Genomic DNA, 72,089 nt, shown 5'->3' on the forward strand with positions numbered 1-72,089 from the left:
ATAGTCCTTAAGTAGCTCTAACCATCTGCGCTGTCTCAGATTAAGCTCCTTTTGAGTAAGCAGATACTTGAGACTCTTATGATCCGTATACAGATGACATTTCTCACCATACAAGTAATGCCTCCAAATCTTCAAAGCGAAGACTATAGCTGCTAACTCCAAATCATGCGTAGGGTAGTTCTTCTCGTGTGGTTTAAGCTGTCTAGAAGCATAAGCAACTACCTTACCCTCCTGCATAAGCACACAACCCAATCCATTATGTGAAGCATCACTATACACATCATACGGTTTACTCGAAACTGGCTGTGTCAACACTGGAGCCTCAGTAAGCATCATCTTAAGCTTCTCAAAACTATTCTGACATTTATCATTCCACTCGAATCTGACATCTTTTTGAAGAAGCCTAGTCAAAGGAGCCGCAATGAGAGAAAATCCCTTGACAAATCTTCTATAATAACCAGCCAATCCTAAGAAACTCCGAATCTCTGTCACATTCTTAGGTGGCTTCCATTCAAGCACTGCCTCTATCTTCTTCGGATCAACTCTAATACCCTCAACAGAAATAATGTGACCCAAGAAAGCAATCTCAGACAACCAGAATTCACACTTACTTAGCTTAGCATACAACTGTCTCTCTCTCAATATCTGAAGTACAATTCTCAAATGGTGATCATGATCCTCTCTAGTCCGAGAATATACCAAGATGTCATCAATGAACACAACCACAAACTGATCTAAATAAGGATGAAAGATCCGGTTCATCAAATCCATGAACACTGCAAGAGCGTTAGTCAAACCAAACGGCATTACCAAGAACTCATAGTGACCGTAGCGTGTCCTGAAAGCAGTCTTAGGTACATTTGATGCCTTCACCCTTAGTTGATGATAACCTGATCTCAGATCTATCTTCGAGAATACACTAGCTCCTCTCAACTGATCAAACAAATCATCTATCCGAGGCAATGGATACCGATTCTTCACAGTAACTTTGTTAAGTTGTCTGTAATCAATACACAATCTAAGTGATCCATCCTTCTTCTTTACAAACAATACTGGAGCACCCCACGGAGATACACTAGGATGAATAAACCCCTTATCAAGCAATTCCTGAATCTGTATCTTCAACTCTTTCAACTCAGCAGGCGCCATCCGATATGGAGCAATGGATATCGGTGCAGTACCAGGCATAACCTCAATACCAAACTCAACCTCTCTCTCAGGAGGTAAACCAGGCAACTCCTCTAGAAACACATCCGGAAAATCACATACTGTGGGTATATCATGGACACTAGGAGATTCTAACTCTGGAGCAAGTACACAGGCTAAGTAGGCCTCACAACCATGCTGGATCAATCTTCTAGCAGTAGAAGCAGAAATAACATTAGAGATGTAATCCGACCTCTCACCCACAACTACAATCTCCTCACCAGATGAAGTCTGGAGTGTAATCCTCTTAAGTCTACAATCAATCATAACTCCATGTCTAGATAACCAATCCATACCCAAGATCACATCAAACTCCCGGAAAGGCAACTCTATTAGATCTCCTAGAAACACATGGCCATAGATTACCAATGGACAATCTGTATACACCCGATTAACTATGACACTATGACCTAAGGGATTAGTAACCTCAATACTATGCTCTAACATATCAGCATGCATATTACCCAATCTACCCACATGTATGCCTAAATATGAATGAGTAGAGCCAGGATCAATCAAAGCATATACAGAAATATCAAAGAGAGAGAATGTACCAATGATAACGTCTGGGGCATCCTGCTCCTCCCTAGTCCGGATAGCATATGCTCTAGCAGGTGCTCTAGACTCAAATTTTTCCACTGTCTCTGAAACTGGCCTCTGACTCCCAGTGCCTCCTGTATCACCACGGCCTCTGCCCCTGCCTCTCAAAACATAAGGAGTCGACCTCCCTACCTGAGGAGCTGCACTAGCCAAAGTCATAGGGCAGTGTCGAAGCAAATGCTCTGTAGACCCACATCGAAAGCATGCCCCAGAAAATCTCCTACAAACCCCGAGATGCTTCTTTCCACACTGAGCACATGTCGGAATATCAATCCATGTAGCACCTCCACCACTAGCAACAGATGTGGTCTGTGGAGCTACTCTGCCATGAGTACCCTGTCCATGTCTGTGAATCGGTCTAGACCAGGTCTGTGATGGACCTCTGTGCCTCTTACTACTAGACTGAGCCCCAGAAGTCTGTCCAGATACCATACCCTGAACCCTCTTTTGTTGACCCTGCTGACTCCGTTGCCTCCTAGCCTGCTGCTCATTCCTCACTTCCTCAAGTTCTAATGCTGCCTTCACTAGGGAAGACAATAATGTATGAGGATGAGCAACTAGATGCATGCGATATTCATCATGCAAGCCTTTCCTGAAGCGCTTGCATCTATCCGATTCAGTAAGAATCATCTCAGTAGCATACCTGCTCAACCGAATGAACTCTCTCTCATATTCAGCCACAGACATTCTGCCCTGTTTTAATGCTAAAATCTCTGCTTTACGTTGGTCAATGTAAAGCTCCCCAATATATTTCTGTCTAAACTCAGAAAGAAAGAAGTCCCAAGTCCTCTGCTTAGCACTAACTGTCCGTGATACAGTATCCCACCACTGGTAAGCTTCCTCTCTCAATAAGGAAGTGGCACAAACCAAACTGTCTACAGGTGAGTACTACATCTGCTCTAATATCCTCTCCACAGATTGGAGCCAATACTCTACTGCAGAAGCCACATCATCCTTTCTACCCATAAACTCAACAGCTCCATATTTCCTCAGTTTCTCAATAGGGGGACGAATTGGAACAGGGGCTGGAGCAACTGGAGCCTGGGGAACAGCTCCTGCTGCCTGCCTCAAAGCAGCAACTAACTGCTGAACAAATGTATCCTGATTAGGCCCAGCAGGACCTGCAGCAGCCTGCCCCACCCTCGAGGTGTGCTCTGCATCAGAACCCACAGCACCACTAGCGGCATCTCCAACAGGAATACCACCACTAGGAGGGACATAACTATCCACCTCCTCATCTGACAGATGTTGAGACATCACTCAACTCCTACAAAGACCAAAAGGTTCGCATCAGAGAGAAGTTCCAAACCAAATCAATATGGCATGTATTTAACTTAAATTACTCATACTCTCACTTCAAAATAGATAAATGCCTATATATGCATATAGTCCTAGAACCACCTAAACCTATGCTCTGATACCACTAAATGTAACACCCGCCGCCCGATCCCGAAAGACCCGACGGTGGATGCCACATTCGGTGCCGGAGGCACCGTCCTAACCTACATATAAATCATAAAATCATATTATGAATTAGAAGTGACTTAGTATTCATAAGTTTAGCAAGTAATAATATTTTATTTTGAAAATGATTTGGGAGAATCCTACAGAAAAACTGCAAGAGTTTCCCCTAAAAATAGAAGTTGCCAAACATATGAATACAAAGCACTCCCAAATTCAAACTCCAAACCCCATCAAACTCCAATAACAACACAATAGCACTTCTAAAATTTCATAACTCCATAGTTCCTCAATAACATTATAATATTCATCACTTCAATACATTCATTTAAATATATCAACTTCTAATGTTCTAACCATTAAATAAGTCCAAGTTTATCTCCCAATATATATACACCAAAATAATTTACAATAACATGCTTAAGTGATAAATGAAATAATACAGTCTCCAAAAATGTAATACTTATACATGCCATAATTCTTAGTTACAAAAAAATACTAAGTAACTACCAAAATATCTCTTCAGCTCTGATGCTACTCTTCAGGTCTTTAAGCAGCAAGCACAATCTCCAACCTGCGCGTGATAAAATCAACGCGCTGAGTATAAAACTCAGTGGTGCTCATAAAACACAACAAACCAATGTTGTGATGACAACATACTTAAAAACAATCATTTATATACATAAAATCATTAAATTTGAACTTGCAGTACATATGCACACCAACACATCATGCTTTAGAAATTCATTTGATATCATAAATAAGTTGTGGTAAATTAAGAGTTATTAACATAATTTGATCTCATTTATTTCACTTCCTTAAAAATATTGTATAAGGGCTCACATACACTTGGGAAAAACGTGATTTTTGAGTGAGATTGAGGACCATTTTTCAATCCTTTCTAATTTCCATCTGTGTCTGAGTCCTTCATAAAAGTTGTAGGTCTATCTCTTAGCTTTCCAACCCATCCTCTTGTGTCCAATTTGGAGATATATAACTCAACTTATGGCTGAAACACCCAAACTGACTCTGTTTGTGTCGGGCCACATGCATCACTGAATTGAGTGCCCATTTTGACCACTATAATGACAAGATTAGGTTTTGAGTTCTTCATAAAAGTTGTTGCCCTGTGTCTTGAGAATTCTCTCGTTCTGGATTGGTTTAATTTGAGTGTGGGGTTTAGTAGGAATTCAAGAAACAATGGACTTGGTTTTGCTAAATCAGGTCTGGTCTGTCAGTCTGTGTTCCTAGCTTTGTTTTATTATCTCCCAGATTGATCTGGGATGTGATCCCTTCATAACATTTGTATAATTTTTTCTTATCTTTCTAATGACTCTAATTTCATTTAATTTGGAGACCCATAGCTCCGGTTATGTTTTAAAAACACAGAAAAGGTCCATGTTATTTTTATGCTGGAAATTTTCTATGTTAAGTCATTTTGTTTAAGTATGAGAATTTTTATAAATTACTTAAGTTTAAATTAAGTTTTTATTATGAGAAGACTAAAGAAAATGAATTTTATGAGAAATGTTTTTGGGTTCTAATATACTTGGTGTGGATTTGATGCATGATTTGATTTTATTATGTATGATGAGCATGCTCGGCATTTGATGCCATTATGATAAGAAGCTATGATCATATGCTAGGCACGTGGGTGTCTTATGTTAGGGCGGACGCGCTCTATATGTTATGAAAAGGTTTGCGACCTAAGGCCTTTAGCCATGAAAGGAACATGAACCACAAAGATACAAGGTAGCAATGTCTACCACAACATAAATACTCATCAAACATCATCCAAGAGCATGTAATGGCAACCAAAATTCAACAAACCAATCATTTCATACAAAATCTCAAAATATACACATAATAGCATAAAGGCACAAAATCAAAATTTGAGTAAGGTAAGTGTGTTTATGAACACTAACCTTCAAAACAAGCTTTAACAAGCTTTAATCAAAGCTTCTCAAGCTTTGGTCTTGCCCTTATCTTTGTTAGAAGGCTCTCCACCCTTTACATGTAAGAAACTCAAAATCAAACAAAGAAAACAAATGAAAGAAGTAATTGGAGCATGATTAAGCATGTATATGATAAAAGACAACTCTTAACCCAAAAATAATGAGATTATCATAAAATCAGTTACTTGACCCAAGTAGGAAAATCACCAAATTCCTTGAAATTAGTCACCAAAAATGACTTCTCTAGCTTCACTCTCTAATATTTAGTACTTAAATCAAGTTGGATGGGTGTTTACTAAGTAGGAATTGAAGAAAATGAAGAAGAAGAAGAAGAAGAAGAAGAAGGAGGAGGAGGAAGAGAAACGTGGATGTAGAAGAAGATGGCAAAATTTGGTGGTCAATAATTGATGGTTGCCTTTAATAAAGCAACTAAGGGTATTTTGGTCTTTTCTCCAAATTGGAGGGTGTTTTGGTCTTTTCTCCAAATATTCTCCAATTAAATTCCTTCAAAATATTATTTATCTCCACAAAACTCTCTAATTTATTCCATAAAAATAATTCCTCAAATTTCCTCCATAAAAATAATTTGCTCAAATTTCCTTACTTAATATAACACCATAATTCACTATTCACTAATTATCTAAATTCTCCAAAAATATTCCTTACTTACTTTCTACCCATAAAAACCATGCATACATGCTCAAAAAATGTTAAATAAAATATTAAACATAAATAGTAATTTTCCGGACCAAAAATAATACCAACTTCCGGACCGGTGGTACTATTCACAGATCGGTAAACTACTATTAAAACACAGGAAAAAATGTGGCGTTACACGGTCCATCCAGCACACTACAAAACCAGTTTTCAATGAAAGCCCAGCCCATCCTTCACCAAAAGCCTGGTCCGTCCGCCAACTCATAAGCCCATTCCAAGAAAATGCACCCAAAATCCTACCATTCTAATCGATGGTAAAATTTCGTGTGCGCTGATCCTCATGAAAATGAGGTACAAAAGCATATCTAGGATCTCAGCCTAGTTAGTGGGTCTTGATCGAACTGACCAGTCGAGATCTAGGGGAATGTGTTGCATGACCTAGAATCCTCGATAAACAAGGCTAGAGTTGGACTCCCCTCTGAATTACACTATTTATGCTCTATATTTCTGATATTTCATGCATTACAAGCACCAATACATATGTCATTCATGCAAAACAATTTTGATTGCGCGATTAATTCCTAACCATTGATTCTACAAAAAAGCCAAAAACCTAGTCCCGAACCTAATGATTTGAGGCTAGTGCATTTATTCTTAAAAGGCAAACTAAAATGGAGCCAAACATGGGATTTTTACCTTATATTTTCCCCAAAATTAAGGTGGTGATTCTAAACACATCACACGCCTGCCAAAGTGCTCCAAAGAGCCAATCCGACCACTTAAGCGCTAATTAGCCATAATCAAACAAAAAGGAACCGTAAGGAGTTTCCCATGGTGCTCGGGAGGGGCCTCACAACTTGTAACTCTATTAAGGACTTAAACATTTTTAAACTAAAAAATATAGTAAGAGGCCTACTGAGTAGGCTTCCAGTCTCTGGTTCAATCAAGTAATCGCCTTGCATACATTCAGATGCATCACTTGGGATCCTTTCCCATCATTAGAAACTAAGCAAACTGAGATGCTATTATGTGGTAATAATTAAATGATGAAATGTTTTATCCCAAAATGGTCAAATGACACTTCTGATAATTTATATCTATATTTGGTTGTTCTAAGTCTTCTAAAGCATGATCACTTATGCCAAATGAAGTTGAAAGAATGATATGACGGTTTAACTACCAAATGCCATTTATGGGATTTATATGGTATATAGCTTAATGTGATTTATTATAGTTGTGGTATATGTATAGTTGGCAATTTCATGATTTTCGAAACCAGAACCATGAGGAATCAGAATCGGAACCAGAATCGGGGGTCTACGGTCAGCTTCTGGTTCCAACTTTTGAGGAATCTTGAACTGACAATTCTAAGGACTGGCTAGAACCGGCAATTTTTCTAGCAAGTTGAACCAACGGTTTAAACCGGCGGTTCCAAAAAAATTTGAATATTTCGATGTAACGGCTAGAATCAGCATTTCCACCTAGTTGCACCAGGTTTTTTTTTTTATTCTTTTAAATATTTTTATGAAATCCATAAATTAAGCCTCCCAACAACTGTAAACGGCTATATAAAGGCTAGTTTTAAGGGTATTTGTTGAAAGTTGATTTTTTAGATTTACTATAAATACCCTTTTCATTTATAATCCCCTCACATAAAATTATCTCTACTCTCTCCTCTATATTACTCTCTGCTCTACAATCTCTCTAAGTTTCATTTATAATTATCATCCAAATTATTGTCAAATAATTTCTCCAAAGTCCAATCTCCAATTATTTTTTCATTTATTCTCAATAATATCTTCAAAGTCCAATCTCTAATTATTCTCTCTAATTTTTTTTATTCAATCTTTCCGAGTTATATATTATTATACAATAATGGCAAGTAGAGGAAATTCAAGTTCTGCAAAGGGCAAGAGAAATTCAAGCCCAACCAAATGGAAATTCTCCGATGAATTCAACAAATTCAATCAAACTCTTCAACGAGTCAATTAGTTTAATTTCAAAGTATTGTCTTTATTTTTCCTAAGCGCTGTCTATTTACATTTCCTGCAACTACAAGCTCTCTTTTTAATACAAGTAAGCAATATAATTTTCTTTTCATTTCAAGGAATCAAATCTTTATTTATAGATTCATCTGCTCAAATTTACTTTAATTGTAAAACCGGTGAAGCATATACCGTGGATCCAATCTCACAGTCTAGAAGTTAGGTCAAGCGCACTTTATTTTTCAGTTAGTGTACTTCACACACCTGGCACACTCACAATTCACAAATCAAGCTGTCAGTTAGCGAATTTGTTGCTTTTTCTTTAGAAAGAACCAACAATCTTTAGTGGCACGTTCAGTCGACCACTTTTGTACATTCCATCTTTCACCTAAGTTCTAGAGAAACCATCATGAATCGAAAAACTCATTATGTTGTTGAGAAAGAATCTACTACCGGGTCTTTGGATTTGGATGAAGGACTTACTAGATTAGGCCTTGGAAGTCCTAAAAGAGGAGTGTCTCCTCATGAAGAAGGATAAATTAACTCTCCTATTCAAAATTCCCAGAAGTTCCACTTATCTCTGACAACCTTAATAAATGTCCAGGTAAAATAACTTATGTTTCTAATGATGTCTCTAATTCTTCGATATAAAGGCAATGCTTGAAGAATAGAGGCAGATGATGGCCCAATTGCTGCAAACCATGAATATCTTTATGGAGAAGGTCACTAGAAAGAAGATTGATGCTGTGGACTCACCCGTCAATCAATCTCCTACTAGTAAGTCTTTTGCTAAAGAGGAGAATGAATCTTCATCCAAGTGTGCCAAAGAACTCGGGGGCAGGGGGGGAATTGCCTCGAAGTCCCTCAGGGGGCACTAACAATGGTCGTGCTCTTGTTGAAGAGAGGTATCAACCACCACATCAAAGAGAGGAGATGGTGCACTACCCATCAAAGGCACCACTCTAGATAGGCTGCCCCACTGGCAAGCCTATAGTGACTCTTAACATTGTTTTCGGGACCACTAGTCCTATGCTTACCCAAGTGTTTATGAGGTTGAGGCTTCTTGGGAGAATAAGTTATTGATTAGAACCTCCTCACAATGCCCTTATGCAGAAAATAGAAAGACTTTGCAAAGTACAGTTATTGATTAGAACTGCTTTACAATTTCTTATGCAATATCAAAACTATTTTATGAAGGAAAGCAATTATGTTTCGAACTTCCTCATAAAGTTTAGATAAATATAAAAGACTATGTGAGAAACAGTTATTGAAATCTGAACTGCTTCACAAAGCTTCAATCAAGATTAGAAAACTGACTAGAAACCCAAGTAGTGAAATATACTGAAAATAGAAGAACAATTTAGAACTTGGTATATTCACTGAGTAGAAATCCAGAGTTCTGATGTTCAAAAAGATAAAGCTTAGTCCAGTTTAGAACATCAAAACCATCAGCAACTTTTATCATTTCTAAAATATAAACAGAAGTGCAAGTAAAATAGTATCAAGCAGAAACTTTAGAAAGTAAAAAGATCAACATAGTGATTTATAGTGGTTCGGCACTAACTCGCCTACATCCACTCCCCAAGACTCATCTTGAGATCCTCAACTATGTTATCTCTTTTCAAAGGTAAGAGATAAACCAACAGTACAAGGCAATAGATAAACTCCTTGATCTACCCTTTGTCCCACTAGATTTTTCAAAGTTTCTAGTTAACCTCAACCCTTTCTATTTTTGGTAGAGAACAGAAACTCAAATCAAGACATTAGAATCTCTCTCATAGAGAAGGTCGCTTGATAACCTATTTCACAATAGCTTTTCACTTAAGCTATTATACAAAAGTTCATCAAATAACAACCTGTCTACTAAAGATCACAAAATCTAAATAGACAGACAGAAATGCAAATATAAGCACAGGAAAAACAGTTTTTAAGATTAGAAAATCGTTTTAGAAATCAGAACTATTTTTCAAAAGAGGCTGTTATGAAATTTCTTTTCTCTTTTAAAGATAAAATGAAAAGTATTAAGATGAAAAGAAATAAAGGGGGTTGAGAATAAGTTTTGAGAAATAAAAAATATGATCAATGGACGAACACTCTTAAAAACTCTTTTTTCCCACGTCTTTTAAAGAGAAGATGCCTTTTATAGAGAGAGATAAGAATCCCGTATTTAGAAAGTAAAATCTCTTTTTCAAATTAGAATATTGACTTTCCATATTTAGAAGATACGGAGCTCTTTGTTACCAAAAATTCTTTTGAGTCAGTATTCTTTCTTTTTGGTAAGCGAATAAGAGAAAATCTAACTTTCCTTTAAGAACAAAATTTTCGAAAATAAGGATTTGAAAATCTTCTTCGAAATATTTATTTACCAAAAACGATTGAGATAAAATCTCATTCATTTAGGTAAGAAGATAAAACCAAGATTTTGGATTTCTTTAAAAGATTTGTTTCCGAAATGAACACATAAAGATTTTATTCGATTTATTCTGTTACCAAAATTGTTTGAGACAAAGTCTCTTTAATTTAAGTAAGTGAATAAATTTCGAAAAACTAAAATAAGCTTTTTCTAAGATATTTATTACCAAAAATGATTGAGACAAGATCTCCTCCATTTTAGGTAAAAGAATTAAGGAACAAAAAAGCTTTTAGTTTTTTTAAGGAAATATTTTCGAAAATCCTTTTGATAAAGAGAGAAGAAATTAATTTTGTGCTTATAAATGGATGTTCTCTCTATCCTATAATAAATCCTAAAAATCTAACCACTAAGGTCTTCAATAGTCTTCATGATCCTTGAAATTGTAGGACTTGCCTTGTTTATTTATTACATTCCATATATAATCTACATAAAATATTATTAGCACAAATAACATAATTTAAATTTATTTGTTTTCTTTTAATCATCAAAATCCCGAGACAAATAACATTCAATCACGTCTGCAAAGATCTCTAAACCAGGGTACGTCTTTCCTTTGTGCTCAAAATGCTCTATTGACTGACATGGAGAGGATTGATCACTCGAATGGACGAAACATCCATCCATGTCAAGCTAGCCCTTGTGCCTATACTTGTGCCCTAGACCCATGCGGTGCCTTTGTGTATGGATTTTTAGCAGCTCAGTCATGCCTTGTTGGTTTTTGCCTAGTCCTTTACCCTCTTCAAAGTTCATAATAATGTTAGAGACAGTGAGCCCCATGTCAGTACTTAAGACTACAATCTGAAAGCCAGTCCATGGAAGAATAATCTGTTTGTTAATGTTCAAGGCGGCTACGCTTTTCTCACTAGCAACCAGGATGGTGATCACTTCTCCATTGAAGGGGAATTTGATTTTTTTTTTTGTGCAAAGTAGCAGGAACACCTTCCAAAGAGTGGTACCATGGGTGCCCCAACAACAGTGCAAAAGTCAGCTGAATGTCAATCACCATAAATTTTAGTCTCTTTCTCGATCGGCCCCACTTTCACTACAGCCTTGAAAATACCCTCAACCTGTCTCTTCGAGTCATCATATGCACGGATGACTACATCAGAAGGCTCCAAATCAGACACATTTAACTTGAACTTGGACAACAATTTCAAGGGACATACATTTAAAGTAGAAAAGTCGTCGATCATGACGTTGCTAATAACTCTCTCTCTCACCTCAGCCTTAATGAATAGAGCTTTGGTATGATTCCTACCCTCAGGTGGAAGTTCATCATCAGAAAATGTAATTGTAAGGGGATTATGTTGAATCAATCCTACAAAATCTACTGTTGAGATCATTGATGAAACTAGAATCTCAACCATTGCTTTGAGCAAAGCCTCTGGGTCCTTCTTCGATGAGATGAGCAAATCCCACATGCTAACATTGGTATGGGTTCTTTTAAGCTGCTTAATTAATGCATCGTCTTCTGTATATATCTTTAGCCTAACCGAAGGGCTTGCCTTTTCATTTTCCTCTCTTTCTCTAATCATATCAGGCTGGTAGACTCGACCACTACAGGTCATATTATTCACTTCTTTGGCTTCCTCTTCGTCCTCACTACTCCATATCTAGAGTAATGGAATTTACTAACAAATCATCTTCACTAAACCCGCAGATTTGACTTTTTCAAACACCTTAGATATGGGAGCATCGAAGTTAGAAAACCTCATAGATTGCATATTTGCAGCTGACAGATCCTTAAAAACTCGATCTATTAAAATTTCCAAATCAATGTCCATACTTCTTATCTTCCAACAACTTGGCTTCAATAATAGTTCTCACCTTATAGACCAGGGAGAACTCAGTCAATGGCATATAGTACATCTTCTGTATAAAAGATGGCAGGGTGCCTTTGGCTCCCCATCTAGCCATATAATCAGAAAATGTCTCGTCATTCTTCTTCATTATTGTCTCAAGATCCCTCAAGTTAACACTCATCTGGAGATTGTAAGTAAATTCTTTTAAAATCACAGTAGCAAGCTCATCCAAATCTCTTCTCACATTCTTTTACATATTGTAGTACCATGTTTGGGCTGACTCGGTTAGAGACATGGGGAACATCCTCAAGATTTCCTTTGACGGTAGACCTGCCAACTACATAACTGCCTTATATTGCATGACATGAACCTTAGGATCACCCGTGCCATCATATTTGGAGACTTTAGGAATCTTATACGTTAGTGGAATAGTGTTCTTCAGCTCAAGCTCTTCATCTTCTTCATCATCGATGTCTACATACTGATCCATCCCCTTGGATTTCATGAAGACATGGAGCTTCTCAAATTTCTTGTCCATCTTCTCAAGTTTCTCAAAAGGGACTGCCTCAGACTTGGCTTTCTTACTTGTCACCTTGGCAAAGAACTCCTCATCTTATCATGTTTCTTCAGCTTATTCTTTCTTCTTTGACTCTCCCTTATTCTCTTTGTCTTCCACAACAACATGGTCTTTCCCCTTATCGAATCAGAGGAATTTCTATAAGCTAGCGGTGACTATCCTCTCAACCATTTTCTCAATCTCAGAAGCCGAAATATTACTATCACCCATTCTCTTAGTGGATGAAGAAGCAGAAATAGTGGTAGTGGTTAGAAAAACAACTTGCAATGGAGAGTCCTCTAACATAGAGTGGGAGCCTGAAAGACTAACAGAATTCAATCCAAGATGATTGGAAGGGATTTAAGGTTCATCAATTCTAACCAATAGACTATCCATCCTCAACCAATTGACATCTTGAGGTGCTTTATCTTTCCTTGGTTCTATTTTGAATGTAAAAAACAAAGGTTAGAAAACAATGACATAATGCATGTATGCATGAATATGCAAATGTCACACAAAATGCGATCACGTAACACAACATTGCGAAATGTAACTATTATTCTACTCTGCCATAACTCGATTGAGAGTAGACAAAATGAAGACTAAAGAAAGGCTGTTGAGACCTAAAAGAATCAGAATGCGCCTCATTTTTATAGCCAAATATTTGGAATGTCTTTTTCTTCATTTTCTTTTATTATCCCTTTCTTTTTGCCTCAAATAGTGATGACATTAGAGCATGGTCTTTTATTTATATATAGTTGTGTGAATACTCAAATTTTGAGGCTCAAAGAACCTGTTTTCTTGGATTACAAACAGACCGGCCGGACCAGAGCCATTCGGAAAGTTCACCGAAAGTATGCCAATATGGTACTTGAAACATCCGGAAAATTACGAGGATCGCGGAACTGGTCCCGAAATATTTTTTGGAGGTGCGGAACTCCCGAAAAAGCCTTTGGAACGAAAAGCTAGCGAGTGGACAGGCCACGGCGGGAGCGCCCGCCGTCCGCGGCGGTAGCCCCCGCCGTCCAGCCTGTTTTTCCCTATAAATACAGCCCCGATTCGTCATTTTTAGGCACTCAGTTTGTGTTGATAGATGCTCTCTTCTCCCCTACGCTCCTTGCGGTTCTATTTACTGCTTTTCTGCATTTTCATTTAGCTTTTATTGCTTTCTTGCTTTGTTAATTGGTCACTTAAGTTAAATTAACTGTAATTAAATACCCTAACGAGGAGCTTAACCTGGAGTTAAGAAGTGGCCGACGACTGAATCGGGTAAATAAACGAAACTCTGCCCATTTTAATAATTTGCATAATTTCTCTTCTACTCCAATTCTGAATTAAACTACTGCATAAATGCATTCACGTCATCAATTTGGCGAATAAACTGCCTCAATTAAATATGATTAAGCTTAAACGCCCGATTAATTAATAATCGTGGTGTTAAAGCCTAAATCCGACAATATTGGCTAAAGTATCTAGTTAATTAATGACTATGGTATAATCACCTTTATTTCGAACAGTCCGGCTTAAGTCCAATTAATCAATAATTGTGGCTAAATAGCCTTAATTAACCACGTTTTTTTTGGCAATAAATTGCCTATATTGCAATTCAATTGATCACTTTTTGGCAAACAAATTGCCTATAAATAAGATTATCCATTCTTAGCGACAAATCGCTTAAATCGAAGCTTTGGCAAAATGCCTTGAATTAATCAATCTTTTGGCTAAAAGCCTTAAATCAATCATTTTGGCGACAATCGCCCAATCAACACTCTTGGCAAACAAATTGCCTAAATCAACCATTTTGGCAACAAAAAGCCCAAACATCAATTTTTGGCAATAAATTGCCCAATCAACCATTTTGGCGACAAAAAGCCCAAATATCAATTTTTGGCAATAAATTACCCAATCATTTAATTTTGGCGACAATCGCCCAATCAACACTTTTGGCAAACAAATTGCCTAAATCAACCCATTTTGGCTAAAAGCCTTCAAATAATCACTTTTGGCAAACAAATCGCCTAAATCACATCAACTTTTGGCAACAAATTGCCTAAATCAATCTTTTTGGCTAAAAGCCTTAAATCAACACTTTTGGCAACAAACGCCTAATCAAATCAATCAATTCTTTGGCAAAATGCCTAAACAAAATGCACGAAGCATACACACACTCATGCATTAAGCATACCCATTCAAAGCCCTTTAAAAAAGGCCTATCGAACTACGTCGACTTTGATCTTCCATTCAAACGGAAGTACGTAGGCACATTTGGGATTTAACCCCTAGCGGCAAGTCGAAATCACTTAAACATTTCATTGGTCTAATTACATCATTTACCTTGCAAAGCATTCATTCATTGGCTAGTTCATCAACATGACATGGTCTCGGGATCCACCTCGGGTTTGGGATAATTAATCTAGTAAGTAGGTTAATTAAAATTGGAGTCAACTTAGGGTTTTTTCCTAATTTACCCTAAAATAATTAAACAAGGTGGCAACTCATACATTCACGTGCATTTCTGCCCTTAGTCATATTCATTATATGCCAATATTTGAAGAAGGGGTTCACAGTTTGGCGACTTCACTGGGGACATGTAATCATTTTGCATAAAGTGGACTACAATTGATGCATCAACTAACCTGCCCTTCTTCAGGGTATTATCTTTGTTGTGCTTTGTTTTGCAGCGTACCCTAACACGAATCAAGTGTTCTTTCTTTAAGAATACTTGATAAAGAAATTTGGACTTAATTGTAAAATTTAATTAAAACATTTAAATTTGTTGATTTATTTGCACGATTGAGAATCTTTTTCTCCATTGCATAAAAAACGAATTTCAAATGAATTTCTTCTCTTCTGTTCAAACTTCTGAGTCTGGATAGCAAGTAGCGCTGATCGGCAAGTCTCCTTGATTATGTCGACGGACAGCCAAAGTATCCTCCCTGTTACCACAAACCATCCCTAATCCTTTTGGGGGTGGCCCATGAGTATGCGTACTGTCGGACCCACGCGAAACTCCTTGTTTCACATTTGGTTAGGTATATCCATGCTCAAGGTTCAAGGGTCCCTCTATAAGCCTATTTTCTATTTGTGTCATAGCCTATAGTACCTATCCTTTAGGGCTGTATGTACCCAATGCTTGAAGCATCTCATTAAAACGGATTATGACGTGTTCTGTGCATTCACGACATATCATAAACATTGAATAAACACAAAAAGAACACAAAACATTCTTTTGTTTTTTTTTTTTAGTCATGCACAGTTGGACAAAGAGTCGATCTACCTCACATCAGCTACCCTGATACACGAACCACTATACCCTAATCCAATTACCCTTATACTTACCCACTGTTCAAGTGCCAACATCAGTGCCAGTCAGACCTACGGTACCATCCCCAACATCACTAGCTTCACCAGCTTCACCAGCTACACCAGCTTCACCTACAACTCCAACAACCCCACCTGCATCAATGGCATCAATCCCTGACATCCAAAACCTTATGAGCCAATTGGAGAAGACAAAGGGTCAGCCTCTCTTTCAGGTCAACCCTGAGAATGCCAACCTGCCCCTCTCAGGATTTCAATATGACACAGTACAGTGCATAGAGGGAAAAATTGCAAACTCTCAAATTCTCTTTGATTTCGGGATGATGCAAATAAACTGCATAGTGCCTTTGATGCTGAAAATGTCCTACCTGCCGGGAATGGTTATGGCAAGGTCCGGAAAGACATACCCCGCACTGCAAGCTTGGGAATGTCCAGTGAATAAAGGGACTTTTGGGCTAGGATAGGAGCCCACTGATGAAGACCTGGCTGGAAGGACCAGGAGAAGAAGGAGAAAGATACAAATGCGGCCATACTTTTTTACTTTCAATGGTCACTTCTGCAAACCAGGAGAAACGATTCCTTATCGTGGCTTCCAAGAACCATTTTACTGCCCGACTGCTAAGAAGATGCTGCCTGGGATAGAAATATTTTCTGATGTCTAGGGCAACAAGCCCGAAACAATAACTGAACTGGAAGTGGAAGACTTCATGCAGCCCAGTCTCTTTGACGAGGTTGCGGTCATTACAGGAAATGATGGGAACCAAGACCTACTGAGCCTGATCAAGCCGTACAAAGGACCTCTCACCAACTGGTATGCCGAGGAGGAACGTGCTGCTGATAAACCCCCTCCCGAGTCAAATCTAGAGTCAAAGTCTGTAATCAAGTCCTGTACTGAGTCTGAGTCTGACCCCGAGTCTGAAATCGAGTCAGAGTCCAGTTCCAGTTCTGAGTTGTCTATGTCGGATTTAGAAAATCCAGACTTCAAATTTGATGTAATTTTTGAGGACGATTCCGTCCTAATCAATAAGAGCTTGCAAATTATTGGCTACCCCGCGTGTCTATCTTTCCAAGCATTTCCAAGCAAAAATAATGAAAATCAAATAAATGAAATAAAAAATGAAAAAGAAAAAAATAATAATTGGCAAAGAAGAAAATGAACATACATACATTGCATTTGACTGTGTGAACAGGGAACAGGTCATTGAATGCTTGAAAAGTTTGCTGATTGCTTCATGTGGAAGGCAAGTGACATCACGGGAATTGACCCGGCAATAGCGGTGCATAAGATTCCAGTATACCCTGAGGCTAAACCGGTAAAACAGAAGCTAAGAAGGCTGAAAACAGAATTGTCCTTGAAAATCAAGGAGGAAGTAGCCAAGCAACTGGAGAATAACTTCTTAGAACCCATTGCCTACTCGACGTGGTTAGCAAATATTGTGTCGGTGCCGAAGAAAGATGGCAAAGTCAGAATGTGTGTGGATTATCGGGATTTGAATAAAGCATGTCCGAAGGACGACTTTCCCCTACCGCATATTGAATTGTTGGTGGACCGAATGGCTGGACACGAGATGGTCTCCTTGACCGATCTTGCTGTCGGATACAATCAAATAATGATGCATTTGCCAGACAAAGAGAAAACGGCATTCATCACGGAGTGGGGAACCTACTGCTACAGGGTTATGCCTTTTGGGCTCAAAAATGCCGGGGCAACCTATCAAAGAATGGCAACGACCATCTTCCATGACATGATTCACAAAGAAGTAGAAGTGTATGTGGACGATATGGTTGTTAAATCAAAAACAGCTAAAGAACATACAACAGCACTTGAGAAGTTCTTCCTTAGACATCGAAAGTACAATTTAAAGCTCAACCCGGCGAAATGTCTGTTTGGAGCTACATCCGGAGTATTTCTAGGGCATATGATCAGTCGGAAGGGCATAGAGATTGACCCTTCAAAAGCCAAAGCCATTCTGGAAATGCCAGCACCGAAGACGGAAAAAGAAGTTCGGGGTTTCTTGGGAAGGCTACAGTACATCAGCCGGTTCATCAATCAATTGGCCAATACTTGTGGTCCGATTTTTAAATTGCTCAGGAAAGGAGTAGCCATCAAATGGAATGAGGATTGTCAGAAAGCTTTTGACCAAGTCAAGCAATATCTGTTATCCCCGCCAGTTTTACAGCCACCAAGGCTAGGAAAGCCTTTGCTATTGTACCTATCAGTGACAGAAGAAGCGATGGGTGCAATGCTAGCTCAACAAGCAGAAGATACAAAGGTAGAAAATGCCGTGTATTACCTCAGCAAAAGGATGCTAGACTACGAGCTAAAATACAATAAGATAGAGAAGTTGTGTCTGGCTCTAGTTTGGGCTTGTACAAAGCTGCAGCACTACCTCTCGTCCTACACCACATATGTTATTTCTGAATCGAACCCCTTGAAATTCCTTATGGAGAGGCCGGTTCTTGACAGTAAGATGGCTAAGTGGGTGTCGGTGCTCGCAGCCTATGATTTAAAATTTATACAACGGAAGGCAGTGAAAGGCGAAGCCTTGGCTGATCAATTAGCAGAATTACCGGTCGAAGACCAAATGGCGGAGGTAGAATTTCCTGATGAAGACTTGTTGAGCTTGGAAAGTGAAGTCTGGGAAATGTACTTCGATAGAGCTTCAAACTACCATGGAAATGGGGTTGGAGTCGTAGTCAAAACTCCTTGTGGAGAATACGTCCCAATCGCAGTAAAATTAGATTTCGACTGCACCAACAATGAAGCTGAGTATGAAGCTTGCATAAAGGGGTTAGAAGCAGCCCTGGAAAAGGAAATAAAGGTCCTCAAGGTTTTTGGGGATTCTAATTTAATAGTCTCCCAAGCTTTGAGAAAATGGAAAATTAAAGAAGAGCGTTTGGTTCCTTACCTACAACGCTTGGACGAATTGGCTCAGCAATTTGAGGATTTATCCTTCCACTACTTGCCGTGAGCCAAAAATTAGTTTGCTGATGCTCTGGCTACTTTAGCTTCCATGGTCAATGTAGAGGGGAATCAAATTCGACCTTTGACAGTTCGGCTGCAGAAACAGCCAGCACATATCATGAATTTGGGGGATGACAAGCCCTGGTATTGGGATATACAGAATTATCTTCAGAATGAAGCCTACCCGGAGGGATCCACCAAACTCAAAGTTTACCAGAGAAGAATGGCACGACATTTTAATAAGAAGGTCAAAGACCGAAAACTAGAAGAAGGTTGTTTGGTCCTGAAGGAAATTAGACAGCCAATCATAAACCTACGTGGGAAGTTTCGTCCTCATTGGGCTAGACCCTATGTGTTGAAGAAAATATTGTCTGGCGGAGCCGTCATTTTGACTGATTTGGATGGTTTGGAATTCACGAATCCATGTAATTTAGATCAGTTAAAAAGATATTTTGTATAATAAGCATTGCATAATGTAAAAAAGAGCTACATTAGACCTGATTCTCCTCGGAAAAAAAAAAAAGAAATTATGTATCGGAGATATGTAGGCAACCCTCTTTGGGCGCGGTCTAAACATTAATAAAAAAATCATTTCATCATTCATTCTTCTTTGCCAAAAAAAAAAAAGAGGAAAGAAAAGAAAAAAAAGTGAAAAAAAAAACCCGCTAAGTTGAAAACCTGAAAAGGGCAGCTTAGGCAAAAGTCAGGGCCCGCTAAGCTGAAAACCCGAAAGGGCGGCTTAGGCAAAAATGGGTAGCTCACTAAGCTGAAAACCCGAAAGGGCGGCTTAGGCAAAAATTAGAGCTTGAATAAATAAAGTTGGAAAATGCTTGGAAAGCTTAAAAGTCAAATGACATTCCCAATTAAAGCAATAAAGTCAAACAGTCCGAAGTCAAGCAGAAAGCAAAAGAATCCAAGAAAAATAAATAAATAATGAAGTCTAAGTCCAAGTCCAAAAAAAAACAAAGCATACATCCAAAGCCAAAGAACAAAATCCAAAATCCAAAGTCAAAGTCCCAAATAAAAAGTCAAAAAAGTCAAAATAAGGGAAAAACAACAAAAGTCCAAAAGCCTTATAGAGTCTAGGTGTCCCGTCGCCTCCGTGGGGCAACATCCTCCGAGTCATCCCTAGCCGCTGAACTCTCTCCAACCTCGCCTGTCCTAGGAGCCAACACAATCTCCTCATTAGTCCCAATCTCATTATCAGCGTCAGCCTGAGCCCAACCTTCAAGTACACTCAGCAGTGCGTTCCTCCTTGGCCTTTCAACCAGCCAGACAACGGCAATGAACCAGGTCCAATACTTAGGAGAAGTCTGAACACCGGCAGGATTAGGTGAAGGCCTAACCATATGATGGTCTCTAACCCAAGCCCTAAGGACGGCTCGGGTAACACCCGGAGTGATGACTGAATCAGCTGAAGTGCCATCTACAATTGGGACAGTCTGCTCTATCCCCATCTGCCTCAAAATGTGCCAAGCGCAGTACCAAGTACAGTGTGTAAGGCCTAGAAGGTAAACTCGGGTATGGCGGAAGCTAACCTGGATAAAGCGGGTGATGTCATACCAGGAAACGTACCACAGTACCTCATTTGGACCCAACTCAATCAGCCATGAGGTCCATGCATCAGTAGATGGATGAGTGATCAGGATCCTCCGCATACGATACTGAGAGGGGTTATAAGGCAAGAAAGTAGGAGCAGCAACCACTTGGAGGTGGTCCTTTAACCAAACCTGAGTATGAATCCTTTCTATTACAAAGGAATGAACCAAAAGAAAGAAGAGACAATAAGCAATAGGAGATAGAACATACCTCCCCAAATTGATCTTTTCTACCTTGGAGAGACCTTAGTCCAATTGTGCATGCTGTGGTTATAAAAGGGATTCATTTTTGAAAAAAAGATCAAAAAATGAAAGGAATTGAAAATTGAAATTGAAAAAAAAAATCCCGTTTTCTTACAAATCAAAGTGGATAATCATACAAAAAACACAAGTCAATATCAAATCTCTTATGAATCCTTTTTGTGAGAGATTTATCAAACAAGTACCGCGAGGGAAAGATGAAAAGGACTTTGAAAGGAGAGTCAAAGAGTGCTTGAAATTATCGGGAGGGAAGCGGATGGGGGCCGGCGATGCGCCCCGGTCGGATGTGGAACGGCGACAAGCCGGTCCGCCGATCGGCTCGGGGCGCGGACCGACGCGGATCGCTGCGGCGGCCCAAGCCCGGGCTTTCGATACGCCCGTGGAGACGCCGTCGCGGCGATCGTGGACCACAGCGCGCGCCTCAGTCATTACCTCATTAATGTCCTCGGGAGGAAGATCCAAGCGATCCACATTCTCTAGGGAGACCTCCCGAAAAGCTAGAGTGCCGTCAAGAGTATGGTAGGAAATGTTGTATGGAAGACGTAGGTTGGCCAGGCCTAGATGAAGCGGCCCGGTAGCCTCTAAGATGGCCCGGGGAGCCCTGGAAGGACCTGACGGGCGACTAGGCCCAGCCTAAGACGGGCCCTCAACCGGAGTGGAAGAAGAAGGATTAGTCTGGGGCCTCCTCCTTGGAGTCCTGGTCGAGGGGACTGAAGCCCGAGAAGAATGTGTGTTAGGAGGCTGGGAAGCTGCCTGAAAATCATCAAACCGAGATCCGATAGGCTGCATCAGAAACATCTTGCAGAACTCATCATAATCTCCTCCCAGAATGAACCCCACATGTGGGAAGCCCTCAATATGAGCGTCGGTAAGCATCATCTGCTTTCCCGTTCACATGTCCTCGGGAGGGGGATGAGGGACGGAGCGGCAGCCTCTGATCTGAAAGTCTACTCTCTCGCCCAGATAATAGCGTCTCAAGACGGGATGTGACAAGACAACCCTCCGTCAGGACAAGGCCTCTGATCGCTGGAAATGGGGGTCAACCTCAATCCAACTTTGAAGATGGGCATTCATCGTCCCCGCCTCAACCTATGAAAGAAACAAATGTGTTAATAAATCCTTTTTATTTTCACATACTTAAAAAAATTACAAGACACTTACCTGCTCCACGGTGCAAGTATCGAAGAAGGTCCGCAGGTCCCTTAACGACTTTCTGCGTTGAACAGTTTGGAGATTTGTTCGGTACCACCTCCAAGCCAAAGGTACCAGCCCTAATCCAAGATCAGCATGAATCAGCTCCGGGCGAGTGTAAGGAAAGTACTCAAATGCCCAAGTCTGCAAAACAGAAGCAAGAATCAGTGAGGGAAAATCAATAAATAAACAGAAAAACATAGAAAGGGAGAATGTTCTTTACATTACCTCCCAAAAGTAGTAGGTCCCGCTGAGTTTATAGTGGCCCCGACTCAGATCACACATGTCATCATACATGCGGCTCAGAATAGTGCCGGCCCAGTCGTACTCCTCAAGATGGGCCAGATTTTCCAAACTCTTCAAGATGGAAGGATTAAACTTATCCTTCCTGTTGGACCACAAGGTCGAAGTGAACAGCAGCAACAAATTGAATCTGGCCACCTGAGTAGCCGTCAGCTCTCCCTGCCTGTATCTAGCATAAATGTCGGGGGCCTGGAGGGATAACCAACGTCTGGAAACGCTCAAAACGGGAGTAGAAGAGCTTGGCCCGACAATCCGGGGCAGATCTATCCCTATCAGCTCAACCATCCGATCAGGAGAGACCTCAGTCCTCGAGTCATTATACAGCTTGATCGGCTGAATGCCAAAAGGAATCCCGAAGATCACCGAAAAATCAGTGGGGGTCATTGTCATCTCACCCCAAGGGAAATGGAAAGTATTGGTGGTGTCCCACCATCTCTCGGCCAACGCGCCCAGTAAGTCCTTGTAATTGTGCCGAGCCATCTCAAGATGTCTTAAAAAGTCCAGATGAGAGGGACTGATAATGGCTCCGACCGGGTTGTTCTAGTCGAGTATCTCGACCGGGATTTCAGCAACAGAGGTCTCGCCTACGTCCAATCTGATGTGTGGATCCTTAAAGGTAAAGCAGTATAAGAGTTATTCCTTGGTTCCTTACTAAGGGTAATATCTTAATTCTATCCTAGCATGCATGCTAATAAAACAGTAAGTGCAGAAACATAAAAAAAAAAAAAAAAAAAAAAAAAAAAGTTCACATTTTGGCCCCTAAGGAGGCCCAAAAAATGCCCAATTTGGCCACAAAGGCCCAAAAGTTCACATTTTGGCCCCTAAGGCCCCAAAAAAAAAAGAAAAAAAAAGAAAAAATAATAAATAAACAAATAAAAGTGAAAGGGAGATTACCTGGGCGTAGACTCCAGTTACGGAGGCGTGAGTGTCAACGTCCGCCGTGACATTGACTTCGTCGAGGGAAATCCCTAGAGACTCCAGAAAATCCTCGTCGCTAAGATCTGAGGAAACCATGGAGGAAGGAAGCTTTGAAGCTTTGGAAATTGAGAGAATTTTGAGAGAGATCTTTGAGTTGGAAAGTTTAAAATGAATGTAGAAGTGAAACTTCAGCTATTTATAAGGAAACAGCCAAAAGGCGAGTCTTCTGGACGCGTCCGATTTTCGCGTTCAAAATTTATTTTTCAGACAACCAACAACGCCCATAAATCATTTTTATGGTTGCCGGTGGGGGACAACTGTGAATACTCAAATTTTGAGACTCAAAGAACCTATTTTTCCGGACTGCAAACAGTCTAGCCGGACCGGAGCCATTCGGAAAATTCACCGAAAGTATGCCAATATGGTACTTGAAACGTCCGGAAAATTACGAGGATCGCGGAACTGGTCCCGGAATATTTTTTGGAGGTGCGGAACTCCCGAAAAAGCCTTTGGAACGAAAAGCTAGCGAGTGGACAGGCCACGGCGGGAGCGCCCGCCGTCCACAGCGGTAGCACCCGCCCTCCAGCCTGTTTTTCCCTATAAATACAGCCCCGATTCGTCATTTTTAGGCACTCAGTCTGTGTTGACGGACGCTCTCTTCTCCCCTACGCTCCTTGCGGTTCTATTTACTGCTTTTCTGCATTTTTATTTAGCTTTTATTGCTTTCTTGCTTTGTTAATTGGTCACTTAAGTTAAATTAACTGTAATTAAATACCCTAACGAGGAGCTTAACCTGGAGTTAAGAAGTGGCCGACGACTGACTCAGGTAAATAAACGAAACTCTGCCCATTTTAATAATTTGCATAATTTCTCTTCTACTCCAATTCTGAATTAAACTGCTGCATAAATGCATTCACGTCATCAATTTGGCGAATAAACTGCCTCAATTAAATATGATTAAGCTTAAATGCCCGGTTAATTAATAATCGTGGTGTTAAAGCCTAAATCCGACAATATTGGCTAAAGTATCTAGTCAATTAATGACTATGGTATAATCACATTTATTTCGAACAGTCTGGCTTAAGTCCAATTAATCAATAATTGTGGCTAAATAGCCTTAATTAACCACGTTTTTTTGTTGGCAATAAATTGCCTATATTGCAATTCAATTGATCACTTTTTGGCAAACAAATTGCCTATAAATAAGATTATCCATTCTTAGAGACAAATTGCTTAAATCGAAGCTTTGGCAAAATGCCTTGAATTAATTAATCTTTTGGCTAAAAGCCTTAAATCAATCATTTTGGCGACAATCGCCCAATCAACACTCTTGGCAAACAAATTGCCTAAATCAACCATTTTGGCAACAAAAAGCCCAAACATCAATTTTTAGCAATAAATTGCCCAATCAACCATTTTGGCGACAAAAAGCCCAAATATCAATTTTTGGCAATGAATTGCCCAATTATTTAATTTTGGCGACAATCGCCCAATCAACACTTTTGGCAAACAAATTGCCTAAATCAATCCATTTTGGCTAAAAGCCTTCAAATAATCACTTTTGGCAAACAAATCGCCTAAATCACATCAACTTTTGGCAACAAATTGCCTAAATCAATCTTTTTGGCTAAAAGCCTTAAATCAACACTTTTGGCAACAAACGCCTAATCAAATCAATCAATTCTTTGGCAAAATGCCTAAACAAAATGCACGAAGTATACACACACTCATGCATTAAGCATACCCATTCAAAGCCTTTTAAAAAAGGCCTATCGAACTACGTCGACTTTGATCTTCCATTCAAACGGAAGTACGTAGGCACGTTTGGGATTTAACCCCGAGCGGCAAGTCGAAATCTCTTAAACATTTCATTGGTCCAATTACATCATTTACCTTGCAAAGCATTCATTCATTGGCTAGTTCATCAATATGACATGGTCTTGGGATCCACCTCGGGTTCGCAAACTATGCCTTAAACATTGTGATAATTAATCTAGTAAGTAGGTTAATTAAAATTGGAGTCAACTTAGGGTTTTTTCCTAGTTTACCCTAAAATAATTAAATAAGGTAGCGACTCACACATTCACGTGCATTTCTGCCCTTAGTCATATTCATTATATGCCAATATTTGGGGAAGGGGTTCACAAGTTGAGATTTTTTCTTTTTTTCCTTTTTTCTAAGGACATTAGAAATATTTGGCTCAAAATAGATAGATTTCATATATTGCTTCCAAAAGTCGACTTTTTACAATAGTTCTTAGGCCCTAACTAGATGTTTAAAATATTTAGAAACTCAAAACCTAAAACCTTTGATAAGGTTTAGCATCCTCTAAGATGAAGTGCCCAATTTTCACAAGGCAGTTGGCGATGTTGCACATGAGAGTGAAACACGTCTCCACACCATGAAGAAAGTCATATCTCCGAGTTGTGCTTGCTTGATTTTGAGCAAGAGTTGATGAGCCTCTTCTAAAGGATCTTCATTTATTGGCATTTGGACTGGAGGAGCTCTATTCTTAGGCACTTTAGCTTCAGCCTCAATAGGGCTGTCAATATTTGAGAGAGCCCTTTTGGCTCGCTTTGATTCAAGCACTTCTCTCCCTCTTCGACTCTTCGAACGATGGGACCGGGACATCACAGAATACTCCCATATGGCTTAAAGAAAACATGTTACGTGATGCATGAGGAAAACACAAAATCAATATAGATATATACAAATAAAGGGAACGGGAGTTGGGAAATGCATGATCTCTGAGGACATCGTGCTTTTCCATTTTCCCCTTTAAAAAGACGAAATAAATTCGAACAGGCTTGGTTTATTTTATTTAATAAAATTGGTTTTCGTTACTAGACTCATTCGTTAATCCTCAAAAATGTTCTTTTACTTTGGTAAGAGCTTTATTAAAAATTTAGAGTCGCCACCCTTATTAGGGGAAAATTTCGAATCAGTCGATTTTTTGGAATCAACTGATTCGGTTTTGTGAACTAGAGACTGGGTTGGGAGTTAGGTATGAAATGGGAAGGTGTTAGGCACCCATTTCTCCTGGTTAAACAAGCCTCCTTGTTGTCTATTTATTCACACTAATTAATAATGTAATTAACTAGAAATTGAGAAGCAAAAATGGTTTTAATGCAATTTTATAAAACTATGTCATTTAAGCAATTATTGCAAACCCCAAACATACAAAGAAAGGAGGGAAGGAGAAAAGAATACAATGCATCTCCTAAGATACATTCTACCCTTAAACCCTCCAAATTTCCCCAACTCAAATAACTATTACAAACAAGCAATTTATTAGGCATCCTTTTAAGGATCCTTTACATTTTGCGATAGAAATAAAACATAAACCCATTCTATAAACAATCAAACACAAAGAAAGACAAATATTTACAAAAACATAAACCAACAAAAAAAATCTAGATTCAAACAATCATCCAACAAGTATGAACATGATGAATGTTAATATTACAAGGATAATGAATCATGGGTTAGAGCATTAATAATAAATACCAAACTAAAATAATGAGGAATTAAAAGATAGAACTGATAAAATGCTTGTAAATTAAAGGGCAAAAATTTAAAAAGCAGAAATTCAAAGATTTAATAGGATTGAAGCTCATGGCCTTGATGTTCATCCCTAAAGGATGAACAAATACACCAATCACTACTTTCAATCTTGTTTTTATTGTATATTTGATCCATATATGACCTAATATGCATCACGAACCATCTAAGGCCGAAGCTTGGTAACTAAATCTCTGAATTGGGATATTTATTAGAGTTTTATACTTTCAGAGCCCCTGAATCAAAAGATCATGTGCCATAAGGAACTATGGCGTGCACCCCATGCTTATGGCGCACGCCACACATAGTGGCACAGGGCCTTTCCTATATCAGAAGGGCTTCTGTGTTTATTGGGTAAAAACAGGGGGGTTCTGGGCACTTGTGGCATGAGCCACAAGGAAGTTGCGCACGTCACTATTGTTGTCCTCACACCATAGATGTGCTGAAGCCCATGTTTGGTTGATCCTAGGTTTCTCTCACAACTAGACCTAGACAATGGTGTTAAAAACTGAAAAAGGAAAAGAAAAAGAAGAAAAAAGCATTTGTAGGTTCTCAGAAACTACCTTTTTGTGATTTCTTTGAAGATTTGCTAAAAAATGGATGAAGGGAAAACATAACACTTGGTCCTTGATCCAAAAATTTGAGAGTCAAGATTAGAGTTTGTGTTTTTAGGATTCTAGATTGTCTAGGATTTTTATTGACTAACAATAAGTTCTCAACTCAAATCCAAGGTTTAACACAAGTTGGTTTTAGATTTCTTCGATTGAGTTTTCAAAATGCAAGAATTTTCCCTTGTGTCCAAAAGAATCTCCCTTTGGCACACCTCCCAATGCCTATTTGTAGGCAAATGAGGCTGGGTGGCCCCATTTTAGGGCTGACATGGAAAAAATGCCACTGTCGGGCCCGCAACGGGATGGATTCCACTTTTATGATATCAGACCGGGTGACATAAAAAATGAGACAGTGCACCAGGAAGTGTGTCGGGCATGCCGGTGCTGTTCCTAAGCCTGGTTTCATCGCGAAACTCCTAGTAAGCCGAAAAAGTAAAAGTGGTTAAACATATTAGTCATCTTAGCCATAGACCGTTGGTCTAAAAACCAGGATCGGGAATCCCGATCCAGTTTTATGCAAAAAAGAATGGTGTATATCACTGAACCTTTTTTGGGGCAAAATTTAAGCGTCTACAATCTCCACCCTTATATCTCCCACACACGATTAACGGTCAAAAGTCCATCTAAACCATAATGGGGTTTTGGATCGACGTCTCTCATATTTATTAAATGAATGACTCGATATTATTTTATTACGGTAACCTTAAAGAAAGGTACTAGGGTCCTATATATGAGCTTTGGTTGGGTTAAAGAGGTCTTGGTTCCATAAGCGAGAATTGGCTCTTTCATCCCATTTAGCTTTGGATCTAAGCCAATAGTGATAGCGGATTGTGCCAATTCTTTTGATATATCAAAAGATACAAGGCTTATGGGTGGTGTATATTAGTGGCAGATCCCAACAGTCAAGTAGAGTGAAATGACCACATCTCCCAATATCACCTTTAAGGTTTACGGTAGAAAGGAGATTAAGAAGAGAATAATACATGAATGCCATTTATATATATAAAAAAGTAAACTCAAAATTGAGTTAATAATATTATCAACAATTGTGAATAATTAGACAATGTTGGAGTCAACTCCTTACTCGACCGTAAAAACCGAAAAACCACAGATTTTGGATTCAAAACCCAGCAGAGTCATCAAATTGAGGATGATGCAATTTTTTGAATGGGCTGAAAAGCCAAAAAGGGGCTCGGTTCATTTTATTTTATTAAATTGATTTTCTCTTATTAGATCCATTCATTAATCCTCGAAAAAAGCGATCCTTTTAAAAGCGATTAAAAAACAGCTTTTACTTTGGTAAGAGTTTTGATTTGGAGTCACCATCCTCTTTAGGGAAAATATAATGAATTGATCGATTCTTTGGAATCGACTAATTTGATTTTATACCAGAGACTGGGTAAGAGAGTTGGTACGATTTTGGGAAGGTGTTAGGCAATGAACCGCCCAATTAGAAACCAGCTTCCTTCATTGTTAATTCATTCACAACATTTGATAATAAAATTAACTCTGATTGAGATGTAAAACTTTTTTATGAAATTTTAAAAGATCACGACAAACAAGCATATCATTCAATACATAAAGCATAAAATTAAGTCATCCAAAGAAAGGGGGGAAGGAGAAAAAAATTATAATCCATCTCCTAAATGTAAATTCTACCCTTATGAATACCCAAATAATTACCCGACCTATTAATAATTACAAATATGCAATAATATGACCCATTAAAGTCCTTTGCATCAAGCTTAATAATTAAAAGCAATGAACAAACTTCAAGAAGCAAACAAAAAACACAAAATATACACATCCATAAAAATTAAATAACAACCACATTCATTCACAATGATAAAAATGATGAATATTAATCTTAGGATGTTCTAAGCTACAGTTAAGTGGTTTAGATTTACAAAAACTAAAGAACATTAAAGAAAGCGCATAAAAATTAAAGTACTCGAATTTAAAGTGCATAAAGATAAAAGGACAATAAATTAAAAGCAATAATTTAAAGGTTTAAACAAGATTAGAGTTTAAAGTCTTGATGTTCACTATGGTTGATGAATAAATACACCCATCACTACCCATTCTTGTCTTTTATGTGTTTATTCAGCCATAATGAGTCGCTTTCGCAATTCAGAGCAAGATAGCTCTATGCTTGACTCAAAGAAACTCTGAATCGGGACCATTTTATTAATTTTTATACTTTCTTAACCTCTAAAATGAAGGTTCTTGCACCATTGGTAGTGGCCTGCGCAACACGTAGTAGCGTGCAGACATTGCCCTGATTCAAAAGATTTAGAATAGGATTTTAAGGCTTTCTGACTGGGAAAGAAGTGTCATGCACCACACATAGTGGTGTGGAGTCACTACTTAGTGGCGTGCCCCACTTTTGATTTTATCAGAAGCTTTCTAGTTGATCACAGATTACTCTCCCAAACCAGTAAAAAGGTGGTGTTTTTAAGACACCAAAAGCAAGAAAAAGATGAAGATAATTTAAAGGTTCTCAGAGGTTACCTTATTTTGAAGGAATCCAAATATTTTAAGGAAAAATGAATAAAAAAACCTAAAAGCTTTGATCTTAAATCAATAATCTGAGTTAAGTTTAATTTGAGTGTTTGTGGATCTTTTAATCACTAGGTCAAGGGCGTTTTTCGCCAAATGATTGGATAAAAACCTCGAATCCAAGTGTAAACACAAGTTTTTCTTAGATTAAAAGGTTGAGTTTTCAAAATAGTATAGTTTCCCCTTAAGCAACTAGAAAGACCTTCTTTCACATTTCTCAATGCCCTATTTTAGGGCTTAAGTGGCAAATGCCATTGGTGGACCTGAAAATCGAGCTGGGCCTATTTTACCAAATTGGTCCAGGTGGCACACAAAACAAGGCGACGCACCAAGATGTGTACAGAGCGGACTCAAGACGCTTCCTGGGCCCGGTTTTGTTGCGACACCTAAAAATCCAAAAAAGTAAAAATGGTCAAACAACTCAATTATCTTAACTGCGGACCATCACTTCAAGAATCAAAGTGATCAAATGTCCCGATTCAATTTTTAAGTAAAAAAAGTTATCATCACTGAGTCGTTCAGGGACAAAAATTGAGCGTCTACACTTACTTTAATTCATTTTATACTATATTCCAGGTTGGTTTTTTACTTAGTAATTTCATTATTGAGAAGTTAGACATGATTGTTTTTCATCGCTTTGAAACTCCATTCATTTTCTTATTTATTAAGCGCGCAATTTTATTGAAGTTATATGGTTTTTCTTTTGATGTTTAACATTGTTCTATTGATTTGTGTTTCTACAGGACATTCATGGCTTAGGTATAGTAAAAATCTCTAGCAAAAAACTTGGTGGTAATTTTAAATTAAATGATTTTTCAATGCCATTGAAATGGAGCAATATTGGCAATTTTCCATTCAATTTCATTCAGATAAACTGTCATAATATGATAATACAAGTTTTCTTTTCCTTTCTTTGCAGAAATATAGGTTAATGAGTATATATAATAATATTTTGTTAAATAGTTAAATATTTTTCTTTTTTTTTTTTAATTTCAATTCCTAATTAATTTTGATAATAATATTTTGTTAAATGGTACTTTTAGCCAATCAATTTCTCAGTTCGTTTGCAGCATAATTATTTTAAAAATAAATAATAAAGCAATGTATTAGAAAATGAGTCTTAAAATATATACTAAATACAATATATATATATATATATATATATATATATATATATATATATATAAATTAAAATTATAAACTGGCAAAATAATACCGCAAAAATCACGGGCCTTCTTCTAGTTGATAAATTAAACTAAAAAATTAAACTAAAAAATTAACCGGTTAAAGAAATCTATACTGTAATACACTTCCTTAACACGTGTAAAATGATTATAACTTCTCTGCTGATATAGAAATACTGTGGCTTTGATATCACTTTTTAAGATCAAAAGATCAAAATTCTTGAGGTTTATTTCACATACTTTTGAGTCAGGGAGCATATTTGTATCATCGACACCATTTTAGTCCAAAATTTTGAATTAACAAGTTTGTAGGTTTTAATTTATATAACATACCAAGTTCATATATTTCAATTGAGATTTAAACTAAACACTCCAATGAAAATGTATAGAGAAAGGGAACAAAGAGAAATAACCCAATTTTAATGGCAAGAAAATAACAACAGAAAAAAGGAGAAGATTTGAAATAAAGGCTCTCAAAGACAACTTTCTGAGGAGAGAGAGAGAGAAAGAATGTTTTAAGAGAATGTTTTCTCTTTCACATAGATTTCATGAAATCTGTTATCATTTGTTTAAGTTTGTGACATCCATAACTCAATCATCAAAGGCATTATTCCTCTTCTTCGAGAATCGAGCAAAGCAAAAAACAAAGGAAAAAGGAAAAAGGAAAAAAAAAAAAAAAAAGCAATAATAAATCCACAGTTCCCAATTCCCTTCAAACAGACAGGCAGTCCAATCCTCCATTCTTTTTTGAGTCCTCGTTATTGGCGGATTAGCATTTCCCTTTTTCTTTGCCCTTTCTCTTTATCCATCTTTTCTTTTGTTCATCATCTAATTTTGAGCTTATTCCTTCTTGGACATGTCTTTGAGTAAGGTACAAATATTTATATAAAGAAGAAGACAAAGTGTTTATTCCATTCATATATACTTCTCAAAGGTTAATGCTTTACAAAATGTATATATATTTTATATCTCCCATCATATAGAGAGAGAGAGAGCAAGACCAACCTTTTTCTTTTCTTTTTTATTCTTTTTTATTTATCCACTATAACCTTTATATGATAAGAGAGAGAATGCAAGAGATATAGCATCACATGTAAGCCACTTTCACATACAAAGACTAAAAATTTTGCCTCACTAACAAGAAAAGCACAAACCCCATATTTCATAATATAAACCAGATATTTGTTGCTTGGTTCTACATATTGGTAGCTTCACTTCATAGCTATAGCTTACTATATTACAATTTCTCAACTCATTTCTTTTCCTATATGTTCATAAGAGAACCGTCCATGAAACAAAAATTCCTTGGTGTAGTATAGTTATAGTCTTGAAAATTGCTGTACTAATATAAGAAGAAAAGAGAAGATCGAGATCGAGAGAGAGAGCTGATATCAAAATAAAAGAAAATGAGAGCAGGAATTTGCAGTGTACAGCAGACTCTTACTGCTGAGGCCGCAAGTATAATAAAACAAGCATTTAGTCTCGCTAGACGGCGAGGACATGCCCAAGTCACTCCTCTTCATGTAGCAAGTGCTATGCTTGCATCCTCTAATGGCCTTTTAAGAAGGGCTTGCCTTCAATCCCACTCTCATCCTCTCCAATGTAAGGCTTTAGAGCTCTGCTTCAATGTTGCCTTAAATAGGCTCCCTGCCTCTACTTCCAGTGCTCTATTAGGCCCTCACTCTTCTTTTCCTTCCCTATCTAATGCCTTGGTTGCAGCCTTCAAGCGTGCTCAGGCTCACCAACGGCGAGGCTCTGTTGAAAACCAACAACAACCCATTTTAGCTTTAAAAATTGAGATTGAGCAGCTCATAATTTCTATTTTAGATGATCCTAGTGTTAGTAGAGTCATGAGAGAAGCCGGTTTCTCAAGTACCCAAGTGAAGAACAAAGTAGAACAGCACGTTTCTTTAGAGATTTGTTCTCAAAGTACTAATAATACTCCTGCAAGTTGTCAGTCTAAAGAAATCACCAAACCTCAAGTTTTTAATACTAAAGTGTCTCAAACTTTACCTTTCAGTACTCATCAGTTTGGAGTCACACTAAGCAAGCAATTAGATGAGCATCCAGTTAGTGATGACGATGTAATGAGTGTTTTAAACACATTAGCACATAAAAAGAGAAATACAGTTATTACCGGAGAGTCTATAGCTAGTGTTGAAAGTGTTGTTAGAGGAGTTCTGGATAAGATTGAGAGAGGTCTTGCTCCTGGGGAGTTAAGGTCAGTTCGGTTCATAAGCTTTCCTCTCTTCTCTTTGAGAGATCTTTCAAAAGAAGAAGTGGAGCAGAGGCTTGTGGAGCTTAGGTGCATTGCAAATAGCTACATATGTAGAGGTGTTATTTTATATTTGGGTGATCTGAAATGGGTTTCTGATTTTTGGTCAAACTACGGTGAGCAAAGCAGAAACTGCTGTTTCTCTATTGAGAACATTATCATGGAGATCAAAAGACTAGTTCGTGGAATTGGCGAAAATGGAAGAATTTGGCTACTGGGGACTGGAACTTTCCAGACTTACATGAAGTGTAAGGCAGGTCATCCTTCTCTAGAGACTATTTGGGAATTGTATCCTCTAGCAATTCCAGTTGGGAGCTTAAGCCTAAGTCTGAATCTTGATAGGTAACTTTTTTTCAAGTAATTCTTGTATTTTCCACTCTTTTAAATGCTTATTCTATTAATTTCCTCCATTTTAATCCTTCCTTCGCTTTACTCTTTTAGTGATTGGCAATCTCAGACGAGAAGCAAAGTATCCAAAGGTTATGGATATAGTTGGCCACTGCTTGAATCAGCAGTTGATACTCACTTAACTAGCTGCACAGATTGTTCTGTCAATTTCAATAGAGATGCTCATAGCATTGGATGTCGTGCTCAAAACAAGGAGTTCATCACTACCAACCTTACAGTTTCTACTAGCTCAAGTTTGCCTTCATGGCTTCAGCAGCACAAGGAAGATACAAAAAGAATCATCAGTGATGATAAGGTACTTAATTTAGCTAGCTATATATAACTTTATTCTGTGTTTCTCTCGTTTAATGTAGACACCAAGTTCTAGATTAGCTTACACATGCTTGTGCATTGCTACAATTTTGCAGGAATGTACTGATACAAGTCATCTTCCCAAGAAATGGGAATCATTTTGCAATGCAATTCCTCAAAAAACAATAAAATTTGCTTCATCTCCTCCTTCTCCCATTTCAATATCTTCTCATGAGTGCAACACCAGCCTAAATAGAGCAGATTTAAGCTGGCCAATCATTTTTGAGCCACAACAGTTCTCAAAAGAGCAGAAATTTTGGATGTCTGAATGCAAAAATATTGAAGGCGTTTCAAAACCTGACCTTTTGTCAAATCCAAATTCTAGTCCAAATTCAGCTTCTTCAAGTGAGGCAATGGATGATGATACAGAAGGTCTCCAAAGCTTCAAGGAGTTCAATGATCAAAACTTGAAGATTCTATGTAATAGCTTGGAGAAAAAAGTTCCATGGCAAAAAGAAATTATTCCTGAAATTGCAACTACCGTTCTTGAGTGTAGGTCTAATAAAAAATGCAAGTGGAATTGCGGAGAAGAAAGAGAAGAAACTTGGCTGTTTTTCCTAGGACTTGATTCTCAAGGAAAGGAGAAAATTGCAAGAGAATTAGCAAGACTTGTTTTTGGTTCTCAAGCTAACTATGTTTCAATTGGTGCAAGCAATTTTTCATCAACAAGAGCTGATTCAACTGAAGAAACCAAGAAAAAGAGAGCAAGAGATGAATTGGGTTGCAGTTATTATGAGAGATTTGGCCTGGCCTTGAATGAGAATCCACACCGGGTGTTCTTTATAGAGGATGCAGAGCAGATTGATTATTCATCTCAAAAGGGTATCAAGAAAGCAATTGAAATTGGAAGAGTAACACTTGCTGGTGGTGAAAATGTTCCTCTAAAGGACGCCATTGTTATTTTCAGCTGTGAGAGTTTCAGTTCAGTCTCAAGAGCATGTTCGCCTTCAAGAAGGGTAAAGACATGTGAGAGTGAAGGTAGTAAAGATAAAGAAGATAAATCTGAGGAGAGAAAAGAAGTTATCTCGCTTGACTTGAATATTGCCATTAAAATAGAAGATGAAGATCAAGACGAATATTCAAATATGTCAGAAAATAGAATTCTTCAATCTGTTGATAGGCAAATTATTTTCAAGATCCAGGAATTGTGATAGGAGTGGTATATTTGATATATATTTAGTGATATGCAATTTTTCATCTTATTCTCTTTCTATTTTTTGGTAGATTTCTTTTAGCGGGGGGAGGGAAAGAAAGACAATTATACTAACATGGGAGACAGGAATATGTTGATGATTTCTTTTTTTTTTTTTTTCCTTTTTAATTGGAAGGGCCTTGACAGGATTTAATTAGCAAGGTAGGTTGTTTGTATATTTTGTGGTGATGTATCTTTAGTTTAATGGGTGTTGCTTCTAAAATATTAATGAACTCTTGTTTTTACTTATATAACACTATATTTGTTCATATAGAGTCACCATATGCACTCGATTTATCTGTTTGTGATAGTTGATAAGTGCTATATCTCTTAATGAGATACAATTTTATAATGCATTTTACAATCATTTTATTATATAATTTTTAGGGTGTCAAAATGGGTGATGAACACGAACACGATTCGCTTAGAAATGCAAAATAAACGGGTTACGGTTGAGGTTAAATTGGTATCAAAAATCATAAATGGGTCACTCATTTATGATACGAATATAAACGTGTCATATTATGGGTTGACATGCGAGTTAGACCAAAAACTCATTTATTTAAGGATAGACATATATACTCCAACTAAAATCCTATTTAAACTTTATTTTTGTATTACTTTTTTATTTTAGTTGTGAATCTTGAAGAATCTATGCATTTTATCCATAAAATTTTATTTTTAAATATAATTTGAATTAAATAGGTTAAAAATTAAAAAATATCATAAGCAAGTTAAGTGAGTCGTATATAGGTCAATATAACCCACTTAAACAGTTTATGATATTAGATGGGTTACACGAGTCGTATATGGGTCAACATAGCCCACTTAACCTATTTATGATATTAGGTAGGTTACACATATCGTGTTCGTATTAACAAATTTGACAAAATTACTAAATGGGTCGTGTTCGGTTGATCCTAATTTTGTCATATGTTAAGCGAATCCGTGTCGAATCTGATACGCCAACTCATTTTGACACTCCTAACAGTTCTGTTATTTTTGAATATGTTATAAAAGATTATTTCATCCATTAATATTGTTTCATGCATTGCAGGTTCTAACACTAGTAATAACTTATACTACACCGGGACAACCGCTCTCTTTCTTTTTCTCAAAACCTAAAATCTAAAAACTCTTTTTTCTTCTCCCACGGGTAGCCACCTGTGAGCTTTCACCAGTGGTCACCCCTTTCCCTTTTTTTAGTTTTTTTTTTTTTCAAATGATCCTCAAATCTATCTACAAATTGATTTATTATCACCTAAATATTGAGATTCTCGTAACATATTTAGTTCTGAGTCACTGTGAAAGTTACGATTATGGTGGTTTTGTGTAACGTCTTTTGTTATTTAGATAGTTATATGCAGAAAGAAGTATAGATCTCCTTTCTAATAGAAAGAAGAAATTTTGCAGATCAGACTTGTAGAAAGACTATAGAGTCGAACAGCGGCTATGAATAACCACCAAGTAGAGCAAGCGATCGCCAATAATACAAATATTATGCTATATTAATTCGATCAGATACTTCAAATCAAGATTGTGTTTTTTTATTGTTTGTATAAGTGATTTATTGTTTGTATTAGACTTCCTATACAAAAGTATAAAAACATATTGATTTGCATCCCATATCTGTATACAATTTCCTCTTAATGAAATTTCTAATTTGATTTCTTCTAAAAAAAGTATAATAATTTTCATGTATTCTATTTATTTTTTATTTTTTTTAAGGTGATCACATTATTTTCAAATAAAAAATTAGAATTAGAATTATTATAATAATATTTACTTATATATTTTCTTTATTCATTAGAAAGTCCAATGAAGCCAAAATAATAAATGGCTACAAATAAGTATAATCCTCCCGTTGACTCATCAAATTAGTGAAAAATCTTATTGTCTTGAAACCTCACATTAGTAACAAAACCAACCAAACCACACTTGATTGGCACTTATATATTATTTTTAAATAATTGCAAATAAAATGATTACATAAAAATATTAATATAAAATAAAATTTTATTATTAATTATTTTTTTACTGATACTTTTTTTTTTAGAAAACTTAATAATTCATTAATGATAATATAAATTGAGAACATTACAATATTCCTATAGGAATAAGAAATACATACATAGAAAATTGAAATCTTATATTTGGAGATGTTTTTTATCTTGGCAGAAGAGGTTAATCTTCTAGGTAAAAACTAATTCATTTTCAAAATAGGACGACAAAAAAACTTCCACAAATATTATCCCAAACATTATTTTTCGAAAACTTGTTACAATTGACATCCGCAGAAAAGTTTAATATAACAAACTTTACTGGAGGAACGGACTGCACTATCAGTCTCCATTGATAAAAGAAACTTATCCGAACTTGAAGATTTTAAGTCTCCAACCACAATCAACCAACAATTCATCTTGTATTTCGAATTGCTAGAGAAATAAAAGATCCAAGTACAAATCTCTCAATAACGAGGAACAACTCCATGAAAGGAAAGAAATTAATAACCACAATAAGAGGGTACAAAAACACTCAATCTAAGAGACTAAAATCAAATTTTGTTCCAAACGATCAGAGATTTAAAAGTTATTAGAAAGAAAACCAAATAAAATAAAGAAAAATAATAGTGAGGGATGAAAAGAAACCATCGTCGACCAAAAAAGACGGTCGACGGTGGTTTAGAAACAAAGTCTAAAAGAAAACAAAATAAAACATAAAGAGCCAGAGACAGAGAGGGAAAGAATACAAAACAAAACATAAAGAGCCAGAGAGAGAGACGACGGCTAGGATTTCTTTTTCCTCTTTGATTGAGACTTTTATCAGCTATATGCCTATATGAGCCATTTGTTGAGCTGAACTTTAAATGTTGAGTAGAATTTAATAGCTTATTACGCCGAGTGATTAAAAATTGGTATCATTATATAATTGGAAGGGGAAATTTTTATCCTTTCATTTAACAATTTATGTAGCTTATTCGATCTGGTCTAAAAAGAAACTTTATCAATCAGACAAAATTTGGCCTGTCAATTGAAATAAGCACTTTATTAGTTCAGCTTAGATAAATAATTTTTTTCATTAGTTTCCAATAATCAGAAGGTCTAATAAGTTGTTAATAATAAGACAAAATGAATAAACCCTTACCCTAATTATTTAATAAACATCAACTATTAGTTACATTAAATAGCTGAACTAAACGCTCTTTTTATGTTTCTGAGTCAATTGATCTTTCGATCAAATTCTAACTAGAAATATCTTAAGAGAAGAAAAACAAGAAATTGTTTCGATTTGAGGCGAAACCTTTCCCTGCCGTTACGAAGTTCTTCTGCTCCCAGAAAGACTATAGCGAGAATCAAATGTTAAGTCTCCCTCTCCTTCTCCTTCTCCTTCTCCTTCTCCTTCTCGGAATGCTATCAGTCAGTCCAAGCCGAGGGTCAAAGGTCTGCAAACGGTGCAAAGGGCAATCTCGCAAGCTTCAGCTTTTCTGTCTATTGTGAAATTTAAATAAAATAAAATAAAATAAAAATAAATAAATAAATAAAAAAAGAGAGAGATAGAATGATATTGCTAAGTTGATGCCTTGCAAAAGTTAAGAAGATCACGTTTAGCAAAATTTAAAGTTTCAGCAGTGTTCAAAACATCTTGTGTCGCCTTCAACTATACATTGTTTTTGGTTATCACGTGATTGAAATTAAAATACGAGATATTAATTTAATTATAATTTATTGTATTCCTATTTTATTTATTTTCCTTGATTAGTTAGGTTTAGGTTAGTAGTTCTATCTCTAATTAGTTTATATTTATAACTTTATACATATCCCTTAAACCCAATATTGGAAAGAAGTCTCTTATTATTTATATTATGAAATTTCTTCAATAAATTTGTCTTTATTTTATTTTATTGTAAGATTCTAAGTTGAATTTTATTCTGAAGTTTTGGATCGAGTCTTGTGTTGATTCAAGAGTTTGATCATGTGTCCATCAATTTTCGCTGCTTGCTGTATCACCGGCGAATGAGATTCCTTGCTTTTTAAAGATCATTCATGATAGGGCGCAATACATAAATTTACCCTCATACTTTTCACAAAAGAATATTGTAACATCCTCGACTTTTATTTTGATTCATTAAACACTTTAATTTATAAAATTATATTTATTAAATATTTTGTTTAACCCATTGAACACCTAAACTTAATTAGATCGATTGAATATTTATTAAAAATTAAAAATATAAAATTATTGTTCCAAAAGTTGTATTAACCACACATCTAACCAATATTTTGCATATAAAGGTAAAAAACTTTAAAATTTACTGTTTTTAGTGTAATGAGGTGTGAAATTCAAGTTGACATAAAGTCGATTTTATAATTTAGGATGTCACAAATTTTTTTTGTCAAAGTTCAGAGATTAAATGATGTATATGACCTTTATTATACATAGCGTTTGCGTTGCATGTTAACTCTCCCCATAAGCAAAATTGGGTCTTATTTATTAATAAAAGAAAATTATTAAACAAAATGCTTGAGATATTACTATGATCCACAATTTTTGTACATCTTAATAGAAATCCTCTTGTTATAATGGGTACATTTGCACTTGTGTTGTCTAGGTGATTTCCGTATGAATATATACACTCGATAATTTCCAGTTTTAATGTCTTTAGCTGTATATTATCATGAATATATGTACTTAATTAAATATTAGATTAGCCTTCCAATAGTTAAATACTTTAGACATTTGTTAATTTTAAGAAAAATGAAGCAATAATTCATAAACTAAAGGGTTATCTAGAGCAAGGGAAAGACAAAACATTTTAAAACAAAGTAAGAAAGTGAGCAAAAGTTTTGATTAGTAGAGAGGTGATCTTGTTATTTGGTTGGTTTTAAAGTCTACGAGCATCGGTAATGATAACGTGGATTGTGGCTGATATGTCATATGTATCGATGGAAGTAGGGTGAGTATCCGCAAATTTTGAACTATCTGTACCTATATTTGTTTAAAATTTTATTATTCGTATCCGTCTGTACCTATATTTGTTTAAAATTTTATTATTTGTATCCGTCTCAAACTCGTTTAAATATTCATGTAAGTAAATGTATCCCAACCCATTTAAAATTTTATTACCCGTATCCATTCCAAAGTCATTTAAAGTACCCCTTAAACGAATAAGATATCCGCAAATTTTAAACTATCTAAACCCTAATTTATTTAAGATGCATTTTTTACTAATAAATGGGTAGGTTTTTTATAACCGTTTATTGTAGCGGGTAATGAGTAGTAGGTACCCAAAGTATAATACCCACACGTTAACCTGTATCCGCTACGGATAGTAATTTCACTATCTGTATCCGTCTCAAACTCATTTACAACTATTCATATCCTCATTAAACAGATCAAAACAGAGCAGGTACCCTAAAAATACCTGTTTAGCTTCTATCCCTAGTCATTTGGAATGAAATGTGTAAATAGTGATGTGACTGAATTTTTATTTATAAACGTTAAATTTTAAAAGTATATCTCCAATATACTAGTTTTGAATCCTCTAAAATACTCTTTTTTTTCTTTTCTTTTCCCGGCTCACAATTCAATATGCAATCCATCCATATAGAGCAAAATGTCCACATTGTCTAAGAGACTCTCTAAAAATATAAGGTGCGGTAGACAATGTCCATTTATTTTTTTGACACATCTGCTTGACATACTAAATAAACATTAATATTGTAGAGCATTTTTAAAAAAATCTTTTTATTTTTCTGATGTGAGAATTAAATAAGAGTAATCCACGTTAAAATTGGAAATGCTCTAATAGTTTGGTCTTTAAAGAGCTCTAGCTAGAAAGAACGAACAGCAATCAAAAAGAGGATCAAATGAAAATGAGAAGCATCTAATCCTTGGACCATAAAGAAGATTTTACTTTAGAATCACATCTTTATGACTTCAAATCAAAATGAATTTAGGATAAAATATGGAATATAATATGCAATATAAAGTTACTCAAACCAACCGGTTGGGTTCTATTTGATTTTCGATTTATATAGAATTTTTCTCACTATAAATAATTGTCTTAAAATATATAATATTTTGGCTGAACATATAAATTCACTCCTGAATTTTGTAACTTTAACCTTATAACAGTTTGAACTTTGCAGATGACTCATCATGTACTTCAACTTGTAAATTTTGATAATATTACACACCTTTCGACACTAATATCAATAACTTTTAGGATTTTTGGCTTTTATCTGTAAAACATTGATTTGATATGTAATTTTTATGACTTTGAGAACAATAATTCTCATAAATTTCAACTTCTTAATAATTATTTAATTAATCTGGTTTTACAAATTGAAGTGTTCAATAAAATAATTTTGAAAATTAAAATATTTAATAGGTGTAGTTTTATAAATTGAAGTGTTTGATATGTCAAAGTAAAAATTAAGGGTACCATAAGATTAAAGTAATAAAGTTCAGGGATAAATTTATGTATTCAGCCTAATATTTTTAAGCGTTGATCATGTTAGTAAACATTAGTGAGGAATTTGAGAAAGTTAAATACCTTCCTCTACTCTCAAGACACCAACTAATAGAGACAACTACAAAAGATTGAATGCTATGTACCTTCCCTAAAGTTTTTGTCTCAGATTCTGAGCTTGACCAACATACCATGTAAAGATATAAAACACCACTTTTCTTTCGGTATTCTTTTTGTAATTAATTTATAATTATTAACTCAAAATATAATTTTATATATATTCAGCCTCCTTCAAGCATTCCCAACTGTCCATGTCCTCACTTAAGCGTCACAAAGGAGAAAAGGAGACTCAAAAAAGAACATAAAGGGGAAAAAAAAACAGAAAAGGAGAAAAAAAATGTTTCTTAATTGCTTACCCGAAATAGATTAATCTGGAAAAGTTAAATGATACAAACATATTTTGAAATTAAGAGCACGTTTGGAATAAATGAATTCCATAAAATTTTATAAAATTTATTTGGAAATCTAAAATTTTATGTTTGGAATGAAAAGAAATACAGATTTGAATTTTACGAATTGAATTCTATAGAATTAGATATATATAACTAAAATTCTACTAAAATTGATGGAATTTGTAAATGAATTCCACAAAATTAAACCATTAAAATATTTATTGACAAAATTAACCTCTACTATGAACTCAATTTTTTTTTTCCTTTTTGTTTTTTTTAGAAAATTCCAAACTAGTAACAACCGATAGTTTTTTTTTTTTTTTTCTTTCAAATCTAGCATAGTGCTATGAAACGTTAGTTATAGTTTCTTCTGAAATCTAGTAATAATTTCATAGTAATAACGTTACATATTACTATAAAAACTGAATAGCAAATAATTATTTTCAAATGCAATTAAAAACAGTAGGAATGTTCTTAATATTATTTTATTTTTCAAATTAATTATTTAAATCAATAAAACTTTTTACATCAATTAAAAAGAATTATCATGATGAATATTACTGCTTATATAATTAATCAATTACTGTGGGAGGGTACGTATTATATGAAATTTGTTATTTATATTTTAATAAAAAATGACAAGTTATTATATTGTATATAATAAATATAATTGGTGTTTTTTATTTATTTTTGTTAAATTATTATATCAAGGGTATTATAAAAAATAAAAACAAATGAATTTTTATTTAAGAATTTATTCAAAATATAATTTTGTAGAATTCAATTGAATTCCTTATTTTAAATTTAAAATTTTCATAATTTTAGATTTTCATTATTGAATTCCTTGTTTTTGTTAATATATATATATATATATGTTTTAATTTAAACAGTAATTGTTTAAAGATGAACAGTATATGTTTTAATCTGAACAGTAAATGAACAGTTTATGTTTATGAACAATCAAGAACAATATTTCTGATGTGGAAGATCACACGAAGGTGCAACCACAGAGCATACTTATCAATTTACAAACTAATATTTATCAATTAACTCAACCAAGTATATTTCAATTTTAATTAAGGTTGAGGGTTCCTGCAACCTTAGCCTGGGATCCCCAGAACTAAGTCAGAGTGTGGAGGGAGAAGAGAAGAAAGCCTTTAACAGGGCTTTAGTAGTAACAGTTTATAAATTTAAATAAATAACTTTATTTAAATATGAAATTCAAATTTAAACTTACAAGTAAAAGTTTACAATCCAGACTTCGAACGTTGAATGCTTACAAAGAACTTTGAGAGGAGAGGATTAGAGAGTTTAGAGTAGTTGGTTATACAAGCTTATGCCTTCACAAGAGGATAGGCTCCCTTTAAATAACATAGAAAAGAATCTTTACTATTCTACTTTTACTATTTATGAACAGTGCTTGGTCTGCCACCGAATCTTGAGCAGTGTTGACCTTTACTGTGGATGAATAGTTGTTGGTCTGCCATCGAATCTTTACTGTGGATGATGCGTTGGCTTTTCCTGTAGAAATAGTGATTTAACTTTTACTATTGAATGATGGTGAAATAAGGTTTCACCTGCCTTTTACTCAGATGAGGACGATGTGTCCTTCTTTTTCTTTTCTTTTTTCTTTACTTTGCTTTTTTGCTTTAATTTTTCTTTTGCCTTTTCAGCTTTACTTTTGACTATAATGGATTCAAAATTTTCATCATTACTATCTTCGTTGGAGGATAGTGGGAATGATGTTGATGAGGAAAAGGAAGCCATGTCAGCCCACTTCTGTTTGCTTGATTTAGATATTTTACTGGAACAGTCTGCCTGCTTTTTACTGGATGAGGGTTTTACTGGAGAATCAGAATCTGTTGAAAGATGCTGAAGCATTTCTTGACAGATTCTCCTATACTCATCTGGAGTTTTAGCAGCAGCTAACCTTGCTTGGCACTGTGCTTTTTGGATTCCGAAAGTCGGTTGATCCTTTAATGCAAGAGTGGTTGCATAGGTTAATGGAGAAACCTGTTTTAATTTATCACGTATCCAGAGATCAATTTTAAGTTCCGTGGTAGAGTTTTTGAATGATCCCCACCATTTAATCTTGTGTCTTTTTACCAACATAGGAATCTGGTATGTTCCTACGGCATACTGAGTGTCCAAATACCATTGATATACCCAGGGCGTGAAGAAGGCCATACAATAGTACATCAGGGAAGGAATATGGGCTTCTGCAGGATTGGGTTTATAATGGGCTTTAAAATACTGATATAAGGCCTGGATTGGAGGAGGGATAATTTCATTGGAAATTCCCCTAGTTTCCCACCATTTTTTAAACCAGTTAGGCACTTTACAATCAGTACGGAAGGACGTGTCAAAATAGATTAGCCATGAATGCGTAGCAGTGGGATTTTGAATAGCAAAAACTTTTTCCCATGCATCACGGTAATCAAAATAATTATAAACAGTACTGTGTACATGTTTATATAAGACTTTAAATTGTACAGGTGTAGAAAGAGAGGGTTTAGGCCAGTCCTTAGGATGAAGAATCCGTTGGATTTTAAGTGAAGAATATAAAATAACAGATTTATTTTTTGAATCATAATTATGTTTAATTTTTACAGATCCAGTATCCAAGAGAATATTATGATAATATTCTTGGGGTTTTGAAAGATCAGTTGGAACAAAGTACCAATCCTCAGGGTAATACTGTTTTAAAACAGACCAAGGATTAGTGTTATTGTATCCATCTTCTATTTCAATTTCATAATGAAAAATAGATTTAAGAAACCATTTATGTATACTTGGAGTATACTGGATTTTTGGCAAATCCACAGCCATCAACGGATTTGATAAGTCTTTACTGCCTACCGTTTGAGACAGACTAGCCGTACCATGAACGGGTACGATCGCTTTAGGTGTAGAAGACATACCTGGCGCCTCTGTGGAAGAGGACGCTATACTCTGTAACGCCTTAAACACTTCTGGAGATTGACTTAGTTGTTCAATCCATTTTTTAAGGTCTGGAGAAAGTTTAGTGTTTAGGGTTTTAGGTAAATCTTCTGAATGCTCAGAGAGAGCTTTAGTGGGTGATTCAGGTTCTTCTTTAGGGGCTTTGCCCTTATCCTTTTTCCTGCCCATCGTTCTGTAAGAATTCGCGAGTCAGAAAGTCTGGAATGTTATTTTGATCTCCTTTAATAAATTCAATATCAAATTCAAATATACTAAGTAAAGCTTGCCATCTTGCAAAAATTTGTTTAGAAGCCAGATTTTTTACATCTTTTTGTAAAACATCTTTTGCAGATTTACAATCAATACGAAGTAAAAATTTTTGATTTAATAAATCAGATTGGAATTTATTGATGCAAATTACTATACTTAAAATCTCCTTTTTAATAGTAGAATAATTTATTTGAGTTTGGTTCCAATGACCAGACGTATACTGAATAATTCGTTCTTTACCATTAATTACTTGTTTTAAAATACCGCCATATCCAACATCTGAAGCATCAGTTTCAACGATTTTGAATGCTGTTGGATGAGGGATATAAAGATATGGAATTTCTTTGACTAAAGCCTTTATCTTTTTTACTAACTGTGTATGCTGGGCTGTCCATGGGCCAGCATCTTTCTTAAGCCTATCATGTAATGGTTTTATCATGCAATTGAGGTTTGGATAAAAATCTATAACATAGTTTAAACATCCAAGAAAACGTTGAAGTTGGGTTTTATTGGTTAATTCATCAGGGAACTTGGACCCAAATACCATAGCTCGTTCTATGGGCTGGATAATACCCTGTTCTATGTAATGACCCAAAAACCTAACTTTAGTTTTAAATAAGTCCATTTTAGTTTTACTTAAGGCTAATCCATTCATTTCAATTACCATGCAAAATGTTTTTAAGTGTTTAAAATGTTCTTCTAATGTTCTACTAAAAACTAGAACATCATCAATATATACTATACAAAATTCACTATGGGGATTAAATATATCATTCATGATCCTCTGAAACTCAGAAGGAGCATTTTTTAATCCAAAAGGCATTACATTCCATTCGTATTGACCGAAGGGAACGGTGAATGCGGTTTTATATCTATCATCAGGATGAATCTGGATCTGCCAGTAACCAGATTTCATATCAAATTTACTAAAAATATTTGCCTGATATAAATGTTTTAATAAATCCTTTTTATTGGGTAATGGATACCTTATCCATTTTAAGGCTGTATTTAGTGGTTTATAATTAATTACTAATCGAGGGACGCCTCTTTCTATCTCAGCATTTTTATTGACATAAAAAGCTGCACAAGACCAAGGACTTCTAGATTTGCTAATTAATTTTTTATTTTCTAAATCCTGAATTTCTTTTCTACAATGTTCGATGAGTTCAGGGCTCATTTGAATTGGTCGGGCTTTAGTTGTAATGGACTTTTCATCAAAGTCCGTTTCATAGGGTAAATCTACTATGTGTTGTTTACGATCCCAAAATGCATGTGGGTGATCTGCACATAATGTATTTTCCATAAATGTCTTTAATTTACTAATTCTAATTTGAATATCTTTATCTTCTAGTTGCTTTTTAATCCGTTGAAGATATGTATAATTTCTCAAATGATTTAAGTCTTCTTCTTTAGATTTTATTAAAGAATTAATTTCCAAAGTTTTAATAGAATGAGCTCTTAATAAATTTAAATTTTTTCTTTTAGGTTTTTCAGTAAATTCTAACCTAGCTCTATTTCCTTTAACCTTGAATTTAATGCAATCTTCTTTTACCGAATATGGTGTAATTAGGTTAATGAATGGTGTTCCTAAGATTACCATATAATTTATCTGTGGTGAAAGTAAGAATATTGTTTTAATTTCTAATCCATTATTTATAATATCTGCTTCAATTTTACCAAGAATTTCTAATTTAGATTTATTAGCTGTAGTCAGTTTTTCATGTGTTTCTGACCAAAATCTATGTGGAATTAAATCAGATTTTATACAATTTAAATCTGCTCCTGTATCAAATAAAGCTATACCATTTATTATAAAATCATGTGAAATTTGTAAATTTAATTTTACTAAATATTTTCTAGATGTTATTTCTTGTAAAATAAAGAGAAAATGTGGATTTATTTCTTCGTCTTCATTTAGCTCATTTATTCCATCTGTTATTTTATCATCTGGTTCATCCGAAGAGGAACTAGATATTAATTGAGTTTCTAAATGTTTTATCTTGGCATCATGTATTTGTGCTTGATGTTTTAATTCTTTTACTTCATGTTTTAAAATTCTAACTTCTTTATAAAGATCTTCTAATGATATTTTTGTTTCTAGTTTTTTATTCTTATTTAATATAGTAGTTAAATCATAAGTATTAGTCTGAATTTTAGGTGTGATAATTTTTACTTCTTTATCTTCTTCAAAACTTTTAATTAATTTTTTTAGAAGTTGACTTTTAAGATCATTATCTGTGAGAGTATTTACTACTTCTAAGAGTGTACTTTGGTCTTTAGTTAGCATATTTACAGATTTTTCTGAAGAACTGGTCGTTGAACCTAGTTCATCAACTTGATTTTCACTTTCTTGTACCTCAGAATCTGATGTATCAGAAGTAAGATACAATTCATGAATTTTATTTATTACATCATCTTCTAAGTTTAATTCATGCAATTTTTTATTGAATTTGCAAAATTTAGATGTATGTCCTTTCTTACCACATTTAAAACAAGTTAAGTCTTTATATGAAATTTTATTAGTCTTTTTGTATGGTTTTTTATTCCTAGATTTTTTATGGTGTTTACGTTTATCTTGATGATAAAATTCTTCTTTACTAGGTTTAGACCTATAGTGTTTTTTATAGTGTTTTTTATAGCTTGTGGGTTTAGAGCATTGACCACTACATTGCTGAGTTGGGGTTATACTATAATCAAACTGTTTACAAAAACTTCCTAATTCTTGTTTAGTCTTTTTTAATTCATATTTTAAAGTCTTTTGAAGTTTTAAATCTTGACAAATTTGTAATCCTTCTTTTTGAATTATACTTATTAATTGGCCATAAGTTAATTTATTGTATGGAATTGGGTTACCATGTTGTTGTTTAATATAATTCCTAACCCTTTCACCTAAAAAATAGGGTAAACCAGCTAAGAATTTTTCTTTCCAAAAAGCTTGATTAGAATCTTCTCTTAGCATTAATCGTGTAAGAAAAGTGGTTTTATATAATTGAAACTGACCTAAGTGTTTACATTTTAAATTACTTAAAAGTTCAGCATTTTTATCTTTTATATGTGATGGATCGCCTATAAAATGTAATGAAATGGTTAATATTAAAGTTGCAACTGCATCTTGAATAGGTTCACCATTTTCATCAAATAAAGGTTGATCCTGGTCATTTACTTGAACTGCATTTAAGATATCTAATTGATCTTTTTCAGTGAGATGGTAATCCCACCATCCCTTTAATTGTCCTGTAAATCCTGCAATGAGGATTTCAGCAACGGCTTTATCAGATATAGGTGACTGGGTCTTATAAGCATTTGCAGCCATGGTCATCTGTTGCAAAATACTTAAGATTTTATATTCAGATAATCCATCAATATTCCATTCATATAATGTATTAGCATTATAATGAACTTGGGATATGTATGGAGGTTTATCAATTAATCCTAAGTCTGGAGCCCTAGAGACTATTTCTCTATGGGTTATATTATTTACAAATTGTTGAACATTATCTGAGTCAGGTTTACTATCTTCAGAGCTAGAAGTTTCTTCTAAAAGATTTATATTTCTGGAAGCATTAGAAGAATCCTGAACTATTTGGGGAGTAGATCCTGAACTTGCCTCAAGTTGACTAAGTTGTTGTTTTAAAGTTCCTATAAATTGTGAATTTAATTCCTTTTGACTAGTTCTAGATACCTGAAATGGTTTAAACATATGTGACTTTACTAATTCTTTACCTTTAGATTGTTCAAATACTATGGGTTTATCTTGAAGTAATTGTTCTATCTTTTTTAATTGTGTATTCAAACAAATTAAACTAGCATTACTAAAATTATTTTGCTCAATTAATTTTTTATCTGAATCATTTTCTCTAGCTACTTTATATGGTGCACAAGTAATATCATTATCTTGATATGTAAATTTACTAATGGCTTTAGGAGGAAAATCACTCTGGATTATCCTATCATTTACTATCCATTCTGGTCTTTTATCACGAATTGTTATTGGGTTAAGACTTTTAGTTGAATTATTTTTAATTAATGAAAACCAGTCTAAAAATCTAATTCTAGTCTGAGTTTGAAATTGATATTCAACATATTCCTGTTTTAAATCTTCAAAATTATGAGTTTTTAATATTTTATTAAACTTCATTAAATTCTTTGTTTTTGTTATTTCTTTTACTAAATCTTTATTAATTTCATCTTTAGTTAAAACATTTAGTTCTCTATTTAATTCACTAACATTTTCAGTGATGGCTGAAGCTGTTGGTGACTCTGGTGAAGTGTTTACTAAATTAGATTGTTGATTTAAATAATTGTCAACAGGGTTATAAACTGCCTGAGGGACTGAATTACTATAATTAACTCCTTTCATTTTAAATGATTGACTAGATGTAGGTATATCTGATGTAGAATACCTAGGTTTTACTAAGGTTTGAATAATTGGTTTAGATTCATTTTCTTTATATCTTGCATAAATTACTGAAGGTATTTTTGGCTTATCATCATCTATAATCTCAGAAGATGTTGATCCTGTATACCTAGAACTTTGACTCCTATTAAATTTTAGAGTTACTTTACCATCTTCAAATTGTTCAATTTTTTGTAAATTGACATTTGGTTTAACAGGTTCTGGTTCTGGGGGAGGGACAATCCCTTCCAAAATCCATTCCTCCGGTAAAGTGATATCCTTCCATTGGATGGTTTTAGGTATAACGGTGTTGGTTTTAGCCAAATCAGTCTGAAGAAACTTAGTTTCTCCAATTTTTGGTTGTAATTTGTATTTAGTACTAAAAGCTGAATTCATAGCTTTATAATGGATTTTATAGATTAAAGCAATTGGAATAGATCCTTGCTTCATTTTATAATTATGAGTTTTAACTTCTAAAATTATACTTTCTAGAATATTAAGATCATTTAAAGAAACAGTCATATCTGGATAAACCTCAAATGAGATTGGTCCTTCACTTAAGCTTGTTTCAACAGATCCTAATAAAGAATCTTGAAAATTTAAAAATCTAGCATCTCTTACTACTGCCAATATACTAGTGTTTAATCCTTCTCTAGTTAAAGGTTTTATACCTACTTGTATTAATCCTATATGAATATATTTATACTTTTTATTTTTATGTTGCTGTAAGGTTTTAGATGAAAGAAGAGTGATCCGTTCAAAAGGTTTGCTTAATTGAAAATCACGTTCTTCAGTTTTAATAACATAATCTGTGTTCCATAAAGGAAATTTACTAATTTTATAAATTTGTTCTTTATCTACTTTAGGTATTTCCCAATCATCTATAGCTTTACTAAAATCTTGCAATATTAATTCATTTCTATTTATTATTCTTTTTATTTCTGAAGAATCAGAATCATCCGATTTAACATTACTTACAGATCGATACAATAAAGGATCCATTGTATAATATATTAAAGAATCTTAGAAGCTACCCGAGTATGCCTTCCGGTTATACCCTTCACTGCCCAACAAATCTCAACAAATGGGTCTTACAACGGGTTCATATGGAATCGGCTCAGTGGGCAAAGCTAAAAGCTTCATTAATATACCATAAAATCAATACTTTATTGGATGATAGTAACTAATACTCAAATCGTTAGGCTCTGATACCAATATATGCCAAGATCGACCGATTTAAGTATTTATTATATTTCAAACAAGAAATGATTTATATTATCCAAATTAATATTGAACATATCAACTAAAATAGATCTATTATCTAAACATATGTGACTTTACTAATTCTTTACCTTTAGATTGTTCAAATACTATGGGTTTATCTTGAAGTAATTGTTCTATCTTTTTTAATTGTGTATTCAAACAAATTAAACTAGCATTACTAAAATTATTTTGCTCAATTAATTTTTTATCTGAATCATTTTCTCTAGCTACTTTATATGGTGCACAAGTAATATCATTATCTTGATATGTAAATTTACTAATGGCTTTAGGAGGAAAATCACTCTGGATTATCCTATCATTTACTATCCATTCTGGTCTTTTATCACGAATTGTTATTGGGTTAAGACTTTTAGTTGAATTATTTTTAATTAATGAAAACCAGTCTAAAAATCTAATTCTAGTCTGAGTTTGAAATTGATATTCAACATATTCCTGTTTTAAATCTTCAAAATTATGAGTTTTTAATATTTTATTAAACTTCATTAAATTCTTTGTTTTTGTTATTTCTTTTACTAAATCTTTATTAATTTCATCCTAAGCCCAAAAGCTTAGTTAGTAAACCCCTCTCCTCTCTTTCCAACGTTCACTGTAAGGATTCAAGGTTAGAGATTCTTTAAACTTTGTAAGTTTAATCTTTTAAATTTTGTATATGTCTTTCAATTTTGTAAATCAAATTTAATTTTTGTAATTAAATAAAGTTTTATATTTTCAATATAAATTGCTACTTCTTAAAGCCCTGTTAAAGGCTTCCTTCTCTTCCCCCTCCACAATCTGACTTAATTCTGGGGATCCCAGGTTAAGGTTGCAGGAACCCTAAACCTTTAAAATTGTTCTTGCGTAAAATTGTATGTTGTATAAGTATGCTCTGTGGTTGCACTTTAGTGTGATCTTCCACATCAGAAAATTGTAAATTTGTATGTTGATTCTGAAGTAAAATTCATTATTGTGATAAATATAAAATTAAATCATTTCATCATAGCATTTACTTCACTAAAAATTATTCCTTTTACAAGATTCAAATCTGTTAAACGGTCCTAAAAGCTTTTGTTGGTATCAGAGCCAGAACATTTAACACTGATAGTAAATCTATTATGATAGAGGAAGCCGACTGAAATACCGTGGAAAGGTTTGGGTATGCCTACTGAACCCGTTGTAAGTCCCGTTTTGAGTTGATTGTTGGGCAGTGAAGGGTATAACCAGGCGATGATCCCTAACTTGTTGGTATTAGAACATGGATCCTTTATTGTGTAGATCTGCTAATAGTATTAAATGGGATGTTTTTGAATCTTCAAAATTTCAAAGGATTATTAATGGAAATGAATTAATTTCTAAGGATATTTCTAAAGCTATTGATGAAAAAATGATTTCTACAGTAATTGTTTCTGATAAAAATGATTTTAAGATTTCTACAGTAAATGTTTCTACAGTCGAAGAACAATTCTATAAAAATTCTAAGTTTTATTATGAAATAGAAACTAGACATAAAATACCCCGAACATTAAATTTACTTAGTAAAGAAGAAATTGAAAACGAATTACTTGAAGAAGTATCTAAAATTAAAAACTTAATTAAAATGAAGCAGATTCTAAAAACTTATACTTTTGAAGAATTAAAATCTGAATATTTAGACTATAAACTAAATAGGCAAAATGAAATAAAATTCTTTGATTGGTATAACTTAATTAAAGAAAATCAATCTGATAAAGGTGTAAATCCAGTAACATGTCTAGAATCACAATTAATTTGTAAAAATGATCACACACAAACCTCTACATCGCATAGAAAATATAAGGAAAAATCAATTAAAAAATCGTATAAAGATTTAAATTGTTATACTTGTGGAAAACACGGTCATACAGCTAAAGTTTGTAAATGCACTAAAAAATCGAAGAAAATTTCGTATAACAAATCAAAAATCATAACTTGTTATCATTGTGGTAAAATAGGACACACATCTAAATTTTGTAAAATTTTAATTAAACAAAATAAATTAAGTACTACAGATTTAATTAATGCAAAACCAATTGTAAATAAAAGTGTTAAAGGTAAAGAAACAATAAAAAGTCATCAACTTTCTCAGTCTAGTAAACTTGAATTTGTAAACCAATTAAAAGATCAATTAAGTAAACTTGAAGTGCATTTAGCGACTACTCAACCAGTAGCTCTTGACACACCTCAAGCATCACGAAATATAAATAATTTAGAAGAAACTTCTAATTCTGAACTTAGTGAACCAGAATCAGACGATGTAAAACAATTTGAATTAAATCCAATAAATCATCATAGGGAAATAGTAAATAGAGCTCCAGATTTAGGTATAATTGATAAACCTAATACCATCAATCAATTTAGATCACATAAACCTAATAAAAATTCTAAACGACATTATAAAGATAAATCTTATCAAAATGACAAATTTGATTCTAATAAAAGAAAATATCATAAAACTTCTTATAACGATTTGACATGTTATACATGTGGTAAGAAGGGACATACGTCTAACTTTTGTAAATTCAATCAAAAATTAAATGCATTAAATTTGGAAAAAGAAGTTTTGAATAAAATCTATAAACTGTATATTGATTCAGATAATTCAGAATCTGAATTTAGAAAAAGTAAAAATCAAATTGATGAATTAGATTCAACAACCAGTTCATCCGAATAAAATATTTTTGTATTATACAGTATCTTTGTATTTCTAGTAAAATTCCGTAGTATATACTTGTTTGATAAACAGTACTTATTTTTAAAGTACGATCTAAACAGTAACTGTTTTTGAAAACAGTATTGATATAGAGGCTGGAAACCCAGAAGTGCGGGCTACTGGTCCAAAGGACTATTTAATTAGTCGTCTTCTTGGTATAACAACGCCACGTATCATACTTAAAATCATTTTCATAATTTAAATTCATATTTTTGACTTTACTATATATATCTCTATCTATAACTACTTTCCTATATTTTGCTCTGCCTATTTTAAATCTTCCTTGCAGCCTTACAAGGACAATGGAAAGAAAGAACGCTATTGGGAGAAACCACTCACCCATTCAAGCTCTTTCAGAGCAAATTGAGGTTATCATTACATCCCTTACCACTAAAATATCCCTCTCTAGCGATATGAAACACTGGATTGATACTTATCCTCAATCCACTAAAATCCTTCTAAAGATTTTATATGATATAGTATCTTCTTCAGCGGAAGATACGCAGGTATGACTTCTAAACTTAAACGCGATCGTATCCGCTTATGATACGGCTACTCTGTCTCAAACGGTAGACAGTAAAGAGCTATCAAATCCGTTAATGGCTGTGGATTTGCCAAAAATCCAATTCAATTTAACTAGTAAAATACTGTAATGGTTTTCAACCCATTTGTATCCTTATGGTTAAAGGATGATCCACCAGTATCATTCCTTGGCCCATTGTAAAGGTCATTATAAAACCCATCTTCGAAGAATAGGGCTGGCCATTCTTTTCGCCCTGGGTATATTATAGGTATATTAGCCAAGCCCAATAAAATAGGCCCAAATGGTCTCAATAATATTTTGCATAAAAAGATAAAATTATATTATCATCATCACCTTCACCTTCACATGGCGATAGTGCAATTCATGATGATATTCCATTATTACAAAAGAAAAGAAAAGTGAAAATAAAAAGAAAAGTAAAAAGAAGGACAGTTCATTGTCCTCATCTTCTTGTAAAAGGCAGAAGGAACCTAATTCCTTCAACTCATTATTTTTGTAAAAACGATAACGCATCATCAAACTGATCATATGGCAGACCAAAGACTATTCATACACAGTAAAGGTCAACCACTATTCAGCACAGTAAAGGCCAAGCTACTATTCCAACAGTAGAAGCCAGGTTACTATTATCAACAGTAAAAGTCAAAGACACAGTGGCAGACAACCCACTGTTTATCCACAGTAAAAGCAAGATTCCGTGACAAACATGTCACTGTTCATCAACAGTAAAAAGGCAAACAGTAAAGATTCGGTGGCAGACCAAACATTGTTCACCTACAGTAAAAAGCAAATAGTATAGATTCTTTAAAATTTCTATATAAGAGAGCCTCTCCTCTTTGTGAAGGCATTGTCCAATTATAGGCAATCCTAAGCCCAAAAGCTTAGTTAGTAAACCCCTCTCCTCTCTTTCCAACGTTCACTGTAAGGATTCAAGGTTAGAGATTCTTTAAACTTTGTAAGTTTAATCTTTTAAATTTTGTATATGTCTTTCAATTTTGTAAATCAAATTTAATTTTTGTAATTAAATAAAGTTTTATATTTTCAATATAAATTGCTACTTCTTAAAGCCCTGTTAAAGGCTTCCTTCTCTTCCCCCTCCACAATCTGACTTAATTCTGGGGATCCCAGGTTAAGGATGCAGGAACCCTAAACCTTAATTAAAATTGAAATATACTTGGTTGAGTTAATTGATAAATATTAGTTTGTAAATTGATAAGTATGCTCTGTGGTTGCACCTTCGTGTGATCTTCCACATCAGAAATAAATTGTTATATGCTTGTTTGATTTAAACAGTAACTGTTTGTTCATATTAAAAAGATAAACAGTAACTATTCCTTAAGTTTGATTTAAACAGTACTTGTTATAAATTTATTTGTTTAATGTTTAATCTTTAAAAGTTTAAATCATTTCATCATAGCATTTACTTCACACAAATTTCTTCACACAAATTTATTCCTTTTACACGATTCAAATCTGTTAAACGGTCCTAGAAGCTTTTGTTGGTATCAGGCGTTTGTTTTTAGAAGCCTCACTCTAAAACCTTAATAAGTTTGTAATAAGTTTGTTTATGAACTTATCAACCTAAAACCTCTCTCCTCTCCTTTCAACGTTCTTTGTAAGGATTCAAGGTTAGAGCTTTCAAGTAAGTAAAACCTAGTATGAATTTAGATTTTTAAATTGTAATTTATAATTTGTATTTATATTTTGTAATTAAATAAAGTTTTATATTTTATTTAAATTTATAAATTGCTACTTAAATGCCCTGTTGAAGGCATCCTTCTCTTCTCCCTCCACAATCTGACTTAATTCTGGGGATCCCAGGTTAAGGTTGCAGGAACCCTAAACCTTTAAAATTGTTCTTGCGTAAAATTGTATGTTGTATAAGTATGCTCTGTGGTTGCACTTTAGTGTGATCTTCCACATCAGAAATAAATTGTTATATGCTTGTTTGATTTAAACAGTAACTGTTTGTTCATATTAAAAAGATAAACAGTAACTATTCCTTAAGTTTGATTTAAACAGTACTTGTTATAAATTTATTTGTTTAATGTTTAATCTTTAAAAGTTTAAATCATTTCATCATAGCATTTACTTCACACAAATTTCTTCACACAAATTTATTCCTTTTACACGATTCAAATCTGTTAAACGGTCCTAAAAGCTTTTGTTGGTATCAGAGCCAGAACATTTAACACTGATAGTAAATCTATTATGATAGAGGAAGCCGACTGAAATACCGTGGAAAGGTTTGGGTATGCCTACTGAACCCGTTGTAAGTCCCGTTTTGAGTTGATTGTTGGGCAGTGAAGGGTATAACCAGGCGATGATCCCTAACTTGTTGGTATTAGAACATGGATCCTTTATTGTGTAGATCTGCTAATAGTATTAAATGGGATGTTTTTGAATCTTCAAAATTTCAAAGGATTATTAATGGAAATGAATTAATTTCTAAGGATATTTCTAAAGCTATTGATGAAAAAATGATTTCTACAGTAATTGTTTCTGATAAAAATGATTTTAAGATTTCTACAGTAAATGTTTCTACAGTCGAAGAACAATTCTATAAAAATTCTAAGTTTTATTATGAAATAGAAACTAGACATAAAATACCCCGAACATTAAATTTACTTAGTAAAGAAGAAATTGAAAACGAATTACTTGAAGAAGTATCTAAAATTAAAAACTTAATTAAAATGAAGCAGATTCTAAAAACTTATACTTTTGAAGAATTAAAATCTGAATATTTAGACTATAAACTAAATAGGCAAAATGAAATAAAATTCTTTGATTGGTATAACTTAATTAAAGAAAATCAATCTGATAAAGGTGTAAATCCAGTAACATGTCTAGAATCACAATTAATTTGTAAAAATGATCACACACAAACCTCTACATCGCATAGAAAATATAAGGAAAAATCAATTAAAAAAATCGTATAAAGATTTAAATTGTTATACTTGTGGAAAACACGGTCATACAGCTAAAGTTTGTAAATGCACTAAAAAATCGAAGAAAATTTCGTATAACAAATCAAAAATCATAACTTGTTATCATTGTGGTAAAATAGGACACACATCTAAATTTTGTAAAATTTTAATTAAACAAAATAAATTAAGTACTACAGATTTAATTAATGCAAAACCAATTGTAAATAAAAGTGTTAAAGGTAAAGAAACAATAAAAAGTCATCAACTTTCTCAGTCTAGTAAACTTGAATTTGTAAACCAATTAAAAGATCAATTAAGTAAACTTGAAGTGCATTTAGCGACTACTCAACCAGTAGCTCTTGACACACCTCAAGCATCACGAAATATAAATAATTTAGAAGAAACTTCTAATTCTGAACTTAGTGAACCAGAATCAGACGATGTAAAACAATTTGAATTAAATCCAATAAATCATCATAGGGAAATAGTAAATAGAGCTCCAGATTTAGGTATAATTGATAAACCTAATACCATCAATCAATTTAGATCACATAAACCTAATAAAAATTCTAAACGACATTATAAAGATAAATCTTATCAAAATGACAAATTTGATTCTAATAAAAGAAAATATCATAAAACTTCTTATAACGATTTGACATGTTATACATGTGGTAAGAAGGGACATACGTCTAACTTTTGTAAATTCAATCAAAAATTAAATGCATTAAATTTGGAAAAAGAAGTTTTGAATAAAATCTATAAACTGTATATTGATTCAGATAATTCAGAATCTGAATTTAGAAAAAGTAAAAATCAAATTGATGAATTAGATTCAACAACCAGTTCATCCGAATAAAATATTTTTGTATTATACAGTATCTTTGTATTTCTAGTAAAATTCCGTAGTATATACTTGTTTGATAAACAGTACTTATTTTTAAAGTACGATCTAAACAGTAACTGTTTTTGAAAACAGTATTGATATAGAGGCTGGAAACCCAGAAGTGCGGGCTACTGGTCCAAAGGACTATTTAATTAGTCGTCTTCTTGGTATAACAACGCCACGTATCATACTTAAAATCATTTTCATAATTTAAATTCATATTTTTGACTTTACTATATATATCTCTATCTATAACTACTTTCCTATATTTTGCTCTGCCTATTTTAAATCTTCCTTGCAGCCTTACAAGGACAATGGAAAGAAAGAACGCTATTGGGAGAAACCACTCACCCATTCAAGCTCTTTCAGAGCAAATTGAGGTTATCATTACATCCCTTACCACTAAAATATCCCTCTCTAGCGATATGAAACACTGGATTGATACTTATCCTCAATCCACTAAAATCCTTCTAAAGATTTTATATGATATAGTATCTTCTTCAGCGGAAGATACGCAGGTATGACTTCTAAACTTAAACGCGATCGTATCCGCTTATGATACGGCTACTCTGTCTCAAACGGTAGACAGTAAAGAGCTATCAAATCCGTTAATGGCTGTGGATTTGCCAAAAATCCAATTCAATTTAACTAGTAAAATACTGTAATGGTTTTCAACCCATTTGTATCCTTATGGTTAAAGGATGATCCACCAGTATCATTCCTTGGCCCATTGTAAAGGTCATTATAAAACCCATCTTCGAAGAATAGGGCTGGCCATTCTTTTCGCCCTGGGTATATTATAGGTATATTAGCCAAGCCCAATAAAATAGGCCCAAATGGTCTCAATAATATTTTGCATAAAAAGATAAAATTATATTATCATCATCACCTTCACCTTCACATGGCGATAGTGCAATTCATGATGATATTCCATTATTACAAAAGAAAAGAAAAGTGAAAATAAAAAGAAAAGTAAAAAGAAGGACAGTTCATTGTCCTCATCTTCTTGTAAAAGGCAGAAGGAACCTAATTCCTTCAACTCATTATTTTTGTAAAAACGATAACGCATCATCAAACTGATCATATGGCAGACCAAAGACTATTCATACACAGTAAAGGTCAACCACTATTCAGCACAGTAAAGGCCAAGCTACTATTCCAACAGTAGAAGCCAGGTTACTATTATCAACAGTAAAAGTCAAAGACACAGTGGCAGACAACCCACTGTTTATCCACAGTAAAAGCAAGATTCCGTGACAAACATGTCACTGTTCATCAACAGTAAAAAGGCAAACAGTAAAGATTCGGTGGCAGACCAAACATTGTTCACCTACAGTAAAAAGCAAATAGTATAGATTCTTTAAAATTTCTATATAAGAGAGCCTCTCCTCTTTTAGGACCGTTTAACAGATTTGAATCTTGTAAAAGGAATAATTTTTAGTGAAGTAAATGCTATGATGAAATTATTTTTAAAGATCAAACATTATACAAATGAATTTATCAAACAAATAAATTTATAACAAGTACTGTTCAAATTAAACTTAAGAAATAGTTACTGTTTATTGTTTTTAATATGAACAAACAGTTACTGTTTAAATCAAACAATCATACAAACATTTATATAAGCAATATTTCTGATGTGGAAGATCACACTAAAGTGCAACCACAGAGCATACTTATACAACATACAATTTTACGCAAGAACAATTTTAAAGGTTTAGGGTTCCTGCAACCTTAACCTGGGATCCCCAGAATTAAGTATTGTAGGTATGTGATCTAATACTTGAAGCATACTTATCAATTTACAAACTAATATTTATCAATTAACTCAACCAAGTATATTTCAATTTTAATTAAGGTTGAGGGTTCCTGCAACCTTAGCCTGGGATCCCCAGAACTAAGTCAGAGTGTGGAGGGAGAAGAGAAGGATGCCTTCAACAGGGCATTTAAGTAGCAATTTATAAATTTAAATAAAATATAAAACTTTATTTAATTACAAAATATAAATACAAATTATAAATTACAATTTAAAAATCTAAATTCATACTAGGTTTTACTTACTTGAAAGCTCTAACCTTGAATCCTTACAAAGAACGTTGAAAGGAGAGGAGAGAGGTTTTAGGTTGATAAGTTCATAAACAAACTTATTACAAACTTATTAAGGTTTTAGAGTGAGGCTTCTATATGCAAACGCCTTTTTACTGTTGATGAACAGTGACATGTTTGTCACGGAATCTTGCTTTTACTGTGGATAAACAGTGGGTTGTCTGCCACTGTGTCTTTGACTTTTACTGTTGATAATAGTAACCTGGCTTCTACTGTTGGAATAGTAGCTTGGCCTTTACTGTGCTGAATAGTGGTTGACCTTTACTGTGTATGAATAGTCTTTGGTCTGCCATATGATCAGTTTGATGATGCGTTATCGTTTTTACAAAAATAATGAGTTGAAGGAATTAGGTTCCTTCTGCCTTTTACAAGAAGATGAGGACAATGAACTGTCCTTCTTTTTACTTTTCTTTTTATTTTCACTTTTCTTTTCTTTTGTAATAATGGAATATCATCATGAATTGCACTATCGCCATGTGAAGGTGAAGGTGATGATGATAATATAATTTTATCTTTTTATGCAAAATATTATTGAGACCATTTGGGCCTATTTTATTGGGCTTGGCTAATATACCTATAATATACCCAGGGCGAAAAGAATGGCCAGCCCTATTCTTCGAAGATGGGTTTTATAATGACCTTTACAATGGGCCAAGGAATGATACTGGTGGATCATCCTTTAACCATAAGGATACAAATGGGTTGAAAACCATTACAGTATTTTACTAGTTAAATTGAATTGGATTTTTGGCAAATCCACAGCCATTAACGGATTTGATAGCTCTTTACTGTCTACCGTTTGAGACAGAGTAGCCGTATCATAAGCGGATACGATCGCGTTTAAGTTTAGAAGTCATACCTGCGTATCTTCCGCTGAAGAAGATACTATATCATATAAAATCTTTAGAAGGATTTTAGTGGATTGAGGATAAGTATCAATCCAGTGTTTCATATCGCTAGAGAGGGATATTTTAGTGGTAAGGGATGTAATGATAACCTCAATTTGCTCTGAAAGAGCTTGAATGGGTGAGTGGTTTCTCCCAATAGCGTTCTTTCTTTCCATTGTCCTTGTAAGGCTGCAAGGAAGATTTAAAATAGGCAGAGCAAAATATAGGAAAGTAGTTATAGATAGAGATATATATAGTAAAGTCAAAAATATGAATTTAAATTATGAAAATGATTTTAAGTATGATACGTGGCGTTGTTATACCAAGAAGACGACTAATTAAATAGTCCTTTGGACCAGTAGCCCGCACTTCTGGGTTTCCAGCCTCTATATCAATACTGTTTTCAAAAACAGTTACTGTTTAGATCGTACTTTAAAAATAAGTACTGTTTATCAAACAAGTATATACTACGGAATTTTACTAGAAATACAAAGATACTGTATAATACAAAAATATTTTATTCGGATGAACTGGTTGTTGAATCTAATTCATCAATTTGATTTTTACTTTTTCTAAATTCAGATTCTGAATTATCTGAATCAATATACAGTTTATAGATTTTATTCAAAACTTCTTTTTCCAAATTTAATGCATTTAATTTTTGATTGAATTTACAAAAGTTAGACGTATGTCCCTTCTTACCACATGTATAACATGTCAAATCGTTATAAGAAGTTTTATGATATTTTCTTTTATTAGAATCAAATTTGTCATTTTGATAAGATTTATCTTTATAATGTCGTTTAGAATTTTTATTAGGTTTATGTGATCTAAATTGATTGATGGTATTAGGTTTATCAATTATACCTAAATCTGGAGCTCTATTTACTATTTCCCTATGATGATTTATTGGATTTAATTCAAATTGTTTTACATCGTCTGATTCTGGTTCACTAAGTTCAGAATTAGAAGTTTCTTCTAAATTATTTATATTTCGTGATGCTTGAGGTGTGTCAAGAGCTACTGGTTGAGTAGTCGCTAAATGCACTTCAAGTTTACTTAATTGATCTTTTAATTGGTTTACAAATTCAAGTTTACTAGACTGAGAAAGTTGATGACTTTTTATTGTTTCTTTACCTTTAACACTTTTATTTACAATTGGTTTTGCATTAATTAAATCTGTAGTACTTAATTTATTTTGTTTAATTAAAATTTTACAAAATTTAGATGTGTGTCCTATTTTACCACAATGATAACAAGTTATGATTTTTGATTTGTTATACGAAATTTTCTTCGATTTTTTAGTGCATTTACAAACTTTAGCTGTATGACCGTGTTTTCCACAAGTATAACAATTTAAATCTTTATACGATTTTTTAATTGATTTTTCCTTATATTTTCTATGCGATGTAGAGGTTTGTGTGTGATCATTTTTACAAATTAATTGTGATTCTAGACATGTTACTGGATTTACACCTTTATCAGATTGATTTTCTTTAATTAAGTTATACCAATCAAAGAATTTTATTTCATTTTGCCTATTTAGTTTATAGTCTAAATATTCAGATTTTAATTCTTCAAAAGTATAAGTTTTTAGAATCTGCTTCATTTTAATTAAGTTTTTAATTTTAGATACTTCTTCAAGTAATTCGTTTTCAATTTCTTCTTTACTAAGTAAATTTAATGTTCGGGGTATTTTATGTCTAGTTTCTATTTCATAATAAAACTTAGAATTTTTATAGAATTGTTCTTCGACTGTAGAAACATTTACTGTAGAAATCTTAAAATCATTTTTATCAGAAACAATTACTGTAGAAATCATTTTTTCATCAATAGCTTTAGAAATATCCTTAGAAATTAATTCATTTCCATTAATAATCCTTTGAAATTTTGAAGATTCAAAAACATCCCATTTAATACTATTAGCAGATCTACACAATAAAGGATCCATGTTCTAATACCAACAAGTTAGGGATCATCGCCTGGTTATACCCTTCACTGCCCAACAATCAACTCAAAACGGGACTTACAACGGGTTCAGTAGGCATACCCAAACCTTTCCACGGTATTTCAGTCGGCTTCCTCTATCATAATAGATTTACTATCAGTGTTAAATGTTCTGGCTCTGATACCAACAAAAGCTTTTAGGACCGTTTAACAGATTTGAATCTTGTAAAAGGAATAATTTTTAGTGAAGTAAATGCTATGATGAAATGATTTAATTTTATATTTATCACAATAATGAATTTTACTTCAGAATCAACATACAAATTTACAATTTTCTGATGTGGAAGATCACACTAAAGTGCAACCACAGAGCATACTTATACAACATACAATTTTACGCAAGAACAATTTTAAAGGTTTAGGGTTCCTGCAACCTTAACCTGGGATCCCCAGAATTAAGTCAGATTGTGGAGGGGGAAGAGAAGGAAGCCTTTAACAGGGCTTTAAGAAGTAGCAATTTATATTGAAAATATAAAACTTTATTTAATTACAAAATATAAATACAAATTATAAATTACAATTTAAAAATCTAAATTCATACTAGGTTTTACTTACTTGAAAGCTCTAACCTTGAATCCTTACAAAGAACGTTGAAAGGATAAAATTATATTATCATCATCACCTTCACCTTCACATGGCATTTAAGTAGCAATTTATAAATTTAAATAAAATATAAAACTTTATTTAATTACAAAATATAAATACAAATTATAAATTACAATTTAAAAATCTAAATTCATACTAGGTTTTACTTACTTGAAAGCTCTAACCTTGAATCCTCTGATACCATAAACTGCCAATATACTAGTGTTTAATCCTTCTCTAGTTAAAGGTTTTATACCTACTTGTATTAATCCTATATGAATATATTTATACTTTTTATTTTTATGTTGCTGTAAGGTTTTAGATGAAAGAAGAGTGATCCGTTCAAAAGGTTTGCTTAATTGAAAATCACGTTCTTCAGTTTTAATAACATAATCTGTGTTCCATAAAGGAAATTTACTAATTTTATAAATTTGTTCTTTATCTACTTTAGGTATTTCCCAATCATCTATAGCTTTACTAAAATCTTGCAATATTAATTCATTTCTATTTATTATTCTTTTTATTTCTGAAGAATCAGAATCATCCGATTTAACATTACTTACAGATCGATACAATAAAGGATCCATTGTATAATATATTAAAGAATCTTAGAAGCTACCCGAGTATGCCTTCCGGTTATACCCTTCACTGCCCAACAAATCTCAACAAATGGGTCTTACAACGGGTTCATATGGAATCGGCTCAGTGGGCAAAGCTAAAAGCTTCATTAATATACCATAAAATCAATACTTTATTGGATGATAGTAACTAATACTCAAATCGTTAGGCTCTGATACCATAAACTGCCAATATACTAGTGTTTATGTTTGAATACACAATTAAAAAAGATAGAACAATTACTTCAAGATAAACCCATAGTATTTGAACAATCTAAAGGTAAAGAATTAGTAAAGTCACATATGTTTAAACCATTTCAGGTATCTAGAACTAGTCAAAAGGAATTAAATTCACAATTTATAGGAACTTTAAAACAACAACTTAGTCAACTTGAGGCAAGTTCAGGATCTACTCCCCAAATAGTTCAGGATTCTTCTAATGCTTCCAGAAATATAAATCTTTTAGAAGAAACTTCTAGCTCTGAAGATAGTAAACCTGACTCAGATAATGTTCAACAATTTGTAAATAATATAACCCATAGAGAAATAGTCTCTAGGGCTCCAGACTTAGGATTAATTGATAAACCTCCATACATATCCCAAGTTCATTATAATGCTAATACATTATATGAATGGAATATTGATGGATTATCTGAATATAAAATCTTAAGTATTTTGCAACAGATGACCATGGCTGCAAATGCTTATAAGACCCAGTCACCTATATCTGATAAAGCCGTTGCTGAAATCCTCATTGCAGGATTTACAGGACAATTAAAGGGATGGTGGGATTACCATCTCACTGAAAAAGATCAATTAGATATCTTAAATGCAGTTCAAGTAAATGACCAGGATCAACCTTTATTTGATGAAAATGGTGAACCTATTCAAGATGCAGTTGCAACTTTAATATTAACCATTTCATTACATTTTATAGGCGATCCATCACATATAAAAGATAAAAATGCTGAACTTTTAAGTAATTTAAAATGTAAACACTTAGGTCAGTTTCAATTATATAAAACCACTTTTCTTACACGATTAATGCTAAGAGAAGATTCTAATCAAGCTTTTTGGAAAGAAAAATTCTTAGCTGGTTTACCCTATTTTTTAGGTGAAAGGGTTAGGAATTATATTAAACAACAACATGGTAACCCAATTCCATACAATAAATTAACTTATGGCCAATTAATAAGTATAATTCAAAAAGAAGGATTACAAATTTGTCAAGATTTAAAACTTCAAAAGACTTTAAAATATGAATTAAAAAAGACTAAACAAGAATTAGGAAGTTTTTGTAAACAGTTTGATTATAGTATAACCCCAACTCAGCAATGTAGTGGTCAATGCTCTAAACCCACAAGCTATAAAAAACACTATAAAAAACACTATAGGTCTAAACCTAGTAAAGAAGAATTTTATCATCAAGATAAACGTAAACACCATAAAAAATCTAGGAATAAAAAACCATACAAAAAGACTAATAAAATTTCATATAAAGACTTAACTTGTTTTAAATGTGGTAAGAAAGGACATACATCTAAATTTTGCAAATTCAATAAAAAATTGCATGAATTAAACTTAGAAGATGATGTAATAAATAAAATTCATGAATTGTATCTTACTTCTGATACATCAGATTCTGAGGTACAAGAAAGTGAAAATCAAGTTGATGAACTAGGTTCAACGACCAGTTCTTCAGAAAAATCTGTAAATATGCTAACTAAAGACCAAAGTACACTCTTAGAAGTAGTAAATACTCTCACAGATAATGATCTTAAAAGTCAACTTCTAAAAAAATTAATTAAAAGTTTTGAAGAAGATAAAGAAGTAAAAATTATCACACCTAAAATTCAGACTAATACTTATGATTTAACTACTATATTAAATAAGAATAAAAAACTAGAAACAAAAATATCATTAGAAGATCTTTATAAAGAAGTTAGAATTTTAAAACATGAAGTAAAAGAATTAAAACATCAAGCACAAATACATGATGCCAAGATAAAACATTTAGAAACTCAATTAATATCTAGTTCCTCTTCGGATGAACCAGATGATAAAATAACAGATGGAATAAATGAGCTAAATGAAGACGAAGAAATAAATCCACATTTTCTCTTTATTTTACAAGAAATAACATCTAGAAAATATTTAGTAAAATTAAATTTACAAATTTCACATGATTTTATAATAAATGGTATAGCTTTATTTGATACAGGAGCAGATTTAAATTGTATAAAATCTGATTTAATTCCACATAGATTTTGGTCAGAAACACATGAAAAACTGACTACAGCTAATAAATCTAAATTAGAAATTCTTGGTAAAATTGAAGCAGATATTATAAATAATGGATTAGAAATTAAAACAATATTCTTACTTTCACCACAGATAAATTATATGGTAATCTTAGGAACACCATTCATTAACCTAATTACACCATATTCGGTAAAAGAAGATTGCATTAAATTCAAGGTTAAAGGAAATAGAGCTAGGTTAGAATTTACTGAAAAACCTAAAAGAAAAAATTTAAATTTATTAAGAGCTCATTCTATTAAAACTTTGGAAATTAATTCTTTAATAAAATCTAAAGAAGAAGACTTAAATCATTTGAGAAATTATACATATCTTCAACGGATTAAAAAGCAACTAGAAGATAAAGATATTCAAATTAGAATTAGTAAATTAAAGACATTTATGGAAAATACATTATGTGCAGATCACCCACATGCATTTTGGGATCGTAAACAACACATAGTAGATTTACCCTATGAAACGGACTTTGATGAAAAGTCCATTACAACTAAAGCCCGACCAATTCAAATGAGCCCTGAACTCATCGAACATTGTAGAAAAGAAATTCAGGATTTAGAAAATAAAAAATTAATTAGCAAATCTAGAAGTCCTTGGTCTTGTGCAGCTTTTTATGTCAATAAAAATGCTGAGATAGAAAGAGGCGTCCCTCGATTAGTAATTAATTATAAACCACTAAATACAGCCTTAAAATGGATAAGGTATCCATTACCCAATAAAAAGGATTTATTAAAACATTTATATCAGGCAAATATTTTTAGTAAATTTGATATGAAATCTGGTTACTGGCAGATCCAGATTCATCCTGATGATAGATATAAAACCGCATTCACCGTTCCCTTCGGTCAATACGAATGGAATGTAATGCCTTTTGGATTAAAAAATGCTCCTTCTGAGTTTCAGAGGATCATGAATGATATATTTAATCCCCATAGTGAATTTTGTATAGTATATATTGATGATGTTCTAGTTTTTAGTAGAACATTAGAAGAACATTTTAAACACTTAAAAACATTTTGCATGGTAATTGAAATGAATGGATTAGCCTTAAGTAAAACTAAAATGGACTTATTTAAAACTAAAGTTAGGTTTTTGGGTCATTACATAGAACAGGGTATTATCCAGCCCATAGAACGAGCTATGGTATTTGGGTCCAAGTTCCCTGATGAATTAACCAATAAAACCCAACTTCAACGTTTTCTTGGATGTTTAAACTATGTTATAGATTTTTATCCAAACCTCAATTGCATGATAAAACCATTACATGATAGGCTTAAGAAAGATGCTGGCCCATGGACAGCCCAGCATACACAGTTAGTAAAAAAGATAAAGGCTTTAGTCAAAGAAATTCCATATCTTTATATCCCTCATCCAACAGCATTCAAAATCGTTGAAACTGATGCTTCAGATGTTGGATATGGCGGTATTTTAAAACAAGTAATTAATGGTAAAGAACGAATTATTCAGTATACGTCTGGTCATTGGAACCAAACTCAAATAAATTATTCTACTATTAAAAAGGAGATTTTAAGTATAGTAATTTGCATCAATAAATTCCAATCTGATTTATTAAATCAAAAATTTTTACTTCGTATTGATTGTAAATCTGCAAAAGATGTTTTACAAAAAGATGTAAAAAATCTGGCTTCTAAACAAATTTTTGCAAGATGGCAAGCTTTACTTAGTATATTTGAATTTGATATTGAATTTATTAAAGGAGATCAAAATAACATTCCAGACTTTCTGACTCGCGAATTCTTACAGAACGATGGGCAGGAAAAAGGATAAGGGCAAAGCCCCTAAAGAAGAACCTGAATCACCCACTAAAGCTCTCTCTGAGCATTCAGAAGATTTACCTAAAACCCTAAACACTAAACTTTCTCCAGACCTTAAAAAATGGATTGAACAACTAAGTCAATCTCCAGAAGTGTTTAAGGCGTTACAGAGTATAGCGTCCTCTTCCACAGAGGCGCCAGGTATGTCTTCTACACCTAAAGCGATCGTACCCGTTCATGGTACGGCTAGTCTGTCTCAAACGGTAGGCAGTAAAGACTTATCAAATCCGTTGATGGCTGTGGATTTGCCAAAAATCCAGTATACTCCAAGTATACATAAATGGTTTCTTAAATCTATTTTTCATTATGAAATTGAAATAGAAGATGGATACAATAACACTAATCCTTGGTCTGTTTTAAAACAGTATTACCCTGAGGATTGGTACTTTGTTCCAACTGATCTTTCAAAACCCCAAGAATATTATCATAATATTCTCTTGGATACTGGATCTGTAAAAATTAAACATAATTATGATTCAAAAAATAAATCTGTTATTTTATATTCTTCACTTAAAATCCAACGGATTCTTCATCCTAAGGACTGGCCTAAACCCTCTCTTTCTACACCTGTACAATTTAAAGTCTTATATAAACATGTACACAGTACTGTTTATAATTATTTTGATTACCGTGATGCATGGGAAAAAGTTTTTGCTATTCAAAATCCCACTGCTACGCATTCATGGCTAATCTATTTTGACACGTCCTTCCGTACTGATTGTAAAGTGCCTAACTGGTTTAAAAAATGGTGGGAAACTAGGGGAATTTCCAATAAAATTATCCCTCCTCCAATCCAGGCCTTATATCAGTATTTTAAAGCCCATTATAAACCCAATCCTGCAGAAGCCCATATTCCTTCCCTGATGTACTATTGTATGGCCTTCTTCACGCCCTGGGTATATCAATGGTATTTGGACACTCAGTATGCCGTAGGAACATACCAGATTCCTATGTTGGTAAAAAGACACAAGATTAAATGGTGGGGATCATTCAAAAACTCTACCACGGAACTTAAAATTGATCTCTGGATACGTGATAAATTAAAACAGGTTTCTCCATTAACCTATGCAACCACTCTTGCATTAAAGGATCAACCGACTTTCGGAATCCAAAAAGCACAGTGCCAAGCAAGGTTAGCTGCTGCTAAAACTCCAGATGAGTATAGGAGAATCTGTCAAGAAATGCTTCAGCATCTTTCAACAGATTCTGATTCTCCAGTAAAACCCTCATCCAGTAAAAAGCAGGCAGACTGTTCCAGTAAAATATCTAAATCAAGCAAACAGAAGTGGGCTGACATGGCTTCCTTTTCCTCATCAACATCATTCCCACTATCCTCCAACGAAGATAGTAATGATGAAAATTTTGAATCCATTATAGTCAAAAGTAAAGCTGAAAAGGCAAAAGAAAAATTAAAGCAAAAAAGCAAAGTAAAGAAAAAAGAAAAGAAAAAGAAGGACACATCGTCCTCATCTGAGTAAAAGGCAGGTGAAACCTTATTTCACCATCATTCAATAGTAAAAGTTAAATCACTATTTCTACAGGAAAAGCCAACGCATCATCCACAGTAAAGATTCGATGGCAGACCAACAACTATTCATCCACAGTAAAGGTCAACACTGCTCAAGATTCGGTGGCAGACCAAGCACTGTTCATAAATAGTAAAAGTAGAATAGTAAAGATTCTTTTCTATGTTATTTAAAGGGAGCCTATCCTCTTGTGAAGGCATAAGCTTGTATAACCAACTACTCTAAACTCTCTAATCCTCTCCTCTCAAAGTTCTTTGTAAGCATTCAACGTTCGAAGTCTGGATTGTAAACTTTTACTTGTAAGTTTAAATTTGAATTTCATATTTAAATAAAGTTATTTATTTAAATTTATAAACTGTTACTACTAAAGCCCTGTTAAAGGCTTTCTTCTCTTCTCCCTCCACACTCTGACTTAGTTCTGGGGATCCCAGGCTAAGGTTGCAGGAACCCTCAACCTTAATTAAAATTGAAATATACTTGGTTGAGTTAATTGATAAATATTAGTTTGTAAATTGATAAGTATGCTCTGTGGTTGCACCTTCGTGTGATCTTCCACATCAGAAATATTGTTCTTGATTGTTCATAAACATAAACTGTTCATTTACTGTTCAGATTAAAACATATACTGTTCATCTTTAAACAATTACTGTTTAAATTAAAATTCTTTGGTATATCAGCTGGAAACACATAACCTCCTGGTGTTTATCATTGCACCTGATAAACAAAGGAAACTTTGTGCTACAACGCTACGTACCATATGAATTATATTCATGTTTTCATAAATTTAAGAGAAAATAATATTTTGGTTACAATATATAATATTAATTTAAATATTTTTGAAATATTAATTGATTTAGATAATAGATCTATTTTAGTTGATATGTTCAATATTAATTTGGATAATATAAATCATTTCTTGTTTGAAATATAATAAATACTTAAATCGGTCGATCTTGGCAGTTTATAAAACATATACTGTTCATCTTTAAACAATTACTGTTTAAATTAAAATTCTTTGGTATATCAGCTGGAAACACATAACCTCCTGGTGTTTATCATTGCACCTGATAAACAAAGGAAACTTTGTGCTACAACGCTACGTACCATATGAATTATATTCATGTATTCTACAAACCTTAGTAAAACCTAGGTATTCTACATCAGATATACCTACATCTAGTCAATCATTTAAAATGAAAGGAGTTAATTATAGTAATTCAGTCCCTCAGGCAGTTTATAACCCTGTTGACAATTATTTAAATCAACAATCTAATTTAGTAAACACTTCACCAGAGTCACCAACAGCTTCAGCCATCACTGAAAATGTTAGTGAATTAAATAGAGAACTAAATGTTTTAACTAAAGATGAAATTAATAAAGATTTAGTAAAAGAAATAACAAAAACAAAGAATTTAATGAAGTTTAATAAAATATTAAAAACTCATAATTTTGAAGATTTAAAACAGGAATATGTTGAATATCAATTTCAAACTCAGACTAGAATTAGATTTTTAGACTGGTTTTCATTAATTAAAAATAATTCAACTAAAAGTCTTAACCCAATAACAATTCGTGATAAAAGACCAGAATGGATAGTAAATGATAGGATAATCCAGAGTGATTTTCCTCCTAAAGCCATTAGTAAATTTACATATCAAGATAATGATATTACTTGTGCACCATATAAAGTAGCTAGAGAAAATGATTCAGATAAAAAATTAATTGAGCAAAATAATTTTAGTAATGCTAGTTTAATTTGTTTGAATACACAATTAAAAAAGATAGAACAATTACTTCAAGATAAACCCATAGTATTTGAACAATCTAAAGGTAAAGAATTAGTAAAGTCACATATGTTTAAACCATTTCAGGTATCTAGAACTAGTCAAAAGGAATTAAATTCACAATTTATAGGAACTTTAAAACAACAACTTAGTCAACTTGAGGCAAGTTCAGGATCTACTCCCCAAATAGTTCAGGATTCTTCTAATGCTTCCAGAAA

General features: G+C 33.7%; 2 protein-coding genes across 2 annotated transcripts; both read left to right on the top strand.

Annotated features, from left to right (window-relative positions):
* The first annotated feature begins 21,008 nt into the window (after positions 1-21,008).
* On the top strand, positions 21,009-21,260 carry LOC149495637 (uncharacterized). The gene is given in 2 exon segments (XM_089723223.1): positions 21,009-21,076; positions 21,078-21,260. Coding segments are annotated over 2 exon segments (210 nt in total). The 5' UTR covers positions 21,009-21,049.
* A 10,954-nt stretch (positions 21,261-32,214) lies between these two features.
* Positions 32,215-35,587, top strand: LOC149495638 (protein SMAX1-LIKE 3-like). The gene is made up of 3 exons (XM_089723557.1): positions 32,215-33,724; positions 33,824-34,085; positions 34,198-35,587. Exons 1-3 carry the CDS (start codon positions 32,514-32,516, stop codon positions 35,290-35,292), a joined length of 2,568 nt encoding a protein of 855 aa, XP_089579683.1. The 5' UTR covers positions 32,215-32,513; the 3' UTR covers positions 35,293-35,587.
* The last annotated feature ends 36,502 nt before the right edge of the window (positions 35,588-72,089 follow it).

The sequence above is a fragment of the Jatropha curcas genome, chromosome 6 (assembly GCF_041381405.1).
Source record: "Jatropha curcas cultivar XTBG-Jc1 chromosome 6, XTBG_Jcur_1.0, whole genome shotgun sequence".
Lineage (NCBI taxonomy): Eukaryota > Viridiplantae > Streptophyta > Magnoliopsida > Malpighiales > Euphorbiaceae > Jatropha > Jatropha curcas.

What these genes read in the sequence shown, in the direction of transcription:
- LOC149495638 (XM_089723557.1), top strand. Translation starts at nt 32,514, where the DNA reads ATGAGAGCAGGAATTTGCAGTGTACAGCAGACTCTTACTGCTGAGGCC. An exon ending in CTAAGTCTGAATCTTGATAG is followed by an intron (nt 33,725 to 33,823) that starts GTAACTTTTTTT and finishes TTACTCTTTTAG; the next exon opens with TGATTGGCAATCTCAGACGA. An exon ending in GAATCATCAGTGATGATAAG is followed by an intron (nt 34,086 to 34,197) that starts GTACTTAATTTA and finishes ACAATTTTGCAG; the next exon opens with GAATGTACTGATACAAGTCA.